General features: G+C 36.8%; 2 pseudogenes; one reads left to right on the forward strand and one right to left on the reverse strand.

Annotated features, from left to right (window-relative positions):
• Positions 1-24,465: 24,465 nt before the first annotated feature.
• LOC103678419 lies at positions 24,466-25,379 on the reverse strand (annotated as a pseudogene).
• Positions 25,380-26,275: 896 nt separating this feature from the next.
• On the forward strand, positions 26,276-41,287 carry LOC121101999 (annotated as a pseudogene).
• The last annotated feature ends 30,802 nt before the right edge of the window (positions 41,288-72,089 follow it).

Here is a 72,089-nt window from a genome sequence, read left to right on the forward strand (position 1 = left end):
ACAAAATACAGCATCCTTTCCTGATTAAAACCCTTCAGAGTGTAGGGATAGAGGGCACATTCCTCATTCTCATAAAAACCATCTATGAAAAGCCTACAGCAAATATCATTCTCAATGGGGAAAAGCTGAAAGACTTTCCCATAAGATCAGGAACACAACAAGGATGCCCACTCTCGCCACTATTATTCAACATAGTACTAGAAGTCCTTGCAACAGCAATCAGACAACAAAAAGGGATAAAAGGTATCCAAATCAGCAAAGAAGAAGTGAAACTGTCTCTCTTCACAGATGACATGATACTCTATATGGAAAACCCAAAAGAATCCACCCCCAAACAACTAGAAGTTATACAGCAATTCAGTAATGTGGCGGGATACAAAATCAATGCTCAGAAATCAATTGCATTTCTATACACGAATAATGAGACTGAAGAAAGAGAAATTAGGGAATCCATCCCATTTTCAATAGCACCAAAAACCATATGTTACCTTGGAATTAACTTAACCAGAGACGTAAAGGACCTGTATTCTAGAAACTATAAATCACTCTTGAAGGACATTGAAGAAGTCACAAAAAGATGGAAAAATATTCCATGCTCATGGATTGGAAGAATTAACATAGTTAAAATGTCCATGCTACCCAGAGCAATCTACGCTTTCAATGCTATCCCGATCAAAACACCGACGTATTTTTCAAAGAACTGGAACAAATAGTCCTTAAATTTGTATGGAACCAGAAAGACCCCGAATCACCAAGGAACTGTTGAAAAGGAAAAACAAAGCTGGGGGCATCACAATGCCAGATTTCGAGCTGTACTACAAAGCTGTGATCACAAAAACAGCATGGTACAGGCACAAAAACAGACACATACCTCAATGGAACAGAATAGAGAACCTAGAAATGGATCCTCAGCTCTTTGGGCAACTAATCTTTGATAAAGCAGGAAAAAACATCCGATGGAAAAAAGACAGTCTCTTCAATAAATGGTGCTGGGAAAATTGGACAGATATATCCAAAAGAGTGAAACTTGACAACTCTCTCACACCATACACAAAGATAAACTCCAAATGGATGAAAGACCTCGATGTGAGACAGGAATCCAACAAAATCATAGAGTAAAACATAGGCAGCAACCTCTATGACATCGACCAAAGCAAACTTTTTCATGACACATCTCCAAAGGCAAGAGAAACAAAAGAGAAAATGAACTTGTGGGACTTCATCAAGATAAAAAGCTTCTGCACAGCCAAGGAAACAGTCAAAAAAACCTCAGAGGCAGCCCATGGAATGGGAGAATATATTTGCAAATGACACTACAGATAAAAGACTGGTATCCAAGATCTACAAAGAACTTCTCAAACTCAATACACGAGAAACAAATAATCAAATCAAAAAATGGGCAGAAGATATGAACAGACACTTTTCCAATGAAGACATACAAATGGCTAACAGACACATGAAAAATGTTCAAAATCATTAGCCATCAGGGAAATTCAAATCAAAACCACACTAAGATACCACCTTACGCCAGTTAGAATGGCAAAAATTGACAAGGCAAGAAAAAACTATTGCTGGAGAGGATGTGGACAAAGGGGATCCCTCCTACATTGTTGGTGGGAATGCAAGTTGGTACAGCCACTCTGGAAAACAGTGTGGAGTTCCCTTAAAAAGTTAAAAATTGAGCTACCCTATGACCCATTGCACTACTAGGTATTTACCCCAAAGATACAGACGTAGTGAAGAGAAGGGCCATATGCACCCCAATGGTCATAGCAGCATTGTCCAAAATAGCTAAGTTGTGGAAGGAACCGAGATGCCCTTCAACAGATGACTGGATTAAGAAGTTGTGGTCCATATATACAATGGAATATTAATCAGCTATTAGAAAGAATGAGTTCTCAACATTTGCTGCAACATGGACGGCACTGGAGGAGATAAAGCTAAGTGAAATAAGTCAAGCAGAGAAAGACAATTATCATATGATTTCTCTCATCTATGGAACATAAGAACTAGGAAGATCAGTAGGGGAAGAAAGGGATAAAGAAAGGGGGTAATCAGAAGGGGGAATGAAGCATGAGAGACTATGGACTCTGAAAAACAAACTGAGGGCTTCAGAGGGGAGGGGAGTAGGGGAATGGGATAGGCTGGTGATGGGTAGTAAGGAGGGCATGTATTGCATGGTGCACTCGGTGTTATACACAACTAATGAATCATCGAACTTTACATCAAAAACCAGGGATGTACTGTATGGTGACTAACATAATATAATAAAAAAATTAAAAAAAAGAAGATGTAGTCCATATATACAATGGAATATTACTCAGCCAACAAAAAAACGATTTCACATTTGCAGCAACATGGACAGCACTGGAGGAGATAATGCTAAGTGAAATAAGTCAAGCAGAGAAAGACAATTATCATATGGTTTCACTCATTTATGGAACATAAGAAGTAGGAAGATCGGTAGGAGAAGAAAGGGAAGAAGAAAGGGGGGGTAAACAGAAGGAGGAATGAACCATGAGAGACTATGGACCCCGGGAAACAAACTGAGGGTTTCAGAGGGGTTGGGGGTGGGGGGATGGGCTAGGCCAGTGATGGGTATTAAATAGGGCACGTATTGCATGGTGCACTGGGTGTTATACACAAGTAATGAATCATGGAACTTTACATCAAAAACTAAGGATGTACTGTATGGGAACTAACATAATATAATAGAAACTTATTATAGAAAGAAAACCCCAAACAAACAAAAAAGAAAATACAGCTAATCAAAAAATTGGCAGTGCAGATAATGCAATGCTTAGGGGAAATTTATAGTTTTTAATACCCTTTTTAAAAAATTTTAAATTTTACGTAGTTAACATACAGTGCAATATTGGTTTCTGGACTAGAATTCAGTGATTCATCACTTACATACAGCACCCAATACTTATCATAACAAGTGCCCACCTTCCTAGCTGTCCCCCATCAAGTCCCTTTCATCAACCCTGTTTGTTCTCCGTCTTAAAAAGTCTCTTATGGTTTGTTTCCCTCACTCCTTTTTTTTTTCTTTCCGCCCTTCATGTTCATTTGTTTTGTTTCTTAAATTACACATGAGTGAGATCATATGGTAGTTGTCTTTCTCTGACTGGCTTATTTCATTCAGTGTAATACACTCTAGCTCCATCCACATCATTGCAAATAATACTTCTATTAAAAAAGAAATGTTTAAAACAAATGGTGTGGGGATGCCTGCGTGGCTCAGTTGGTTAAGCATCCAACTCTTGATTTCAGCTCAGGTCATGATCTCAGGGTCATGAGATTGAGCCCCATATCAGGCTCCATGTTCAGTGGAGAGTTGGCTTGAGATTCTCTCTCTGCCCCTCCCCACTCCACTTTTTCTCTCTCTCTCAAGTAAATAAACCTTTTAAAAAATGAAAAAACAAAATAACAATAATAAATAAAATAAAATAAATGATCTAGGCTTTCACCTCTATTGAATAGAAATATTCCTAAGTTGTTGGTTAGAAATAGAAGACAGAATTAAACCCAAATAAAATATTACAATGATAAAGATCTGAAATTAATAAAATTAATAAAATAGAAAACAGACTCTAACTGGAAATCAACAAAGCCAAAATTTGGTTCTTTGAAAAGGTTAATGAAATGGATACATCTCAAGTAAGACTGATCAAAGAAATAAAAGAGAAAATACAAATTACAAAAATCAGGAATGAAAAAGGGCATATTACTACAAATCCTACAAACATTAATGAAATAATAAAATATTGGTAACAACTTTATTCCATTAAATTTGACAACTTAGACAAATGTCTTGAAATATATAACTCTTCAAAAGGTGTGAAGTAATAGACATAAGAAGAAACAGAAAGTTTGAATAGTATTGTATCTCTTAAAATAAATTTAACCCATAATTAAAAACTTCTCCAAAAAGAAGATTCCAGGCCTGAATGGTTTCTTGGTGAATTCTACCAAACATTTTAGAAAGAAGTGCAATATTGCAAAAACCTTTCAGAGAATAGAAGAAGGAATACTTTCCAACTTGATTTATAACAGCATAATCCTGACACCAAAATGTGATATGGCCCTTATAATAAAAGAAAATTACAAGCTAATATCTTTCATTAACATAGACACAAAATTCTAAACATAATACTATCAAATCGTATCCAACAGTAACTTAAAAAGGATAATACACCATGAACAATTATGGTTTATCCCAGGAATATAGCTTGTTTTCCACTTAAAAATTATTGTCATCCTCATATTAACAGGATAAAGGAGAAAAACTGAACATCACAATGTTCACATTTGACAAAATGCATTTGAAAAATTCATCACCTACTTGTAATTTAAAAAATCCAACAAACTAAATAATAATAAAAATAATAAAAATAATAAATTAGGACTTCTTCGATCTGATAAAGTGTATCTATAAAAACCCTACACATACTATCATACTTAGTTGTGATATATTCTTCATAATATAAAAAACAAAACAACTATGTCTACTCTAACCATTTCTACTTGAAATTATACTAGAAATTCTAGCCAGTGCAATAAGGGAAGAACAGTAAGAGACAAAACTATTTGAAAGAAAGATGTCAACCTCCTTTTATTTACAGATGTCATAATTTCGTCTGTATAAAAACAAAAGGAATTAACAAAATAAAATTTTAAAAATCCACAGGAAGCAAGGTCAATATACAAAGATCAATTGCATTCCTATAACCAACAAGCACTGGAAATTAATTTAAAATAATACCATTTGCAATAACTTTAATTATCAACAAGTATATAGGAATAAATTTAACAAAAGATTTACAAGATCTCTCTATTGTAAAGTACAAAATATCCCTGAGAGAAATTATAGACAAAATTTAAACAAACTGAGGGCTTCAGAGGGGAGGGCGGTGGGGGAATGGGATAGGCTGGTGATGGGTAGTAAGGAGGGCACATATTGCATGGTGCACTGGGTGTTATATGCAACTAATGAATCATGGAACTTTACATAAAAAAACAGGGATGTACTGTATGGTGACTAACATAATATAATAAAATATTATTATTAAAAAAAAGTTACCCTACAGACTAAATGTAATCCAAATAAAAATTTCAGCAATCCCTTTTTGAGAAAATTCCAAGCTGATTCTAAAATTTATATGGAAACTCAAAGGACCTAGAATAATCGAGATAAACTTGAAGAACAGAAATAAAGTTGAAAGACTTATACTTCCATATTTCAAGAGTTAGTATAACTTTAAGTGATTAAAATAGTACCACACTACTACAAGAAAAGAAAAATATATCAATGGGACAGAACAGAGAGTTCAGAAATGGCCCCACAGCATGTATGGTTAGTTGATTCTCAATAAAACTACCAAAGCCATTCAATATAGTAAAGAAATATTTTTTTAAAAAGGAACTGATATAACTAAATGTTGCAACTATACACATAATATACACACACACATATCCATATATCAGAAATATATCTCTGGGGGTGCCTGGGTGGCACAATCGTTAAGCATCTGCCTTAGGTTCAGGGCGTGATCCCGGAGTTCTGGGATCGAGCCCCACATCAGGCTCCTCCACTGGGACCCTGCTTCTTCCTCTCCCACTCCCCCTGCTTGTGTTCCCTCTCTTGCTGGCTGTCTCTCTGTCAAATAAATAAATAAATAAATAAATAAATAAATAAATCTTAAAAAAATTTTCTTCCTTTAAAAAAAAAAAGACATGTATATCTGAATATGTGCATGAAAAATAAAGAATCTTGACCCCCAACTTAAAGGAAAAAATTGATAATCCTACTTCATCAAAATAAAGAACTTTTGCTCTTCAAAAAACACTATTAAAGATAAACAGTAGGGGTGCCTGGGTAGCGCTAAGAGCCTGCTTCTTCCTCTCCCACTCCCCCTGCTTGTGTTCCCTCTCTCGCTGGCTGTCTCTCTGTCAAATAAATAAATAAATCTTTATTTCATTTTTTTAAATGTTTTTTTTATTATATTATGTTAAGTCAAAATGTCTCTCTTTGCAGATGACATGATACTCTATATGGAAAACCCAAAAGAAGCCACTCCCAAACTATTAGAAGTTATAGAGCAATTCAGTAACGTGGCAGGATACAAAATAAATGCTCAGAAATCAGTTGCATTTCTATACACGAATAACGAGACCGAAGAAAGAGAAATTAGGGAATCCATCCCATTTACAATAGCACCAAAAACCATACGTTACCTTGGAATTAACTTAACCAGAGACGTAAAGGATCTATATTCTAGAAACTATAAATCACTCTTGAAAGACATTGAGGAAGACACAAAAAGATGGAAAGATATTCCATGCTCATGAATCGGAAGAATTAACATAGTTAAAATGTCCATGCTACCCAGAGCAATCTACACTTTCAATGCTATCCCGATCAAAATACCGAGGACATTTTTCAAAGAACTGGAACAAATAGTCCTTAAATTTGTATGGAAACAGAAAAGGCCCCGAATCTCCAAGGAACTGTTGAAAAGGAAAAACAAAGCTGGGGGCATCACAATGCCGGATTTCGAGCTGTACTACAAAGCTGTGATCACAAAGACAGCATGGTACTGGCACAAAAACAGACACATAGACCAATGGAACAGAATAGAGAACCCAGAAATGGACCCTCGGCTCTTTGGGCAACTAATATTTGATAAAGCAGGAAAAAACATCCGATGGAAAAAAGACAGTCTCTTCAATAAATGGTGCTGGGAAAATTGGACAGATATATCCAAAAGAGTGAAACTTGACAACTCTCTCACACCATACACAAAGATAAACTCCAAATGGATGAAAGACCTCGATGTGAGACAGGAATCCATCAAAATTCTAGAGGAGAACATAGGCAGCAACCTCTATGACATTGACCAAAGCAACCTTTTTCATGACACATCTCCAAAGGCAAGAGAAACAAATGAGAAAATGAACTTATGGGACTTCATCAAGATAAAAATCTTCTTCACAGCCAAGGAAACAGTCAAAAAAACTAAGAGGCAGCCCAGGAATGGGAGAATATATTTGCAAATGACACTACAGATAAAAGACTGGTATCCAAGATCTACAAAGAACTTCTCAAACTCAATACACGAGAAACAAATAAACAAATCAAAAAATGGGCAGAAGATATGAACAGACACTTTTCCAATGAAGACATACAAATGGCTAACAGACACATGAAAAATGTTCAAAATCATTAGCCATCAGGGAAATTCAAATCAAAACCACACTAAGATACCACCTTACGCCAGTTAGAATGGCAAAAATTGACAAGGCAAGAAACAACAATTGTTGGAGAGGATGTGGAGAAAGGAGATCCCTCCTACATTGTTGGTGGGAGTGCAAGTTGGTACTGCCACTCTGGAAAACAGTGTGGAGTTCCCTTAAAAAGTTAAAAATTGAGCTACCCTATGATCCAGCAATTGTACTACTGGGTGTTTACCCCAAAGATACAGACGTAGTGAAGAGAAGGGCCATATGCACCCCAATGTTCATAGCAGCAATGTCCACAATAGCTAAATCGTGAAAAGAGCCGAGATGCCCTTCAACAGATGACTAGGAAGATCGATAAGGGAATAAATAAATCTTTAAAAAATAAAAAGATAAACGGTAGTCTAGAGACTGGGAAAATATTTATATTTATCTCACAAAGGCATCTTTATCCAAAATATGTTTTAAATAATTATAAGACAATAACACAAACACCAAAGGTAAAAGAACAACCCAATTGAAAAATGGGAGACATGAACAAACACTTCAGAAAACACTACATCTAAATGGCCAATAACTTAGGAAAAGATACATCAACATTAGGTAAATGTAAATTAAAACAAAATGATATAGGTTAGAGAAGATATTCTTGCCTGTTCCTGATTTTAGGGGGAAAGCATTGAGTATTTTACTGCTAAATATGATGTTGGGTATAGAGTTTATAAAAATATGTCTTTAATGGTTAATGAAGTTAAAAGCTATTCTTTAATGAAAGTTTTATCGTGAATGGATGTTAAATTTTCTTGAATGATTTTTCTACATCTATTGAGATGTGTTTTCTTATGATACTATTTCTGGGATTCCAATTATATGTATATTTGGTATTGTACAATAACCCTCAGATTTCTGGAGTGTTTGTTGTTGTTGTTGTTGTTGTTACTTTACTCTCATTTTTCTTTGTGTTTTGGCTTGAGTAATTTCTTTAACATATTGTCAAATTCATTGATTCTTTTTTTTTCAGCTGATGAGCCCAGAAGAAGCATCCTTTATCTTTGTTACTGTTTTTTCCCCTTTTGTATTTCCATTTGATCTTTTGTTATTGTTTCCATCTTTCCGCTGAAATTACCTATCTGATCTTGCATGTTGTCTACCTTTTCCATTGACTCTTTTAGCCTCTTATTGATAGTAATTTTAAATTCCTTGTCTGATACTTTTTACATCACTGTCATATCTGAGTCTGGTTCTGATGTTTGCTTTGTCTTTTTCGGTTGTTTTTTCTTACCTTTTTGTATACCTCAAAACTTTTTGTTGAAACTGGAAACATATAGAACAGTAGAGACTGAAGTAAATTTGTGTGTGGGGGGGTGGTTCTTGGAGATGAGCATGTCTTTCCTCCCGCCAGGCCTTTAGTGTAGGAATTTGAATTAATTGAGTGAGGAGCTGGGCTGAATTTGGCTTGTGATCGCTATGGTTACCCTCAGTCCATGACAGGTTTCAAATTTCCCTAGTGATCTTGAGCTTAGGGCTAGGCAAGTTTGCCAGAGTTTTTATTTTTCTCAATTTTTACTCCCTGCTTGGTTTTGGATTTTTCTTTTATACTGCTAACTCCAGAGATAATCTGTTTCATGACAACTGTCCAGCTGTATTCAACAGTTAGTTTTATTTATTATTTGTTAGTGGACCAGGAAAGAAGTATTGCCTAATGTTCTGGTTAAGCCATAGTCTTTGGTACTGTGAACCTGGGTCTTGGGAGTGTGGCCTTGCCTCTCCCCCAGCTGCAGGTGCTGGGCTTAGCATATATTCCTTTCTTTCCCTGACAGGGAAGGTTTTGTTTCTGTCCCTTTCCCAGCTGCAATGTTTTTCCACAGTGTCCTAAGGTGACAGTTTTTCTTTTGTTGTTGTTGCTTTTGCCCTGCATATTACAGTTTTACTTCTGTAGGAAAAATGTAGTAAATGAGTTTGGAAGAAGTTTTGGGAGCAACCACTACTTTTCCCACCATCCTCTCCCAGATAGCCCCTTTACATTAGAAATTTTCTGTTGAATATTTCCTGGTCTTCACTGTGAGTATGTGGTGGAATTCATGGAGGAAAAGAAAGATGGTGAAAACCTTCTTGTCTGTGGACTACGGGGACTTCACATTCTCATACTAGCCCACACTTAGCATTTAACAATTTTTAATTAAGTTCACAAAGAAGCTGAATCTTATCAGCTTATATGGTATCTGATGGCTTTTGTTCCAGGTTAAATAAAAATGCTTGTATCCTATTTCCTCTGTAAGAGGCTATATCTCCCCAGTTTCCTGTTTAGTGTTTGCCCTGAAACCTCAATTCCCTAATGAGTTCAAGAAAAGTCATTTATTTGCATTACATCCAGCTTTACCGTTATTGTTGTAGTACTGGAAGCAATACTTTTTTCTAGCTCTCTAAATCTCTGAGTTGAACTAGAAATCTATACAACCACTTTTTAAGATGACTTGGAAGTTTTTAATAAAGTCAAACATATAGTTATTCTATGACCCAGAAATTCCACTCCAGGTATACAGCCAAGAAAAATGATTGTATATGATCACAAAATAATTTGCATGATAATGTTCAAAACCAATTTCTTTACTAATAGTACAAACTGGAAATAAATAGTTTGCTTGTCAACAGGAGAATGGATAAAAAAAGTGTGGTATATTTATGCAATTTTACAGTTATTTAAAATACTGATACATGGTTAAACACTGATGAATCTAAACACTTTTCTTTAATGAAGGAAGACAGACACAAAAGAATTTGTACTATATTTTCCATTTAAAAGAAGTTCAAAAATGGGCAAAACTAATTCCTGGTGATAAAGTGAACATGGTAATTACCTCTGGATGATATTGATGGAACTTCAGAGAGTTGATTTGTGGGAGAAAAGAGTTGTGGGTGCTCCCCAGGGAAGGAGGCTTGATGGAAGAAGGAGTAGCATGAGAGAAGGAAGAGAGAGAAAAAGTATGGAGGGAAAAAAAGAGCAAAAAACACTCAAGGGAATACACAAGAAAACTATTGCTCAAAACCATTGACGAAGGAAAAGGAGAGGGCTACTATACTGCCATTTTCCAATAAACAGCAGAATGCAGATTCTGAGGTTTTGGAAGTTTGTGACACAGCCAGGTTCGCCCGTGGGGAGCTGGGTGGTGCTCTGGTGTGGAAGTAGAGCTGAGCCCCAGTGGTGGGCAGCCTGACGATCCCCAGGGTCACACAAGAAGTGATTCTGCTGCTTGGAATGCATTTGGGAGAGGTGATACAGCCTCTCCACAAGCAAAAGACCCTGTGGGCGCCATTGAGCTACACTGCCCACCAATATAGGAACAAAGGCACCAGTGAGGGATACAAACCCCAGCTCTGGCTGTGTGTTGTGATTTACCATAAACTCTTAACCACTGCTCGGTTACCTTCCCCCAGAGGATGAGTGTGGGTCCACACCTCAGGGGTCTCTGCAAGTGTGGGGTTTTGAAACACAGCTGCACCTGAGATAAACCATAGGAGTGCTGTGCTGTTTTGTAGGCAGACAGCTCTGACACAAACAGGGTGAAGTCAGGGATCTGATGGAAACCAGGGACATAGGAGGGGTCATCGCTTGTGCATCTGTGAGGGCTCACTAAAGAGGAGTGGCACTCATTTCCTTCTCTGGAGGTGACAGAATGGGGCAAAGCTATTTTCTTCCCAGCACCCACCAGCTTTATCCACCTCGGTGAGCTAAACAGTGCCACCAGTGGAGAACAGAGCCGCTACCTACCCCCCACCCTGACCATCCCCACAGACACATCTCCACTAGAGCAATTCCACCTGAGAATCACAGCAGCAGGTCCCTTCCCCAGAAGACCAGCATAAATCCCTTGCCCTCACCAGGTCTGCTGATTACAGAGTGTTATAAAATGTCAGCTCTAGAGGAAACAGGATCTAATGTCCTTTGGTTTTTTTGTTTGTTTATTGTTTGTTTCTTTTTGTTTGGTTTTGGTTTTGTCTCTGTTTTTAATCTGTTTTTTTTAAATTTTGTGTTTTGTATACAGAAAGAGCATTTTTTAAAATATAAAAATTTTATTCATACATATTTTTTTTCTCATGAGTAGTCTCTTAAAACTTTTTTTATTTAAATTCAATTTAGTTAACATAGAGTGTCTTATTAGTTTCAGGGATAGAATTTAGTGATTCATCAGTTGCATATAACACCCAGTGCTCATTATATCAAGTGCTCTCTGTAATGCACATTACCCAATTACACCATCCCCCCACCCACCTCCCTTCCAGCAACCCTCAGTTTGTTCCCTACAGTTAAGAGTCTCTTATGGTTTGTCTTCCTCTCTGTTTTCATCTTATTTTATTTTCCTTCCCTTCCCCTATGTTCATCTATTTTCCTTAAATTCCACACATGAGTGAAATCATGTGGTATATATTTTTTAATTTTTAATTTTCTTTTCTTTCTTTCTACCTTTTTCCTACCTAGCATCTCATAACAAGAAGACCAAAAGACACCTAAGGTCTAGCTTCCGTTATGTATTTTATTTTAATTTTTTTGCATTTTTATTATTTATTTACTTACTTACTTATATTTATGTTTATTTTTTCTTTTTTTCCCTCCAAAATGACAAGATGGAAAAATTCACCCAAAAGAAAGAACAGGAAGAAATGACAGCTAGATATTTAATCAATGCAAATATAAGTAAGATGTCTGAACTAGAATTTAAAACAACAATAATGATACTAGCTGGGCTTAAAAACACATAGAAGACACTAGAGAATCCCTTACTACAGGGTTAAAGAACTAAAATCTAGTCAGGCCAAAATTAAAAATGCTATAACCAAGATGCCAACCCAAATGGTGGCCATAAAAACGAAGATGGGTGAAACAGAGGAACAAATCAGTGACATAGAAGATAAACTTATGGAAAATGATGAAGCTGAAAAGAAGGAGAAAGGTAATGGATCATGAAGGCAAACTTAGGGAACTCAGCGACTTAATAAAATGAAATAACATTCACATCATGGGAGTCCCAGATGATGAAGAGAGAGAAAAGGGGGCAGAAGGCTTATTCAAGCAAATTATAGCTGAAAACTTCCCTAATCTGGGGAAGGATACAGGATTGAAATCCAAGAAGCACAGAGAATTCCCATTAAATTCAACAAAGCCAACCATTGGCAAGGCATATCATAATCAAATTCATAAAATACATAGATGAGGAAAGAATCCTGAAAGCAGTAAGGGAGAAAAAACCCTTAACCTACAAGGGAAGACAGATGAAGTTTGCAGTAGACATGTCCACAGAAACACAGCAAGCCAGAAGACAGTGGCATGATATACTCAACATGCTGCATGGGAAAAATATGCAGCCAAGAATTATTTCTCCAGCAAGGTTGTCATTCAGAAGAGAAGGAAAACTAAACTAAACAAACAAAAACTAAAGGAGTTTGTGACCACTAAACCAGCCATGCAAGAAATTTTAAGGGGGACTCTTTGAGTGGAGGAAAAAATACCAAAAGCAGCAAAGACTCGAAAGGACCAGAGAACATCACCAGAAATACCAACTCTGCAGGTAACACAATGGCACTAAATTCAAATCTTTCAATAATCACTCTGAATGTAAATGGACTAATGCTCCAACCAAAATACATAGGGTATCAAAATGGATAAAAAAAAACAAGATTCATCTATATTCTGCCTATGAGAGAGACTCATTTTAGACCTAAAAACACCTGCAGGTTGAAAGTGAGGGGATGGAGAAAGATCCATCATCCTAATGGACAACAAAAGAAAGCTGGAGTAGTCATATGTAGACAAACTAGATTTGTTTGTAGACAAACAAAGACTGTAACAAGAGATGAGTATATCATAATAAAGGGGTCTATCAATCAAGAGATCTAACAATTGCAAATATCTATACTCCCAACTTGGGAGCACCCAAATATATAAATCCATAAATAATAGACATGAAGAAACTCATGGATAATAATACAATAATAGTAGGGGACTTTAACACCCTCATTTACAGCAATGGACAGATCATCTAAGCAGAAAATCAATAAAGAAACAATGGCTATGAATGACACACTAGACCAGATGGACCTAACAAATATATTCAGAGCATTTCATTCTAAAGCAGCAGACTACACATTCTTCTCAAGTGCACATGAAAAACTCCAAAATAGATCACATACAGGGTCACAAATCAGGCTTCAACAAGTACCAAAAGATTAAGATCAGACTATGCATATTTTCAGATCACAACACTATGAAACTTGAAGTCAACCACAAGAAAAAAATTGGAAAGACCTCAACTACATGGAAGTTAAAGGACATCCTACTAAAGAATGAATGGGTCAACCAGGAAATTAAAGAAAAAATATAAAATACATGGAAACAAGTGAAAATAAAAACACAACAGTCCAAAACCTTTGGGATGCAACAAATGTAGTCCTAAGAGGGAAGTATATAGCAATACAGGCCTTACTCAAGAAGCAAGAAAATTGTCAAAAACACAGTCCAACCTTACATGTACAGGAGTTAAAAAAGGAACAGCAAATAAATCCTAAATCCAGCAGATTAAGGGAAATAATAAAGATTAGAGCAGAGATAAAGATAGAGAAACAAACAACAAAAACCCCCAGTAGAAGAGATCAACAAAACTCAGAGCTCGTTCTTCAAAAGAATTAATAAAATTGATAAACCCCAAGCTAGACTTATCAAAAGGAAAAGAGACAGGAACTAAATAGATAAAGTCATGAATGAAAGAGGAGAGATCACAAACTATACCACAGAAATGCAAACAATTATAAGAGAATACTATGAAAAATTATATGCCAACAAATTGGGCAATCTGGAAGAAATTGACAAATTCCTAGAAACATACAAATGGACAAATTCCTAGAAACTTACAAACTACCTAACCTGGAACAGGAAAAAATAGAAAATCTGAACAGACCCAAAACCAACAAAGAAATTGAATTAGTAATAAAAAATCTCCCAACAAGGTGTGCTTGAGTCGCTTGGTTGGTTAAGCATCTACCTTTGGCTCAGGTCATGTTCCCAGGGTCCTGGGATCAAGCCCCACGTTGGGCTCCCTGCTCAGCGAGGAGCCTGCTTCTCCCTCTCCCTCTGCTGCTTCCCCTGCTTGTGCCCTCTCTCAAATGAATAAATAAAGTCTTTTTTAAAAAAATATCCCAAAAACAAAAGTCCAGGGCCAGACGGCTTCCCAGGGAGATTCTACCAGATATTTAAGGTAGAGTTAATACCTATTCTTTTCAAACTGTTCCAAAATATAGAAATAGAAGGAAAACTTCCAAACTCTTTCTAAGAAGCCAATATTAATTCGATTCCAAAACCAAAGACCCCACTAAAAAGGAGAATTACACACCAAATCCGTGATGAACATGGATGCAAAAATTCTCAATAAAATGCTAACAAATTCAACAATACATTAAAAGAATTATTCACCATAACTAAGTGGGATTTATTCCTGGGCTGCAGAGGTGGTTCAGTATTCACAAATCAATCAATGTGATGCATCTCATTAATAAAGGAAAGGATAAGAACCTATGATCCTGTCAATAGATGCAGAAAAAGCATTTGACAAAATACAACATCCTTTCTTGATAAAAACTCTCAACAAAATAGGGATAGATAGAATATACCTCAACATCATAAAGGCCATATATTAAAAATCTACAGCTAATATCATCCTCAATGGGGAAAAATGGAGAGCCTCTTCCCTATGGACAGGAACAAGATAGGGATGTCCATTCTCTCTCACTATTTAACATGGGACTGGAAGTCTTAGCCTCAGTAATCAGACAACAAAAAGAAATAAAAAGCATCCAAATCAGCAAGGAAGAAGTTAAGCTTTCACTCTTTGCAGATGACACAATATTCTATGTAGAAAACCCAAAAGACTCCTCCAAAAAATTGCTAGAACTGATACATGAATTTGGCAAAGTTGCAGGATATAAAATCAATGTGCAGAAATCTGTTGCATTTCCATACACCAACAATGAAGCAACGGAAAAAGAAATCAAGGAATCAATCCCATTTGCAATTACACCAAAAACAATAAGATACCTAGGAATAAACCTAACTAAAGAGGTAAAAGATCTATACTCTGAAAACTATAGAACACTTATGAAAGAAACTGAAGAGGACACAAAGAAATGGAAAAGGATTCCATGCTCATGGATCGGAAGACAAAACATAGTTAAAATGTCTATACAACCCAAAGCAATTTGCTCATTTAATGCAATCCTTATCAAAATGCCATCAGCATCTTTCACAGAGCTAGAACAAACAATCCTAAAATGTGTATGGAACAAAAAAAGACCCTAAATAACCAAAGAAATCTTGAAAAAGAAAAACAAAACTGGAGGCATCATAATTCCAGATTTCAATCTATATTACAAAGCTGTAATCATCAAGACAGTATGGTACTGGCACAAAAACAGACACTTAGATCAATGGAACAGAATAGAGAACCCATAAATGGACCCTCAACTCTATGGTCAACTAATCTTCAACAAAGCAGGAAAGAATATCCAATGGAAAAAAGACAGTCTCTCCAACAAATGGTGTTGGGAAAACTAGACAGCAATAAACAAAACATGAAACTGGACCACTTTCTTACACCATACACAAAAATAAATTTAAAATGAGTGAAAGACCTTAATGTGAGACATGAATCCATCAAAATCCTAGAGAAGAACACAGGCAGCAACTTTTTGATCTCAGCTACAATAGCTTCTTACTAGACACATCATCAGAGGCAAGGGAAACAAAAGCAAAAATGAACTATTGGGACTTCATCAAGATAAAAAGCTTCTGCACAGCAAAGGAAACAATCAACAAAACTAGTAGGCAACCTATGGAATGGGAGAAGATACTTGCAAACAACATATCTGATAAAGGGTTAGTATCCCAAATCTATAAAGAACTTATCAAACTCAATATCCAAAAAATGAATAATCCAGTTAAGAAATGGGCCAAAGAGGAGTGCCTGGGTGGCTAAGTCGGTTAAAGCAGCTGCCTTTGGCTCAGATCATGGGCCCAGGGTCCTAAGATCAAGTCTTGCATCAGGCTCTCTGCCCAGCAGGGGGTCTGCTTTTCCTTCTCCCTCTGCCTGCCACTCCCCTGCTTGTGCTCCCTCCCTCCCTCTCTATCTCTTTCTCTCCCTCTCTCTCTCTCTGTCAAATAAATAAATAAAATCTTAAAAAAAAAAGAAATGGGCCAAAGACATGAATAGATACTTTTCCAAAGAAGACATCCAGATGGCTAAGAGACACATGAAAAGATTCTCAACATCTCTTGGCATCAGGGAAATACAAATAAAAACCATCATGACATATCACCTCACACCTGTCAGAACGGCTAAAATTAACAACACAAGAAACAACAGGTGTTGGCAAGGATGGGGAGAAAGAGGAACCCTCTTTCACTGTTGGTGGGAATACAAACTGTTGCAGCCACTCTGGAAAACAATATGAAGTTTCCTCAAATAGTTAAAAATAGAGCTGTCCTATGATCCAGCAATTGCACTACTACATATTTACCCAAAGGATACAAAAATACAGATTCAAAGGGGTACATGCATTGAATGTTTATAGCAGCATTATCAACAGTAGCCAAACTATGGAGAGCGTCCAAACATCCATCGACAGATGAATGGATAAGGAAGATGTGGTATATATATAAATGGAATATTACTCACCCAGGAAAAGAATGAAATCCTGCCATTTGCAAAGATGCGGATGGAGCTAGAGTATTATTCTAAGTAAAATAAGTCAGAGAAAAACATATGTGGAATTTAAGAAAGAAAACATGAACACATGAGAAGGGTGGGGGAAAGAGATGGAAATAAACCATAGGAGACTCTTAGCAATAGAGAATAAACAGAGAGTTGTTGGAGAGAGGTGGGTGGGGGGATGGGCTGGATGGGTGAGGGGTGTTAGGGAGTGCAGTTGTGAGGAGCACTGTGTGTTGTACATATGTGATGATTACTGAATTCTACTCCAGAAACCAATATTGCACTGTATATTAACTAAGTAAAATTTAAATAAAAAGCAAGAACAAAAACCAAAACAAACCAAAATCCTCCAAGATCTGACCCTAAAAAAAAAAAAGTCATGCTCACAGTGTGTGTATATGTGTGTGTTTTATTGGGAGAGGTGCCATATGTGTACAGTCCATAAGCAAAAAACGGCAGATTAGCATCCCAGGCAATGTTGGTGGCAGAAATTTTGAGTAAAATACCCAGAGGTCTTTGGAACACTAGTGAACTTCCCTAAGCACTGTGTTGCTACTAGAGGAAGAAAGACTGTGAGGTTCTGAGCTTTGCTGGGAGCCCCCTCACCTACAGCTGTATCCTCAAACTCTGGAGATTCCTGTTAGTTGCAGAAAGCTGGTAGGTCAACCCTGGCTGGTTGCTAGCAAACACCACCATTAATTTGAATTAGCCTAGTGGTTTTCACTTCAAACATAGCCTCCTTAGTTAACCCAGAGAATGTGTAGGGGAAGCACTTGCCTTTGGGGAATAGGATTGACATGTGGAAACTGTGTCAGACCTGCCCTCTGAGCAAACTTTAGAAAAAAAAAACTGAGCAACTCTCCAACAGGGCTCTCAAAAAATATCTTCTTTTCCCTTATGTGGCAGCAGGGAGTCTAGATATCTGGGCTGTCTGGCAGCCAGGCTTTGGTGTGAGAATGGGCAGGAATGATTGCAAAGTATCAACAATGGCCCATAGATCACATTCTAGGTGAGGGTAGACTGGAAGCAGGCAGCATCTGGAGGGTAATGGCCTGCATTTTAGAAAATTTTCAGCTTTGAGAAACTTATTAAATATCTATAGATCTAGAAGAAATATATATGTACCATGCACAGAATCTTCCATATCATTTCAATGGAGTCATATAATTGTGAAACCCACCTCCAGAGTTCTTTATAGTCCATGTGTCTTCAGCTAAAATACCTTTGTTCAATCCAAGAGAGTAGTCTGAGAACTAAAACCAGATCAAAATAAAATGGTCTGTAACTGAAGCTATGGGGTTTGGAAGGTTGGAGAAAATCCACGAAGCAATAGTACACAGAGAAGGAGCTGTGTTTGAAGCACTTTGAATATGATGGGTGGTGAGGTCATGGTGAGGGCCCTGAATCAGTTTAGGCAGGCAGGGATCATTAATTAAAACCTGAAATAAATGAGGTACAGTAGGTATGTGGAAGGAAGATAATGGATTAAGATAATGTTGAGTATTAGGCACCTGTGGGATATCCACATGGAAATGCCCAACAGGCAGTTGAAAAAAAGATTTGTCCTCAGGAGACAGGGTAGACCTGTCTAGAAATGGATTTGGGAGTAATTGTTTTGAAGGTGGCTGTTGAATCCATAGGTGTACAAGAAGTCAGCCAAAGAGAATAGATGGATGAGAAGTCTAAGGTGGAACTCTCAGAATCCTCACAGTTCACGGGAAGTATGGTGGAAGATATACCCAAGAAGAAGGTTTGCCTATATTGATCACCCTCTCTAGGTTAGTTGTGGGCATCACTTCACAGTAGAGCAATATTAGGGTTGGCCTCGCCATCTGTATGTCCTCTTAGAAAACCTTTATGTAATACATGTGTTTTATTCTTTATTTTCTCTATCAACTGCATAGACAAATTTCACTTCATTAAAAATCAGTGATATGCATTTTCTCTTAGTTCACAATATTGAAAACGTAGAGGTAAAATACTTTTTTATAGATAAATACTTAGATTTAGTCATAGAAAGAAATGAAATCCTTCCCTTCCACAAAGGGAAATTGATGCATGATCTGTGTATAACTAAATTGTAAAAGTGAATTTGAAGTGTTTAAGGACTTCAAAAAATATGGTCCCTGAGGTTGTATACACTGCTTATTTTAATTGTTTTAAAATATGATTTGAAGTCCATTCCCGAGGAACACGTTGATGGGACATTATACACACACACATAGGAGAATCAGAACCATAATAAATATTTTTTTCTTGGTCTGACTAATTTTTTTTGTGAGCCAGGAGGATGGAGTGAGGAGTGACATCTGTTTTGCTTTTTTATATTCTTGATGCTCATGCTGTTTGTATATGGTAACAATGCTGTATCATCATCATCATCATCGTCATCATCAAAATTCACCATTAACAAGCACTACTGATACACTGCAGTTTATGTGATACTCTGGACACTTGCCTCTTGGAATTCACATGCTATTGCGTATGAATAGACAATCTCAGTCTCAAACCCTCTGCTTTATGATAATGACCTTTCTCTCCACTTAAGTGAGGCTGTATTTTGCAGGAAAAAGAGGTTAGAGGATGAGGTTTTATAGGCTGGCTCTATACACAAAAATGTCTAGCTTGAAAGAAAGCTTGTTGAACTTAGTTTAAAAGAAGTATGTTTTTCTTTAAAGATTAAAATAAGTTCAGTGTAACCCACCTAATCAAAACAAAACAAAACTCAGGATGGGGTAACTGGGTGATGGGCTTTAAGGAGGGCATCTGATATGATGAGCACTGTGTGTTATATGCAACTGATGAATAGCTGAACTCTACATCTGAAACTAATGATGTTGGCTAATTGAATTTAAATAAAATTTAAAAATTAAAAAATAAAACAAAACTCAATGAGTTACTTTGGAAAGAAGAAACATTTTTACATACCTGAATTCAACCAGGATCTTCCAAACTAATGAGAAGAAACACACATTAGGTAATAATAGCTAACACTTAAAAAATGTTTTGCTGACTAACCTTAGGGGTTTATTTCCTTCAAGGAAACAAAATAAGTATAATATAAACCAGGGTAATTGGTGTGATTGTGAAAACCTTAGAGCACCCAAGGAAAACATCTATTCATAATTCCAGTAATGCAAAGCAGTGATTAAAATTTTTAAATATAATTTTCATGTTGCCCAGTAAATTGTTTATCTACTTAAAACACACAGATACACACACACACACACACACACACACACACACACATATGCAATGATTAGTAAGAGTAGTCAAGATAATTTTTCTAAAAGAACATCCAGAATATTTGAGGTGTTTGTGGCAAAGTTAATTTACTGCTATGAAATAAAAGCTATTTTTGCTTTGCCTAGATTTCTGTTTGTACCCTTCCCCATCATATGGGCATGTAAGCTAGATAAAACATTCAGAGTTCATTAAACAGCCAATACTTCTCAAACTTTAATGTGCAAGCACATCATGTGTATTTACATCAGGTGAATTGGATGGAAGTCCCTTTCATCTCAAACAATGATGACAATGAAAGATGACCCTGTTCTCACCTGTTCAGCTTCAAACTTCCTACCAAATTTGTTATTATCTAGTCAAGGCCACCTCAAAGTGGGACACTGTGTTTTCTTGTCCTCTTGTACATACCATTAACACCATCACTATGCCTCCCACTTAATGCTAGTTGAACATGTCCTATGAGCCAGGCACTTTTCATGATTGTTCCATGAATTCTCTACCAACTTGAAAGTGTAAGTACAATTATTAACTCTGTTTGCAGTGAGAACACAGAAGCTCAAATCATTAAAAGGTTATCATGATAGTCTGTTTTGACCTTTGAGCAATACTCCCCCCATATTACTATATGAATGATGTGGTACTTGCTCACAATTCCCTTTGCTTGCTTCATTTCAAGTATTTCTTGGTAATCCACTTGACCAAATTGTCAAATTCTTGTTGAATTGCAATCCTCTCACCCTTGTGCTTAATTGGCCTGGTATCTATTCTTCCTTTATCTTATTTAGACTTGCAACTTGTTGTTTTAATAACTGTATTTCTACTACATATTCAAGAATTTTAAAATACATGGAGAATAATGAGACCCTATCATGGGAGATATTCAAGCAAAGTCTAGATTGCTACATCTCTCGCAGAGCATGGATTCAGTTCTCAAGTGAAGATCGTTTGACTTGTTTGTACAGTTCCTTTCAGACCTGGTATTACATTGTTCTGCCAATGTTGCTACACACCTGAAAACATGGCATTATTAAGACCTTGAAATTTTCATATTCATAAGAATATACTCAGACCTAATATACCAACATATCCTTAGTTTTCACCTACCTTGGGAAAAATCCCCATTTAACATTTATGAACATACTCTGGAATGGTAACATTTCACATGACTGAAACATTCCTGGTCTAAAGTTATGTTAGAGATAAATACATAGATAGATGGATAGATAGATACATAGATAGATAGACCCCCAAATTTTATTTAATAATTTACCTTTTACATTTTAGAAGAATTTTATTTTGAAATATTTATAGATTCATGGAGAGTTACAAAGAAATTTACAAGGAGGTCTCATATTTTTAAAATTAAAAATTTTATGGGATTTTAAATTTAAAAAAGGGGGGGAGGGAACACCTGGGTGGCTTAGTCAGTTAAGCAACTGCTTTCAGTTCAGGTCATGATCCCAAGTCCTGGGATTGAGTCCCACATTGGGCTCCTTGCTCAGCGAGGAGCCTGTTTCTCCTCTGCCTGCTGCTCCCCCTGCTTGTGCTCTCTCTCTCTCTGACAAATAAATAAATAAAATATTTTTAAAAAATAAATGTCAAAAAAGCATATACTTACAGAAAAATTTACCGGGGTCAAAGGCATATCAAATGAAAGTGAAATGTCTTCACATTCACACCACATTCTGCCTGGCACCACCATGAACAGTTTGGTTGTGTCCTAGTTTTTTGTTTATATCATGTAAGATTGGCCATATAAAAAGTCAGCGTACAAACAATCCCAGCTTCCTTTCCATCTCTGCACAGCTTTGTCTAAAAGTCCTATGATTGTTAGTAACAATAACAGGATACAAAAGAAAAGGTTACTCTTTTATAGGAAGACATAAGTAACAGGAAGGATGAAAGATAGTCACCGTTTATGGTAGGCAGAGTTCTAAGATGATCCCTCAAAATCCTGCCCCCTGCTATACAATTGACCAGTCAATATGACTCACAAACTTCAGGGCTTTATGATAGTTAATAAATTGCTTGTAAGACACCTCTCAAACATCAATGGATTGTAATATAAATATGGGAACCCCTGGCATACTGAACAAAAAAGTTTCCAAATATAAGTTATACAAATTTAATTGTATTTTATTTAAACAAATATTTTGTATGCCCTTAATGTCATACTATAACAGACACATAGGAGATACACTATCTGCCTGAAAATCATTGCTTTCCATCTTACTTGTCAAAATTAGAGTAGGAGTAATACTATGCATTATATATTATTTACCATGAACAAATTTTCCCCTCATATTACCTCACCTAAGGAATTAAGGCACTTCCCAGGCTTTCAAGTTAATAATCTCTCAGGTCATTTCAATTCTGGTTTTATTATTACTATTGTAGACATTGATAACATGAAAATGATATTTAATATATGTCATTACATAAATGTCATAAAAATGGTAATGAAAATATGTACTATATTTTATAACATGCCCTTAGGAAGTAGGTATATCAGAAAAACTACTGGGCAGTTTTTCTCAATTGTAATGGTAAACTACTTACCACTAACTTTTGCTGAAAGCTTTGGATTTCCGACTTTGTGGCAGGACTTCCTGCTTTCTGCTCTATTTCTTTCCCAGACTGGAAAGGATAATCCCTGGTAAAACAGGCTATCAATTACCATGCATCATGATGAAGACCTGCCATTCCAGGGGGTGGGCATGTCTGGTGCTGACTGCTCCCAACCCTGAGGTCGTGAGCTCTGGCTGTCAGATCGGGAGAATGCGAGGAAGTGGCAAGGTGGAGAAAGCAGCCTTGAAGGGGAACAGGGAGACCCCACTCTCTACTACTGATCAATCTGTGCCTTGAGTATACTCAACGCTTAATACAAGAGTCAAAAATCTTTCTTCAATCTCTCAATGAATTCATTTTTCTAGGATGGACTTTTATAAATGATTGTGGACCAACCATTTGGGAGTAACCATGTAATCTCTCTCTAGGCAGCTGTTTTGAGATTCCTCAGAGTACAAACACAACTCAAGGGCAACTACCTGAATAGAAATTGTTAGAGGGGCGCCTGGGTGGCACAGCGGTTAAGCATCTGCCTTCGGCTCAGGGCGTGATCCCGGCGATCTGGGATCGAGTCCCACGTCAGGCTCCTCCGCTGGGAGCCTGCTTCTTCCTCTCCCACTCCCCCTGCTTGTGTTCCCTCTCTCGCTGGCTGTCTCTATCTCTGTCAAATAAATAAAATCTTTAAAAAAAATAAAAAAAAAAGAAATTGTTAGAAATGAAAAACAATTAATTCTCTCATGTATTCATTAAAGTCATGGCAATCATCTTTGCCCAGCATACAATGAGGAGATCAGCTTCTTTTCTCTTTTGGGACATATGCAAGTGAATTTCAGTGCCAGATTATTTTGTTAGGAATTGTGGGTATTGAATACTGGAAATCTGTTAAGAGAATTAATTTCAGATGATCTTATCACACACACATACTAAAAATTGGTAACTACATGAGGAGGTGATATGTTAATTAGTTTGACTATAGTAACCCTTTCACTATGCATATGTATATCAAATTATTATCTTGTACACCTTAAATATATACAATTTTAAAATGGTCTAAAAATTAATAAACATGGTACTTTAATAAAGTAACTAAAGGATTATATAAATAAAAGTGATCAACTTGTAAGAAAAAGAAAGAAAGAAAGAAAGAAAGAAAGAAAGAAAGAAAGAAAGAAAATTCTGGGGGCACCTGGGCAGCTCAGTCGGTTAAGCACTTGACTTTTTTTTTTTTAAGATTTTATTTATTTATTTTTGAGAGACAGAGTACTTGAGCAGGGAGAGGGGCAGAGAGAGAGGGAGAGAAATAAGAAGACTTACCACTGAGCACAGAGCCCAATGCTGGGCTTGATCTCAGGACCCTAAGATTATGACCTGAGCTGAAACCAAGAGTCAGCTACCCAACCCACTGAGCCATCCAGATGCCCTGAGCATCTGACTCTTGATTTTGGCTCAAGTTATGATCCCAGGTCTTGGGATTGAGCCCCATATTGGGCTCCATGCTCAGTGGGGAGTCTGCTTGAGGATTCTTTCCCTGTCCCTCTGTCCCTCCCCCTGCTCTCTCTCTCCTTCTAAAATAAATAAATAAATAAATAATAAATAAATAAATAAATCTTTTTTAAAAAGAAAGAAAGAAAAATTCTGCAGAATTAAAAATGTTGATCTACTCACTAATATTACTGCAGAACCCACCTTCTCCAGACAGGTTACTCAGGGCACCCTTGACCTCCTTTTTTCACAGGCTGTAGATGATGGAGTTCAAAATGCAGGTCACAATGCAGAAAAGTACAGAGACAAAGATGTCCATGTCCGGGTTGTAGCCTACATTGGATTGTCATAGTTGAAGTTGGCTGTCCCAGAGAAGGTCACCACCACAATGAAGTGAGATGCCCAGATAGAGGCCTTGTTTCTGCCCTGAGGGAATCCTATGGATGGCAGAGATGATGAGTATATAAGACATTGCAGTAAACAGGCAAGGGTTCAGGCCAGTGGTGGTGCTGGTGACATGGAGCACAGACTCATTGAGAGAGATGTCTGAGCAGGAGAGCTCCAGGAGCAGTGGGATAGCACAGAGAAAGTGGCTGATCTGGTTGAACCCACACAGAGTGAACATGACTGCCAGTACTGAATGTGTCACAGAATTCTCTAGGCCACGCAGCCAAGTTCCAGTCAACCAATACACACAGACCTTTGGAATCATGAGAAGCAGACAGTTAAAGAGGTGGCAAATGGCTACATAGCATTCACAAGTTATAGCAGCCAACAAGATATCCTCAGCACAGGTCACAGGAACATCTGGGAAAGGCAGCCCTAGTATGACATAGTCTTCTTCTGGAATAAGTTCACCAGCATGTCCAGAATGGTGGTGGACAAGTAGCAGAAGTTCAAGAAGCTCAAGTGCTAATAATACAGTAGAGTGTGGAGGACAGGGCTGACTCTGATCACTGTTAATGTGAGAGCATTTCCCAGAAGAATTATCAGATAAATGATCAAGAACACCAAGAATAGCCTTTGTAATTCAGGATGGTTGGAAAATCCTGGAAAAATAAATGCAGTGACCACAGTTCAATTTTCCATTTCTTTGAGCTCTTTCTTCATTGAAATGAAAATTAGGGAAGAAAACAAAAAGACAATGAGATACAGTGACAAATACTGGAAAAGCTAACTCACTCTTAACTCATCCTTTGGTGGATGGGATGGCATCTCTTCTAAATAGTTAAACTCAACACTCTGAGACTGGAATATATGCACTCCCCCTCACCGCTGTGCTCCTTTGCTCTGTGTTTACTTGTCATGACTATCACTATTAGCTATTAACCTGTGAGGCTCCCTACCAGTCTATAAGTTCTATTATCTCTCTCGTTAATTTATATGTACCCTGTAAAACTTTTGTTAAAAGGAAGAAAGGAAGGAATTTCAGTCTTCAGCACTAACGCTAACAACAGCTGATGAGTTAAATTAGAACCCAAATACTTTTCCTCCCAACCTTCCTCTTCCCTGGAAATAAGTCGCAATAGCAAATTCTAACTAGTGTGGAAATAACCTCTATGACCTTTGCCTCCTGGTGTTACTCACATGAATATGTTACATTATGTGGCAGAAAGGATTTGTAAGAGTCATTAAGATTATTAATTGCATGACTTGAAGATATGGTGATTATGCAGGTGGGACTAATCTAATCACATGAACACTTAAAAATAGAGCAGAAGATGAAGTCAGAAATTTGGATCACAAATAGGATTCCAGGTGTCAGTTTTGGCTTGAAGATGAAGGTGCAACATATTAAGGAAAAAGTAACATTGGTTCTCAAACCATAAGAAACTTAATTTTGCTAACAACTTGAATAAACATGGAAGGGTAACCTTCCCCAAAATGTCTAAATAAAAGCCCAGCTCAGCTGACGCCTTGATGTTAGCTTGAGTCATGCTCATGCTGTGCCTGTACTTCTGTGAGACAGAAGACCCAGTTGAGCCATGCCGTGTCTAGAGTTCTCACAGAACTGTGAGGTAATAAGCGAGTGTTTAAGCCACTAAGTTTGTGGTAATTTTTTATGGTACCAATAGAAAATGAATACACTGATCATCTCACTTGCCGTGCAAAACTTATGATTATCAGGGGCTAATTATGACAGACCACCAATCTAGATGCCTCGGAAGTTATGTCATCCAGTATACTCTCAAATCTGTGACCACCCCTCCCTCTGTCTGCTCTTCTTTCCTTCATGATGCTTGTGGCTAGTACTACCTCTCAAAAAAATTGATAAAGGGAAAACAAAGGAAAATGTCAAGTGCACAATGTTCAGTTTCCTAGTCAGTAGCTCCAGTAAAAGGCTGGGAGAAAGACAGATTTGGAACTGTTGAGTAAGATGATATTTCTAGATTATTTTAGAATTTTAATTAGTGTCCTGCCATTCTGCTTTACCATGAACAACAAATGTATGCTAGGCTGTGACATAACCATTGCAAACTCTAAGAAACATTAAAGTTCATTAACTTACATCTGAAATAATTTTCTTAGTGGATTGTCTTCAAATGAGGCTTTGGGTGTCTTGCCATCGCCATTTTTCATAGAAACTGTTAAGCTATCTCTTAGTGTAAGCCAGTGGTCAGCAGCCAAATCCAGCATATCAACTTACTTTTATAAATAGTTTCACTGGTTTACAGCTACACCCACTCATTTATATATCATCTATGGCTACTTTTGTGCTACAATGGCAGCACTGAGTAGTTGAGAAAGAGACAATATGGGCCACAAAACCTAAACTGATTGCAGGCCCCTTTGGCAAAGTTTGCCAGCCTCTGGTGTAAGCAATTGGGTTTAGGAGTTTGACAGACTTGGGAGTTTTGTTTTGTTGTGTTTTTTTTAATTATGTTCAATTAGGCAACATATAGTACATCATTAGTTTTTGATGTAGTGTTCAACAATTCGTTAGTTGTGCATAACAGTCAGTGCTTAGCAGGAGACCTAAAGTTCGTCTGGTCCCAGGAATTCAGCTGGAGAGCTACCAAACCATTCTGAATACCTATGAATGCATCTGGAGAACGAAGAAAAGAGTAGCAGAAATTCTATGAACAGAAAAGCACCACTTTCTGCAAGGAGGAAAAAAGATGGTGGAGGAGTAGGAGACCCTTTCTCAGCTGGTCCCAAGTCGAGCTAGATATCTACCAGACCATCCCGAAAACCCGTGGAATCAGCTTGAGACGCAGGAAGATACATCTGGATCTCTACAAATGAACATCTCCAGCGCTGAATATTGAGGTATGAAACGGGGAGCCGTAAATCTGCTCACAGATATCAGAACATAAACGGAAGGGAGAAGGAGCCGACCGGCTCAGGCACCGGTAAGCAGTAGCCACTTGCACTGGGGAGGGGGCCGGACTCGTGCACCGGCACCTGAGAGAGAGCAGCCTGAGACCGTGAGCCCAGGTACGCGTGCGACCAGACTGAAAACCGGAGCTCCAGAGCGCTCACTGGAACCAGACTGATACCGGGAGCTCAGGAGCATGTGCGTGTCCAAACTGAAAACCGGAGCTGGGAGCACACACTCGAACTAGACTGAAACTGAGAGCTCGGGAGCGCGTGTGCGACCAGACTGAAAACCAGCACTCTGGAGCACACCCGAACCATACCAAACCATGGAGCTCAGGAGCGCGTGTGGGAACAGGGGCAGCTGGTGGTGTTAGAAGCACAAAGGACAGAGATGCGCTGGCCCTGGAGGTGAGGGCTGGGGCACAGGCTGTGGGGCGCACATCCCGGGATGCTGCAGAGTTTTTAGCAGCACTGAGAGAAACAGAGTTAAAGTGCCTAAGAGAGCTCAGTGGAGAGTGGACTGCGATCTGTCTGTTCTGAGACAGAGGCCAGGATATGGCCACTGGTGCTCTGACTCTCAGAAGAGTCACAGAAAACTGCCAGGGAAAGCCACCAGAGAACAAAAGCCCAGAAATACCAGCTCACATTGTGCCCATCCCCATCTCCCCTCGCAGGGGACACGGAGACTCTACCTAATCAGGATTGCCTGACTATCAGGGTGGCAGGGCCCTCCCCCAGAAGGCAGGCTGAAAAATCAAGAAGCCCACTTCCCTAAGGTACCTTATAAAACAAGTACACACTACCTGGGTCCTGGTCAATAATTTGGGCTCTGGGCATCACTGCACCCTCTCCTCATCAGAATGACGAGGAGGAGAAATCCTCCCCCAGCAAAGAAAAGATAATGAGTCTGTGGTCTCTGCCACAGAATTGATGGATATGGATATACGAAATTATCAGAAATGGAGTTCAGAGAAACAATGGTCAAGATGATGTGTAGGCTTGAAAAAAATATTAATGAAAATATTAACGAGAATATAGAATCTCTAAGGGCGGAAATGAGAGCAAGTCTGGCAGAAATTAAAAATGCTATGAATCAAATGTAGTCTAAACTAGACGCTCTAACAGCCAGGGTAAATGAGGCAGAAGAACGAATTACTGAATTGGAGGATGGGATGGTAGAAGAGAAAGTTAAAACAGAAACTTACTTCAAAAAAAATCCAGTCTCAAGAATGTAGATTACAGGAGATTAGTGACTCAATGAAACATTCCAATGTCAGAATCATGGGCATCCCCGAGGGGGTGGAGAAAGAGAGAGGTCTAGAAGAGATATTTGAACAAATTGTAGCTGAGAACTTCCCTAATCTGGCAAAGGAAACAAGCATTCATGTCCAAGAAGCAGAGAGGACGCCTCCCAAGGTCAATGAGAACAGACCTACACCAGGTCACGTCATAGTGCAATTCGCAAATATTAGATTCAAGGATACAGTATTGAAAGCGGCCGGGGGAAGAAAATCCTTACGTACAGAGGGAAAAATATCAGAATAACGTCAGATCTGTCTACAGAGACCTGGAAGGCTAGGAAGGGTTGGCAGGGTATTTTCAAAGTTCTATCTGAGAAGAACATGCAGTCAAGGATCCTTTATCCAGCAAAGCTGTCATTCAGAATTGTTGGAGAGATAAGGACCTTTAGGATCAGCAGAAACTGACCAAATTCGTAACCACGAAACAAGCCTTACAGGAGATATTAAGGGGGGTTCTATAAAAGTAAAAAGGCCCCAAGAGTAATACAGAACAGAAATTTACAATCTATAGAAACAAAGACTTCACAGGAAATATGACATCATTAAAATCATATCTCTCAATAATCAGTCTCAATGTGAATGGCCTAAATGCTCCCATAAAACACCACAGGGTTGCAGATTGGATAATAAGACATGACCCATCCATTTGCTGTCTACAAGAGATTCATTTTGAACCTAAAGATACATCCAGACTGAAAGTGAAGGGATGGAAAACCATTTTTCATGTCAATGGACCTCAAAAGAAAGCTGGGGTAGCAATTCTCACATCAGTCAGATTAGATTTTAAAGTAAAGACTGTAGTAAGAGATACAGAAAGACAGTATATTATTCTTAAAGGATGTATCCAACAAGTGGATATGACAATTATAAATATCTATGCCCCCAACAGGGAAGCAGCTAGATATACAAGCCAACTCTTAACCAGAATAAAGACACATATAGACAATAATACGTTAAATAGTAGGGACCTCAACACTCTGGTCTCAGCAATAGACAGATCACCTAAGCAGAAAATCAACAAACAAGAGCTTTGAATGACATACTGGACCAGATGAACCTCATAGATATATATAGAACACTACACCCCAGAACAACAGAATACTCATTCTTTTTGAATGCACATGGAACTTTCTCCAGAATAGATCATATACTGGGTCACAAAACAGGTCTCAACCGATACCAAAAGACTGAAATTATTCCCTGCATATTCTCAGACCACAATACTTTGAAATTGGAACTCAATCACAAGGAAAAATTTGGAAGAAACTCAAACACTTGGAAAGTAAGAACCATCCTGCTCAAAAATGATTGAGTAAACCAGGAAATTAAAAATCAGTTTAAACAATTTCTGGAGACCAATGAGAATGAAAACACATCAGTCCAAAACCTGTGGGACACTGCAAAAGTGGTCCTAAGGGGAAAATACATAGCCATCCAAGCCTTACTCAAAAGAATAGAAAAATCTAAAATGCAGTTTTTATATTCTCACCTCAAGAAGCTGGAGCTGGAACAGAAGAACAGGCCTAACCCACGCACGAGAGGGCAGGTGATCAAGATCAGAGTAGAGAACAATGAATTAGAAACCAGGAGCACAGTAGAGCAAATCAACAAAACTAGAAGCTGGTTCTTTGAAAGAATAAATAAGGTCGATAAGCCTCCGGCCAGACTTATTCAAAAGAATAGAGAAAGGACCCAAATTAATAAAATTATGAATGAAAGGGGAGAGGTCACAACCAACACCAATGAAATAGGAAGGATCATTAGAAACTTTTATCAACAACATTATGCCAATAAATTAAACAACCTGGAAGAAATGGATTTCTTCCTGGAAACCTATAAACTACCAAGACTGAAACAGGAACAAATTGATTATTTAAACAGACTGATTAATTATGAAGAGATTGAAGCAATGATCAAAAACCTCCCCCAAAACAAGATTCCAGGGCCTGACAGATTCCTCGGGGAATTCTACGAAACATTCAAAGAAATAATACCTATTCTCCTGAAACTGTTCCAAAAAATAGAAACAGAAGGAAAACTACCAAACTCATTCTATGAGGCCAGTATTACCTTGATCCCCAAACCAGGCAAAGACCCCAGCAAAAAGGACAATTACAGACCGATTTCCCTGATGAATATGGATACCAAAATTCTCAACAAGATCCTAGCTAATAGGATCCAACAGTACATTAAAAGGATTATCCATCATGACCAAGTGGGATTATCCCTGGAATGCAAGGGTGGTTCAACATTTGCAAATCAATCAGTGTGATAGATCATATCAACAAGAAAAGAGTCAAGAACCATATGAACCTCTCAATAGATGCGGAAAAAGCATTTGACAATACAGCATCCCTTCCTGATTAAAACCCTTCAGAGTGTCGGGATATAAGGTACATTCCTCAATTTCATAAAAACCATCTATGAAAAGCCTACAGCAAATATCATTCTCAATGGGGAAAAGCTGAAAGACTTTCCCTTAAGGAACATGACAAGGATGCCCACTCTCGCCACTATTATTCAACATAGTACTAGACGTCCTTGCAATCGCAATCAGACAACAAAAAGGGATAAAAGGTATCCAAATCGGCAAAGAAGAAGTCAAACTGTCTCTCTTCACAAATGACATGATACTCTATATAAAAAACCCAAAAGAATACACCCCCAAACTACTAGAAGTTATAGAGCAATTCAGTAATGTGGCGGGATACAAAACCAATGCTCAGAAATCAGTTATATGGTGACTAACATAACATAATTAAAAAAACATAAAAAAGAAGAAATCAGTTGCATTTCTATACACGAACAATGAGACTGAAGAAAGAGAAATTAGGGACTCCATTCCATTTACAATAGCACCAAAAATCATACATTATCTCAGAATTAACTTTAACCAGAGAGGTAAAAAGGATCTGTATTCTAGAAACTACAGAGCACTCTTGAAAGACATTGAAGAAGACACAAAAAGATGGAAAAATATTTCATGCTCATGGATCAGAAGAATAAACACAGTTAAAATGTCCATGCTACCCAGAGCAATCTACACTTTCAATGCTATCCCGATCAAAATATCGATGACATTTTTCAAAGAACTGGAACAAAGAGCCCTTAAGTTTGTGTGGAACCAGAAAAGACCCCAAATCACCAAGGAATTGTTGAAAAGGAAAAACAAAGCTGGGGGCATCACAATGCCAGATTTCAAGCTATACTACAAAGCTGTGATCACAAAGACAGCATGATACTGACACAAAAACAGACACATAAACCAACGGAACGGAATAGAGAATCCAGAAATGGACCCTCGGCTCTTTGGGGAACTAATCTTTGACAAAGCAGGAAAACACAACCAATGGAAAAAAGACAGTCTCTTCAATAAATGGTGCTGGGAAAATTGGACACCTATATCCAAAAGAGTGAAATTTGATCACTCTCTCACACCATACACAAAGATAAGTTCTAAATGGTTGAAGGACCTTGATGTGAGACAGGAATCCATCAAAATTCTAGAGGAGAATATAGGCCGCAACCTCTTTGACATTGGCCACAGCAACTTTTTTCATGACACATCTCAAAAGGCAAGAGAAACAAAAAAAGAATGAACTTGTGGGACTTCATCAAGATAAAAAGCTTCTGCACAGCCAAGGAAACAGTCAAAAAAACTAAGAGGCAGCCCACGGAATGGGAGAATATATTTGCAAATGACACTACAGATAAAAGACTAGTATCCAAGATCTACAAAGAACTTCTCAAACTCAATACACATGAAACAAATAATCAAATAAAAAAATGGGCAGAAGATATGATCAGACACTTTTCCAATGAAGACATACAAATGGCTAACAGACACATGAAAGAAAAAATGTTCAAAATCATTAGCCATCAGGGTAATTCAAATCAAAACCACCTTGAGATACCACCTTACACTAGTTAGAATGGCAAAAATTGACAAGGCAGGAAACAACAAATGTTGGAGGGGATGTGGAGAAAGGGGATCCCTCTTACACTGTTGGTGGGAATGCAAGTTGGTACAGCCACTTTGTAAAACAGTGTGGAGGTCCCTTAAAAAGTTAAAAATTGAGCTACCCTATGATCCAGCAATTGTACTACTGGGTATTTACCCCAAAGATACAGACATAGTGAAGAGAAGGGCCATATGCACCCCAATGTTCATAGCAGCATTGTCCACAATAGCTAAACTCTGGAAGGAGCTGAGATGCCCTTCAACAGATGACTGGATTAAGAAGATGTGGTCCATATATACAATGGAATATTACTCAGCCATCAGAAAGAACGATTACCCAACATTTACAGCAACGTGGACAGGTCTGGAGGAGATTATGCTAAGTTAAATAAGTCAAGCAGAGAAAGACAATTATCATATGGTTTCACTCATCTATGGAACATAAGAAATAGGAAGATCGGTAGGAGAAGGAAGGGAAGAATGAAGGGGGAGGGTAAACAGAAGGAGGAATGAACCATGACAGACTGCGGACTCTGGGAAACAAACTGAGGGCTTCAGAGGGGAGGGGGGTAGGGAATTGGGATAGGCCGGTGATGGGTATTAAGGAGGGCACATATTGCATGGTGCACTGGGTGTTATGTGCAAATAGTGAGTCATGGAATTGCATCAAGTACTGGGGATGTACTGTATGGTGACTAATATAACAAAATAAAAATTATATATATATTAAAAAAACCCAGCCAATGCTTATACAGCCACTCTGGAAAACAGTATGGTGGTTCCTCAAGATGTTAAAAATAGAGCTACCCTATGACCTAGCAATTACACTATTTGGTTTTTTTGTTTGTTTGTTTTTTGGGTTTTTTTGGGGGGGGTTTCCACACAGATTTTTTAAATATAATTTAATTTAATTTAATTTATATTACTGATACAGTTTTATTTATTTATTTTTTTAATAATAATTTTTATTATATTATGTTAGTCACCATACAGTACATCTCTAGTTTTTTTTAAATAATATTTTTTATTATATTATGTTAGTCACCATACAGTACATCCCTAGTTTTTGATGTAAAGTTCCATGATTCATTACTTGTGTATAACACCCAGTGCACCATGCTGCAATACATGCGCTCCTTACTACCCATCACCAGCCTATCCCATTCCCCCACCGCCCTCCCCTTTGAATCCCTCAGTTTGTTTCCCAGAGTCCATAGTCTCTCATGGTTCATTCCTTGACCCCAAAGATACAGACTTGAGATTAAATCATAGCTTTGTCACTTGTTAACCTTGACCATGAACAACTTACTTAGCTACTACAAACCTGGGTTTGTTCATGTTTAAGGTGAGATAATGTCTGGATTTCAGACTTTTTGTTAAGATTAAATTAAGTATTGAACAACAGATCAGTGAATATAGTTAACCTTCAACACATAAGTCTCTCCATTCTGCCACTGCAAGTTCCCCTTTAAAAATGTTATTTCCCTTCCAACCAGATTGACTTAAATGATACACTGTTTGTATTAAGAATAAAATATTCTTTTCTATTTATTGACTTGCCTTCTCTGATCTTTTAATTTCATCAGCTCTATCAACTCCACTGTTAAGCAACTGTTTTGTAATTAAATTCACTTATTTCTTTCTCGTAAAACAAATATTTACAATTGTATCTACTCTCTTTCTTTTCTTTTTTCCTTTCTTTTCTTTTTTACAACTGCATTTTCTGAACAGCTTTTCACAAGAATCCTTCAGGGAGGTAGGTAGATTTGATTGTCACAATATTTTATACAAGATTTCCTTTGAAATTAAGCCAAATATCATATGAAACTACATGCAACATGACAAGTAATTGATAAAATTAGACATAGTGCCTCTAAACTTCCTTCTAACAATATTCCTTAACTCCCAGTCAGAAACCTAGGAGTTATCTTTAGGCCATCCTTTCTCTTATCACCTGCCCTCATCTAACTCTTCAGCAAAACCTCCTCCTTCTCATCCCCTCTCTCCTTCTCCATCTTCCTCTCCTTCAAATCCACGAATTTATTTCCATCTCCATGGCCAACCACATGAACACTCTCTACATGGCTGATTCCTTCTCTTTCTTTGGGTCTCAGCTAAAATGTCACTTCTCAGAGAATCCCAATCTCCAATCTAGTATCGGTCTTTTTAAATCTCTTGTATCATCCTATTATTTTCCTTCAAAGAATTTACAGTGATCTTTATTTACATACTTATTTACTCAATGAATGTGAGTTTCTCCCCAGACAATAAGCTCTGAGTGAGCAAGGATCATGTCTGTTTTAAAAACATTTTTTAAAGATTTTATTTTTAAATAATCACTGCACCCAACATGGGGCTCAAACCCACAAACCCAATATCAAGAGTCGCATGTGTCGCCAACTGAGCTAGGCAGGCACCCCAAGGATCACGTCTGTTTTATTCATCCCTGTATATATATATTACCTGGCCTATAACTGACACTCAAGAAACATTTGTTTTATGAGTACAATAATGACCAGGTTTACTAAAATAGAGAATTAGAGTGATTATATATTTCTTTATCACTTTAACATAAAGATTCAATCCAGGTGGTACAGATTTTCTCACCCATCTAAATTTTCAAGTCACTTAAGCAGAAAAAAGTGATCATATTGAAAAAGCAGTTATATAACATAAAAGTCTCGCATTCACAATTACTTCAATGAAATTATTCAGTTATCGAATGAGTTCAGTCGAAAGAAGGTGCCTATATGTCGATGCAGCCTTGATTCATAAAATAATAATATAATAGTAACAACAACAACGATAGCTCACATTTCCGGCACTTACTAAATGCCAGGTATAGTTACTGCACTATGTACTTATATACACTAATTTCCTTTAATTCTTGCAACATCTTTGAGAAGGAAAGATCATTATTATTCCCATTTTTCAGATGAACAAACTGAAGCTTGAAAGGATAGTTAAATGCCTACTCAGGTAATTAATGAAACCACATATTGGCAAGGATCTGCAGATCCAGAATAAATATTCATTTCTACCATTAACTAGTCAAAGCAGCTTCTTGTCTCTGTACATTAATTTTCTAATCCGTAAAATAAAAGGTCTGGACTAGGTGATTGATAACATTCCTTCCAGCTTTGATTTTTTGTGATGGTATTTGATATCTGTTTATTTCAGTCTCCAAGGTGAAACTGAATGGCAGCAAGGGTGAGAAATTCAGAGGTCTCCCAAGGGTACAATTGTTTATTCTTCCATCTTCTTAGGATGAGGATTTTAGCTAATACACTGATGTGATAAACTAAATAATGGCCCCCCTAAGATGTCTATTCTCTAATCACTGGATTCTGTGATTATGTTATGTTACTTGGTGAAATGAACTTTACAAATGTATTTAAGGCTATGGGCCTTCATATAGGGAGATTACCCTAGATTATCTGGGTCAGCCAAATCTAATCACTTGAGCCCTTAAAAACAGATGAATTTCTCCAACTAGAGTGAAAAGAGATATAACAGGAGAGATGAGGCAAAGGGAAGAGTCAGAGAGATTCAAAGCATGAGGGACCCAATCTACCTATGAAAGGGGCCACTAACTAGGGGTTACAGCCAGCCTCTAGAAAATGAGCATGACCTCTGGATGGCACGCAGCAAGGAAATAGGGATTACATCCTACAGCCACATTGAATTCTGCCAATGATCAGAATAAGCCTAGAAAGGGGTTCTCCTGTAGATTCCTGAGAAAGAAACAGCCCTGCTGACATCTTGATTTCAGTCTTTTGAGACACTAAGTCAAGGAACCAGCCAAGCCATGTGGAACCCAGATTTCTGACCCACAGAGCTGTGAGATAATAAATTCACATTGTTTTAAGCTGCTAAACTTGAGTAATTTGTTATGGTTTCTCAGTCGGAATGCCCAAAACCTATTTAGTCTTTATCATATACCTATGTTCACAGACCTGAATTTGAGTTCTAACTATACTCCTTAGTGTTTTAGCTTCTGAACGTTATATTAGGTTTGAAGGTTAATTCTTAAATTCTCATTTTTTATTGAGATATAATTGACATATAACATTAGTTTCAAGTGTACAGCATAATGATTTGGTATTTGTATATATTGCCAAGTAATCACCACAATAAGTCTACTTAACATCCGTCACCATACATAATTACATTTTTTTCTCGTGATGTGAACTTTTATGCTGTTAACAACTTTGAAATATACAATACAATATTATTAACTATAGTCACCATGCTATACATCATCCTCAGGATTTATCTATTTTGTAACTGAAAGTTTATACCTTTTGACTCCTTTCAATCGTTTCACCCACCCACCCCACTTGCCACCTCTGGCAACCAACAATCTGTTTTCCATATCTATGAATTCAGTTTTGTTTTTGTTTTATTTTAGATCCCACATACAAGTGAGGCCATACAGTACTTGTTTTTCTCTGCCTGACTTATTTCACTTAGCATAATGCCCTCAAGAACCAACCATGTTGTTGCAAATGGCAATATTTCCTTCTTTTTTATGTCTGAATATTATTGCATTGTGTGCATGTGTATATATTTTTGTGAAAAATGCGTTGGATTTTGACAGGTGTTGCATTGAATCTATAGATTGATGTTGTACTATGGACATTGTAAATTATTCATTCTTCCAATCAATGAGCATGGAATATCTTTCCATTTACCTGTGTCTTTTTCAGTTTATTTCATCAATGTTTTATAGTTTTCAGAGTACAGGTCTTTCACCTTGGTTAAATTAATCCCTAGGTATTTCATTCTTTTTTTTTCTTTTTTCTTTTTTCCTTTTTTTTTATTATATTATGTTAGTCACCATACAGTACATCCCTGGTTTTTGATGTAAAGTTTAATGATTCATCAGTTCCGTATAACACCCAGTGCACCATGCAATACGTGCCCTCCTTACTACCCATCACCAGCCGATCCCATTCCCCCACCCCCTCCCCTCTGAAGCCCTCAGTTTGTTTTTCAGAGTCCATAGTCTCTCATGCTTCATTCCGCCTTCTGATTACCCCCCCTTTCTTTATCCCTTTCTTCCCCTACCGATCTTCCTAGTTCTTATGTATTTCATTCTTTTTGATGCAACTGTAAGTGGCATACTTTTCTTAGTTTCTCTTTCTGATAGTTCATTATTAGTGTATAGAAATGTAACAGATTTTTGTATATTGATTTTTTTATTTAAGTTCAATTAGCCAACATACAGTACATCATTAGTTTTTCATATACTCTTCAATGATTTATTAGTTGTGTGTAACATCCAGTGCTCATCATATCATGTGTATATTGATTTTTATCCTACAACCTTACATAATTTGTTATTTGTTCTTGGTTGAGTTCTTAGAGTTTTTTATACATACTATTATGTCATTTGCAAATAGTGACAGTTTTGCTTCTTCCTTACCAATTTGGATGGCTTTTATTTCCTTCCTTTCCCTGATTACTCTGCCTAGGACTTCCAAAGCTTTTTAAAAAAGATTTTATTTGTTTATTTGAGACAGAGAGACAGAGAGAACACAAGCAGTGGGCGAGGCAGAGGGAAAGGGAGAAGCGGGCTCCCTGCTGAGCTGGGAGCCCAACATGGGGCTCCATCCCAGGACCTGGAGATCATGACCTGAGCCAAAGACAGATGCTTAACCATCTGAGCCACCCAGGTGCCTTTTTATTTCTGTGGCATTAATTGTAATGTCTTCTTTATTTTTTTAAAGATTTTATTTATTTATTTGAGACAGATACAGAAAGTGAGAAAGAGAGAGAGAGGGAGGGAGAGCACAAGCAGGGGGAGGGGCAGAGGGAGAAGGAGAAACAGACTCCCCACTGAGCAGGGATCTTGACTTGGGGCTCAATCCCAGGACCCCAGGATCATAACCTGAGCTCAAGACAGAAGCTCAACCAACTGAGCCACCCAGGTGCCCTGTAATGTCTTCTTTAAATTATCATTTAATCTAAACAGCAGTAGCCACAAAATAAGTTCCTAGTCCTCTTGTACTCACCTGTCATTGACTATCAGCACAGGTGTCAATGGTGCATTTTAAGAATCAGGGTTTAGGACTTATGCTTCCAGCCACGATGCAATACAGTAACCAGACTTGCCCTTCTGCCTTAACAATGGGCAAAATTAAAAGAAAAAGGGTTTCGAGATGCCCTTCAACAGATGACTGGATTAAGAAGATGTGGTCAATATATACAATGGGATATTACTCAGCTATCAAAAAGAATGATTTCTCAACATTTGCTGCAACATGGACGGCACTGGAGGAGATAATGCTAAGTGAAATAAGTCAAGCAGAGAAAGACAATTATCATATGGTTTCTCTCATCTGTGGAACATAAGAACTTGGAAGATCGGTCGGGGAAGAAAGGGATAAAGAAAGGGGGGTAAGCAGAAGGGGGAATGAAACATGAGAGACTATGGACTCTGAGAAACAAACTGAGGGCCTCAGAGGGGAGAGGGGTGGGGGAATGGGATAGGCTGGTGATGGGTAGTAAGGAGGGCACGTATTGCATGGTGCACTGGGTGTTATATGCAACTAATGAATCATTGAACTTTACATCAAAAACCAGGGATGTACTGTATGGTGACTAACAAAATATAATAAAAAAGTATTATAAAAAAAAGAAAAAGGGTTTCAAATATTGAACAATAGGTAGTATGGGATAGGGAACATTGAGAGAAGGGAAATAAATGACATAAACCCTGTGAATGCCCTAGTTCACTTCATTGAGAAAGTTTCTAGGCCACAGCACAAGGAAGGTGTGCGAAAGCAGAGTTCAGTGATCTCCATTCAGTAATGAAACAAAATTCAGAGTTCAAGGAGAGCAAGGTACCCAGAATTTATGTGGCAAAGTCCTGGAAAGGAGAGAGATGCACATATAGAGAGATCTAGAGCTCCACAGAGGATTCCCCTAAACTCTTTAGCAGAATGTTAATTAGCACATGACAGCCAAAGGAAAGATCATTAGAGAGGATCATGTGGAATAAGATCCAGAGCTCACACAGAACTAGGAATAGTTTGTGTCCCACAAATCAGAATGTAAATTTTTACCACACATAGAGTCATCAGATGGCTATTGCTTTAGTAAAGAGGCAAAACAGCACCAGACAAAAGGCTATTCTGAACCCAGCTAACAAAAATTAATAGCTAGTCTTAAATTATTTCTAAGTAACTATGTCCAAAAATAAATTTCAAAAACACTTAAAGAAATACAGATCTCCCATGCACTTGAAAATCTACAGATAACATTTGGCTCCCCAAAACTTAAATACTAACATCTTACTGTTGACTGGAAGCCTTCCTGAAAACATAATATCACATATTTTGTATTCTTATAATAAAGTAACCTAGAGAAAGAATGTTATTAAAAATCATAAGAAAGAGAAAATATGCTTACAGTACTGTACTGTATCAAAAAAACCCCACCAAAACCCTGTGTGTAAGTGGACCCACGCAGTTCAAACCATGTTGTTCAAAGGTCAACTGTATTAAAAATTCATCAATCACCTATGTAAAATTTACGATGTTTGGCATCAATCCAAAATTATCAGGCATACAAAAGGGCAAGAAATTCAACTTAAAGTAAGAAGGAAAAAAAATGAAAATAGACTTGGAAATTATACAATAATAAACTTATTAGACAAGGACATTAAAACAGTTATTATAAGTTCATTTATATGTTCAAGAAGGTAGAGGAAAGCACGCACATGATTAAGGAAAGACAAGGAAAAATATATGTATTTGATATATATTTAAATCATAATATAATAATAAAATCTAAAAATTAAAATTTATAACTTTTGGCTTCCTGCTTAGAGCAGGCAAAGGGGCAACTGTCTCTGGTTTTCCCAAATCCAGATTTATCTAACACCAGCTGCCTCCACCCTGCTGCCTAAGTTCGACCCCAATAAGATCAAAGTCATATACCTGAGGTACACCAATGGGGATGTTGGTGCCACACCTGTCCTGGCCCCAAAGATTGGCCCCCTGGGTCTGTCTCCAAAAAGTTTGGTGATGACATCACCAAAGCAACTGGTGAGTGGAAAGGTCTAAGGATTACATTGAAACTGACCATTCAGAACAGACAGGACCAGATTTAAGTGGTACCTTCTGCTTCTGCCCTGATTATCAAAGTCCTCAAGGAACCACCAAAAGACAGAAAGAAGCCAAGAAACATTAAGCACAGTGGAAATATAACTTTTGATGAGACTGTCAAAATTGCCTGACAAATGTGGTACCAATCTTTAGCCAGAGAACTTCTCTGGAACCATTAAAAAGATCCTGGGGACTGTCCAATCTGTGGGCAGCAGTGTTGATGTCTGCCACCTTCATGACATCATAGATGACATCATAGATGACATCAATAGTGGTTCAGTGAAATGCCCAGCTAGCTAAGAACAACAAAAGAAAATATTTTAATAAAAGATCATTTGACAACCAAAAAAATTAAAATTTATATATACATATAACGTTGAACTTCTAAGGCAAAAAACATACAGTGTATGAGATGAAGTATACACAGAAAAAGATCAGTGAACTTGAAGGCATAGCAATAGAAACTACCCAAAATGAAACAAGAGAGAAAAAGACTGAAAACAGTAAACAGAACATGAAGGAACTTTGGGACAACACCAAGTGTTTACTATGCTTGTAATCAGAGCCCAGAAAGAGAAGAGGAGAAAAACATGTGGGAAAATACTGGCCAATATTTCCCCAAATTTGATAAAATATATAGTCCAAAGATTCAAGTAACTCAACAAACCCCAAACAGACAGCACAGAAAGAAAACTACACTAAGAAAATCATAATCAAATTGCTTAAAATTAGTGGTAAAGAGAAAACTTTAAGAGCAACTAGTAAAAAAGGCACTACGTACAGAAAAACAGATAAAAATGACAGCAGACTTCTCAGTAGAGCAGGGGAAGCGAAAAGACTGTGGAGCAAGATCTTTTTTTTTTTTTTAAGATTTTATTTATTTATTTGACAGAGATAGAGACAGCTAGCGAGAGAGGGAACACAAGCAGGGGGAGTGGGAGAGGAAGAAGCAGGCTCATAGCAGAGGAGCCTGATGTGGGGCTCGATCCCACAACGCCGGGATCATGCCCTGAGCCAAAGGCAGACGCTTAACCGCTGTGCCACCCAGGCGCCCCATGTGGAGCAATATCTTTATTTTTAATTTTTATTTTTTTAGCAAAACATGTGAATGGTTATTTATTTATTTACTTATTTATTTAGGTTTTTTTTTAAAAAATTTATTATGTTATGTTAGTCACCATGCAGTACATCCTTAGTTTTTGATGAAGTGTTCCATGATTCATTGTTTGCGTATAACACCCAGTGCTCCATGCAATATGTGCCCTCCTTGGTACCCATCACCGACCCATCCCAATCCCCCATCCGCCTCCCCTCTGAAGCCCTCAGTTTGTTTCCCAGAGTCCATAGTCTCTCGTGGTTCATTCCCCCTTCAATTTATCCCCCCTTCATTCTTCCCTTCATTCTCCTACCGATCTCCCTGCTATTTCTTATGTTCCATAAATGAGTAAAACCATATGTAATTGTCTTTCTCTGTTTGACTTATTTCACTTAGCATAATCTCCTCCAGTCCCGTCCATGTTGGTGCAAATGTTGGGTAATCGTTCTTTCTGATGGTTGAGTAATATTCCATTGTGTATATGGACCACATCTTCTTTATCCATTCATTTATTGAAGGGCATCTTGGCTCCTTCCACAATAAAGTTCTGAAAGAAGAAAAAGAACCTGTAAACCTGGAATTCTATGTCCAGCAAAAATACCTTTCAAAAACAAGGTGAAGGGCAAGACTTTCAGAGTGGCAGCATTAGGACTTCAGTGAATCCTCTTCCCACAAAAGCAAAAAAATACTGACAAAACAATAGAACTCAATCATTTTAGACTTCAGAAACTAACCTTTAACAGCATGGAATAAATTGAAAAGCATTTATTCAAGGAAAACTACTGAACTTCATAAGACAATGGCACCTGTGGTGTTTTAATTGCAACTATTCCCACCCACCCAGCACCAGGGTGATAGCTGTGAAGAATCAGCAGCAGTAGAGTCAGCTGATCTGTTTGGAGCTTTGTGAAATGCCCTATCCCCTAAGAACTGTCGCTATTTTGACAATATTTTCAGAAGCTCCCTGGGAAAAAACCTATTCTCAGGGCATTATCAACATTTTACCTAACTTGAAGTTCAGCTCCATGGAAGAAGTTCTATTTATAGGAGTTACGGAAAACAATAGCAATCAGCTGGAAATGTTAACATTGCAGTTAGTTGAAACTGTGGATTTAGTTGGGGAAAAGAGGAGTGTATCAGTTTTCTAGGACACCATAACAAAGTGCCATAGACTAGATGGCTTAAACAAACCAACAAAAATGTATTTTCTCACAACTCTAGAGGCTGGAAGTCTTAAATCAAGGTGTTGGCAGGATTGGTTTCTTCTGAGGCCTCTCTCCTTGACTTGTAGATAGTCATCTTTTCTCTGTGTCTTCACATGGTCTCTGTCCAAATTTCCTCTTATTATAAGGAAACCAGCCATATTGGGTTAGACCTCACCCTAATGATCTTACGTTAAGTGAATTACATCCTTACAGATCCTAACTCCAAATACAGTCCCATACTCAAATGGTTAAGGTGTCAACATATGGATTTGTTGACAGAGGGCACGATTCAGCCCATGACAAAAAATCTGGCCCGAAGTTTAAAAGGGAAATTTAGGGAAGAGAAACTATAGACCACAAGGAACTTTGAAAAGCTCTCACATTCCTGAGGTTCTAGAAGATCTAGAAGACTGCACATGCATACACAGGAAGATGTGCAAGGACAGGAAAAACCAGAGAGGGCTTAGTAACTTACATTTGGGTGACCCTTTGCAAGCAAAAAGTGGAAACTACAGCTAACTTGCAAACTACCTTAGATGTGAAGATTTGCCTTCACACACACATCTTCGTGGTAAAAGGTGAAAACTTCCCGGATCATTTAAAGAAATTATCTGGCCAGTCATTGGCTGATCACTAAACTGAGCCGACCAAGGGGTAATTCCTAGAAACCTAGACTCATAAGTAAAAACAAAAACTTTTAAAAAGAAATCAGAGAACTCAGTGGCTTTACTTCAAGAAATAAAAAATCAACAGAACCAATCCAGGAAAGTCATGAAACAAGAAACTGCAAATAGGAAAAGAAAAGCAAGATAGTGGAATTGGGGGACAGAGAGAAGATCTGATTCCAAAGTTGTTACAATATCTTCAACCCTAAAATGTCCAGTTTTTAACAACTAGAATAAAGCACAAGATATCTTAAAACTTTGCAAATCTGACTGAAAAAAAATTTTATTCCATACTGTGATAGACAAATGGACAGAGATGTCCATGTCCATAATCACTAAAACCCATAATAGATTAACTTACATGGCAAAAGGGATTTTGCAGATGTAATTAAGGATCTTGAGATGAGAAATTTATCCTGAATTATCTGTGTGAGCTTAATGTAATCACAAGGATCCTTATAAGGTGGAGGTAGAAATATCACAGGGATGCAATGTGATAATGATTTGAGTAACAATTGTTGAATTTCATGATAGAGGAAGGTACCACAAACCAAGAAATACAGGCAGTCTCTTGAAGCTAGAAAAAGAAAGGAAACAATTCTCTGTAGAAAAAAAATGCAGCATCTAGAAAAATACAGACCTGCTAACACTTTGATGTTAGCCTAGTGAAGCATGTTGCCGACTCTGACCTCCAGAGTTGTTTTAAGCCACCATATTTGTGGTAATTTACTACAGCAGCATTGGGAAACTAATATATACACATGCAAGAAGCTCGAGAAACTCCAATTAAAATAAACTAAAAAACATTCATACCTAGACATATCATTGTCAAACTTGAAAAACAAAGACAAAGAGAAAATCTTTCTTTAATTTTTTTTAAATTCGAATATAGTTAACACAATGTTACATTAGTTTCAGGTGTACAAATTAGTGATTTGACAAGTTTACACATTTTGCTATGCTCATAATAAGTACAGCTACAATCTATCACCAAACAATACATTACAATATCATTGACTATATTCCTTATGCTGTGCCTTTTATTCCCATGACTCATTCACTCCATAACTGGAAGCCTGTATCTCCCACTCCTCTTCATTCATTTTGCCCATCCCCCACCTCCTACCCCTCTGGCAGTCATGTTTGTTCTCTGTATTTATAGATCTCATTCTGCTTTTTGTTTGTTTATTTACTTGTTTTATAGATTTCACATATGAGTGAAATCATATGGTATTGTCTTTCTCAGTCTGACTTATTTCACTTTGCATAATACCCCCTAGGTCCATTCATGCTATCACAAATGGCAAGAGCTCATCCTTTTTTATGGTTGCATAATATCCCATTGTGTGTGCATGTGTGTGTGTGTGTATACATATATGTATATATATCACATTTTCCATATCCATTCATCTATCAATGAACAATATCTTGGCTATTGTAAATAATGCTGCAATAAACATAGAGGTGCATATATCTTTTCAAATTAGTGTTTTTGTTTTCCTTGGGTAAATATTCAGTAGTGGAATTATTGGATCATATGGTATCTCTATTTTTAATTTTTTTAGGAACCTCCATACTGTTTCACAGTGGCTGTACCAATTTACATTCCCACCAACAGTGTATGAGGGTTCCTTTTTCTCCACATTCTTGCCAACACTTGTTATTTCTTATATTTTTGATACTAGCTATTCTGAAAGGTGTAAGGTGATATCTCATGTGTTTTTATTTACATTAGTGGTGTTGAGCATATTTTCTGTGTCTGTTGGCCATCTGTATGTCTTCAACAAAGAGAAAATCTTAAAAGTAGCAAAAGAAAATAATGTATCGCATACACGGGATCATAAATAAGATTGACAGCCAACTTTTCATCAGAAACTATAAAGGCACCAAGGCAGTGGGATAACATATTCAAAGTGTTGAAAGAAAAAAAAAATGTTAGGGGCGCCTGGGTGGCTCAGTCATTAAGTGTCTGTCTTCAGCTCAGGGCGTGATCCCAGGGTCCTGGGATTGAGCCCAGCATTGGGCTCCCTGCCTTGCTGGGACCCTGCTTCTTCCTCTCCCACTCCCCCTGCTCTCTCACAGGCTGTGTCTCTCTCTGTCAAATAAATAAATAAAATCTTTTAAAAAAAGTTAATGAAGAATTCTATATTCACAAAAAGGAATATTGCCTTTGGAATAAAATATGGAAGTTTTTGCCTCAAAAGATAAAGTATAAATACTTTTTCCTTATGCCTTCCATTAAGTAGAGCTAAAAGCCACACACATATATCTTCTGTGCACATATTTTATTTTATTATTTTATTTTATTTTACTTTCATTCCAGTGTAGTTAACATACAGTGTTATTAGTTTCAGATATACAATATAGTAATTCAACACTTTCATATATCACCCTGTACTCATCAAGATAAATATACTCTATCCCCTTCATCTGTTTTACCCATCCCCCCACCCACATGCCCTCTAGTAATCATCTACTTGTTCTCTATAGTTAAGAATCTGTCTTTTATAGAGCTACCCTATGACCCAGCAATTGCTTACTAGGTATTTACCCCAAAGATACAAATGTAGTGATCTGAAGGGGCACCTGCACCCCAATGTTTATAGCAGCAATGTCCACAATAGCAAAACTGTGGAAAGAGCCCAGATGTCTATTGACAGATGAGTGGATAATGAAGATATGGTGTGTGCATATGTATACACACACACACACACACACACACACACACACACAATGGAATATTACTCAGCCATCAGAAAGGATGAATACTTACCATTTACATAGATTTGGATGGAACTGGAGGGTATTATGCTGAGCAAAATAAGCTAATCAGAGAAAGACAATTATCATATGGCTTCACTCATATGTGGACTATACAGTGCAGAGGATCATAGGGGAAGGGAGGGAAAACTGAATGGGAAATTATCAGAGAGGGAGAAAAACCATGAGAGACTCTTAACAATAGGAAACTAACAGGGTTGCTGGAGAAGAGGTGGGGGGGTGGGGTAATTGGGTGATGGGCATTAAGGAGGGCACATAATGTGATGAGCACTGGGTGTTATACCCAACTGATGAATTATAGAACTTTACATCTGAAACTAGTGAGGTACTACATGTTGGCTAATTGAATTTAAATTAAAAGAGTCTGTTTTTTGGTTTGTCTCTCTCTCTCTTTTTTTATTTGTTCATTGTTTTGTTTCTTTTCTTTTCTTTTTCTTTCTTTTTTTTTTTTTGACAGAGAGAGGCAGCAAGAGAGGGAAAACAAGCAGGGGGAGTGGGTAGGAGAGGGAGAAGCAGTCTTCCCACTGAGCAGGGAGCCCGATGCAGGGCTCCATCCTAGAACGCTGGGATCATGACATGAGTCGAAGGCAGACACTTAACGACTGAGCCACCCAGGCGCCCTGGCTGTTTTGCTCCTTAAATTCCACATATAAGTGAAATCATACCGTGTTTGTCTTTCTCTGACTGGCTTTTTTGCTTAGCATTATACTCTCCAGGTCCATTCATGTTGCAAATGACAAGATTTCAGGGTTTTTTGTGGCTGAATAATATTCCATTGTATACACATACCTGGATATTTATATTAGAAAACATTTAAAAAAAAAACTCTAAAAGGTGGAAAGAAGGCAGACTGTTTAGGAACCTTGGGACCTGAGGAAATATATAACAGTAAAATCTCTGGTGAGAATTCTGTCTTATATATACCTGAGACTAAGTGCTGGCAACCCAGAAATACCAATGGGTATGGACAACAAAACAAAAACAAAAACTTGCTCTCTCCAGTCTAAGACCAGAAAAAGTGCAGCATATGAAGACAGAAAATTTTTAGATAATAACTGCTCTACTTTAGCTATGCACCACAGAAAAAAACAGGCTCAACCCCAAACCTGCCAGCAAAGACCAAGTGGGGAGAATAGAAGTGCACACTGTCTAGTTGCAACCCTATTCCCTACAGTATCAGTGAAGACTATGTGAGGAGCTTTTACTTCCACTCCCACTTGAAGGTAATAAAAGGCCCTTTCCCACCTTGCTTGGATGGTGTTAGAGAAGGCCAAGTGGAGTCAGAACTTTTACCACCACACAAGATTACCCACCACAGTATCAATGAAGTGCATGTGAGGAACAGTAATGAGGCATGCCTGACTTCCAGCCATGGTGGTATCAGTGGAGGCCTAGTAGGGAGCCAGATTTCTCACTCCTCCCTAGAAGTAAAGAGGATTCCCCTACCCATCACCAAGTGGCAATAGAAGCCAAGTGGAAAACCTAGACTTCCACGCCCATCTGGCAGTAATGAGGCAGCACTCTGCCTCTGCTAGGGTGGTGTCAGGGGTGGCATGTGAAAACAGAGGTTTAAATGAGATCTAGATTTTCATAACAATACTCAATGTTCAGATTTCAATAAGAAATTCATTTATCATACCCCAAACCAGAAAGACTTCAGCTTTAATGAGACAAGGCAATCAATAAACACGAACACCAAGATGACACAAGTTAAAACTATCTGACAAAGATTTTAAAGAAGCTATCATAAAACCACGTCACCAAGCAATTACAAAATGCCTAAAATAATTGGGGTGGGGCAGGGGTGGGGGTGGGGAAATGGAACCCAGCAAAGAAAGATACAAAGAAAAAAGTAATGAAAATTTTTGAACTGAAAAATACAATAACCAAAATTTTAAAATGCAGTGGATTAGTACAATAGCTGAATGGTGGTGACAGGGGAAAGAATCAGAAAATGTCCAAATAAAACAATAGAAATTAATCAATATGAACAACGGCAAGAAAATAGACTGAAAAAATTAATAGAACCTCAGAGAACTGTGTAATTATAACAAAAGTTATGCATATATAATATAATACCTTGAACAGTCACTAAAATTGTTATACAAAGAGATGCACTCAAAACTTTATAGATATATAAAAATGGAATTTTATATTTATGGTTTATTTATTTTTTAATAATTTTTATTTTGTTATATTAGTCACCATACAGTACATCCCCAGTTTTTGATGCAATGTTCCATGAGTCATTATTTGCGTATAACACCCAGTGCACCATGCAATATGTGCCCTCATTAATACCCATCACCAGCCTATCCCAATCCCCCACCGCCTCCCCTCTGAAGCCCTCAGTTTCCCAGAGTCCACAGTCTCTCATGATTCATTCCCCCTTCTGTTTACCCCCCTTCATTCTTCCCTTCCTTCTCCTATTGATCTTCCTATTTCTTATTTTAAAAATGCAAAGTAATTCATAGGAAGGCAGGGGGAAAAATCCAGAAAAGTGAACAAAAGAGAGAAATAGAAAATAAAAAAATAAAATAACATGCTTAATTCCTAATATATCTATATGTATATTACATTTAAATGGACTAAGTATACCAACAGAAGACAGAGATTGGTACACTGGACTAAAAAACACATGGCCCAATTATGTGTCTATAAGAAACTCACATTAAAAATAACAATAAAGTTGAAAGTAAAAGAGTGAAAATAAATATACTGTGCCAATATTAACAAAAACCAACAGGAATGGCTGTATTAACATTAGATTTCAGACCAAAAAAAAAAAAAATACCGGTAATTGAGAGAGACATTATATCATGATAAGAATCATTCCACTGGAAAGATCAAGTAATTCTAAGTCTGCATGCACCAAAAAACAGACTTTTGAAATATGTTAAACAAAACAAATAGAACTAAAAGGATAAATAAACAAATCCACAATTATAGTGGAAGACTTCAATATTTATCTCTCAGTAATTGATAGAACAACTAGACAGAAAATCAGCACAGATGTCAAAGAACTCAACAATGTCATCAACCAACAGGATCTAATGTTCATTTATAGAACACCCCATCCAACAGCAGCATATACCATCTTCTTTTCAAGTGCCCACAGAGCATATACACAAGGATAGATGATAAAACAAACTTTATTACATTTATAACAATTGAAATCATACACAGTATGTTCTCTCTCCACATGGAATCACACCAGAAATCAATAACAGAAGAGTAAGAGTAAAGTCTCCAAACACTGGGAAACCAAACCACACACTTCTGGATAGTACATGAGTGACAGAAGTCTCAAGGGAAATTAATACATATATTGAATGGAATGAAAATAAAAATACAAAATATCAAACATTCTGGGATGCATCTAAAGCAGTGCTGAGAAGGAAATTTATAGCACTACATACTGACATTATGAAAGAGGAAATGTTTAAAATTATTAATCTTAACTCTCACTACACACACACACGCACACACACCAAAAAAGAAAGAAAATTAGAAAAAGGAGAGTAAAATAAACCCTAATCAAGGAGAAGGAAAGAGATAATGAAGATCAGGGCAAACATCAATAAAACTGAAAACAGGAAATAATAGCAAAAAAATTATGAAAAAATCTGGTGATTTGAAAAGATTGATAAAATTGACAAACTTAATAAGACTGACAAAGAAAGAAAGAAGACACAATTATCAAAATCAACAGTGTCACAGGGATATCATTACAGACTCTGTATTATAATTACAACTCTTTTGAATATAATTATTTCAAAATAAAAAAAAGGAAGGAGAAATAGACATTCACAGATAAAGCAGAAATAATTCATCATAAGCAGTCCTGTCCTACAAGACATACTAAAGGCAATCCTTCAGGATTAAAAGAAAGGATACTAGAGGGGTGCCTGGGTGGCTCAGTCAGTTAAGCATCTGCATTCAGCTCAGGTCATGACCTCAGGGTCCTAAGATTGAGCCTCACTTGGACTCCCTCCTCAGCAGAGAGCCTGTTTCTCCCTCTCCCTCTGCCTGACACTTCCCCTGCTTGTGCTCTCTCTCTCTCTCCTTCTCTGTCAAATAAATAAATAGAATTAAAAAAAAAAAAAAAGGACACTAGAGGGTAACAACTCCACATAAGAAACAAAGTGTATCAGTAAAGGTAATTAAATAAGTAAATACAGAAGACATTATAATACGTATTTTTTTTAAGATTTTATTTATTTATTCGACAGAGATAGAGACAGCCAGCGAGAGAGGGAAACAAGCAGGGGGAGTGGGAGAGGAAGAAGCAGGCTCATACCGGAGGAGCCTGATGTGGGGCTCGATTCCATAATGCAGGGATCACGCCCTGAGTCGAAGGCAGACGCTTAACCGCTGTGCCACCCAGGCGCCCCTATAATACGTATTTTAAATTCTTCTCTTGATTTAAAAGACTACTATATAAAAGAATAACTACAAGTCTGTGTTAATGAGCTAATAGGAAGATAAGGGAGTTATAATGGGGCAAAGTTTCTACTACTGGAATGAAGTTAGAATAAATCTGAACTAGTTTGATTTAGATAAAGAGGCATACTGCAATCCTCATAGCAAGCACTAAGAAAATAGCTTAAAAACATATAGTAAAAAAAGCCACGTATATGGGAAACCTCATACCTCCCTCTTGATTTTGCCATGAACCTAAAACTTCTTTAAAGAATAAAATCCATTTTTAAAAAAGCAGTCACCAAAACAAAACAAACAAAAAAGCAATAAAGGAATTTAAATGGTATACTTGAAAACATCTATTTAACACATATGCTGGAGAAACAAAAAAATGCATAAAATACATAGAATACAAATGGTCAAATAGCAGATGTAAATCCTACAATTTCAGTGATTACATTAAGTGGATTAAACACTCCAAATAAAAGACAGAAGTTGTCAGACTAGATTAAAAAACGATCCAATTTTAAAGACACACTTTTTTTTTTAAATAATGATTTTTTATTATATTATGTTAGTCACCATACAGTACATCCCCGGTTTTCGATGTAAGGCTCGATGATTCATTAGTTTAAAGACACACTTTTGATTCAAAAACAGAAATAGGTTAAAGTACAAGGATGGAAAAATCCGTGCAAACAGTAACTAAAAGAACTGGAATGACTACACTAATAATATTAGGAAAAATAGACTTCAAGGCAAAAAAAAAGCCTGCTTGAGAGAAAAGAGACATTTTATAATGACATAAGTTCAATTCAGAGGTAAGCTATAATAATTGTACGTATATATGTATATAAAAATAATGTGCCCAAAATGTATGAATGAAAAACTGACAAAGGTGAAGGGAGAAATAGGTAATACAATAATAGTTGGAGACAATACTGCACTCTCAATTTAAAAACTGGTCAACTGGACAGAAAACCAGCAATCGTATAAAGTATACTGACACTATCAACCAACTTGACCTAACAGATATCTATATAATTCTCCATTCAATGACAGCAGAATATAAATTCTTTTCAATGAACATGGAATTTTCCCTAGGATAGACCACATACTACCTCATAAAGCAATAATACATTTAAAAGAATTGAAATCATACAAAGTATGTTTCTTGACCACAATAAGATTAAATTAGAAATCACAACAGAACAAAATTTGTAAGCTCCACAAATATTTGGACATTCAATAACATATTTCTAAATAATTCATGGATCAAAGAAATTTTAGACTGAATAAATATAAAAACATGATGTATCAAAATTTATGACATGCAGCTAAGGCGTACCTAGAGGAAATTTCATGGTTTTAAATGCCTGTATTAGAAAAGAAATGTTCCAAGTCAAATTAAAGGATTATAAGTGAATATTATGAAAAACTTTGTCAACAAATTAGATAACTTAGATGAAATGGCCAAATTCCTAGAAAAACACAAATATCAAAACTAACTCAAGGAGAAATAAAACATCTGAATTTACGTAAGTAAAGAAATAGGTAAAGAAATTCAAAGTTAAAAATCTTCCTACAGGGGTGCCTGACTGGGTCAGTCAGTAGGGTGTACAGACCTCAGGGTCTTGAGTTCAAGGGCATGGAGCCTACTTAAAAAAAAAATCTTTCCACAAAGACAAGCTCAGGCCTACATAAGTTCCCTGGCAAATTCTTTCAAATATTTAAAGAAGAAACAGTTCCACTACTCCACAAGCTCTTCCAAAAAACAAGAAGGAACATTTCCAACTCATTCTGAGGCCAGTTTCACCTTCATACCAAAGCCAGGCAAAAACATCACAAGAAATGAAAACTACAGACCAATATCCCTCATCCCCCATGAGTACAGTTGCAAATATCAGGAGACAACATAAAAGAACATATAAAAAAGATTATACACCATGACTAAGTGGGATTTATCCCAGGAATGCAAGGTTGGTTTAACAAACAAAAGTTAACCAATGTTTTACAACATATTGAAACAATATAGGACAAAAACCTCATGAAAATCTCAATACACACAGAAAAAGCATTTGACAGAAATCTAACGGCTATTCATGTTAAAAACTCTAAAAAATTTTTGGAGTAGAATAGATTTCCTCAGACTGATAAAGTCCATCTACAAAAAAAGAAAAAAACCTTGAAGCAAACATTAATCCTAATGGTGAAAAGCTGAATGCTTCATGGCTAAGATTGGGTAAAAGGCAAAATGTTTACTCTTATCACTTCTATTCAAATTGTTCTGGAGTTTTTACCAACACAACGTGGAAGGAAAAGGGGGGGGAATAGGCATCCAGATAAGAAAAAAAAGATACAAAATAGTACTTATGTGTAGATGACATGATGGTGTACATAGAAAATCCAAGAGAATCTACAAAACAAATAACAACAACAGAAAAAACCTCCTAATAAGTGAATTCAGCAAGGTCATAGGATACATGATCAATATACAAAAATCAATTATATTTCTATGTAACTTCAGTGAATGATCTGAAAATAAAATTAAGAATGTAATCTCAGGAGCACCTGGGTGGCTCAGTTAGTTAAGTGTCTGCCTTCAGCTCAGGTCATGATATCGGAGTCCTGGGATTGAGCCCCATGTTGGGCTCCCTGCTCAATGGGGAGTCTGCTTCTCCCTCTCCCTCTGCCCCTCCCCCCTGCTCGTGCTCTCTCTCTCTCTCTCAAATACTAAACAAAATCTTTTTTTAAAAAGAATATAATTTCGTTCATAAAAGCACTAAAAAGAATATCATGTTTAAGAATAAATTTAACAAAAGAAATGCAAGTCTTGTACACTGAAAGTTAGAAAACATTGCTGAGAGACTGTTTTAAAACATCTAAATAAAGGGAGAAACATTCAATGTTCCTGGATTGGAAGACACACTATTAAGGTGACAATTCTTTCCAAATTGATCTATAGCTTTGATTCAATCCTTATCAAAATTCCAGCACATTTTCTTCAGAAACTGACAAGCAGATACTAAAAGTTATATGAAAAAAAATAAATGTTATTTGAAAATGCAAATGACTCAGAATAGACAAAACTACTTTGAAAAGAACAAAGCTGAGGACTTGTTTATGTATGTTTATGCATATAGACTCAATATTGTTAAAATGTTAATTATTCCAAATTTCTTTACAGATGATACATTATCTCAATCAAAATAATAGGTTTTCTTGAAAGGACGTTGATGATTTAATTCTAAAATTGATATGGAGATTCAAAAGCCCTAGGATAGCCAAAACAATTTATGTGTACTACATAAAAGTCATCTCCACCTACTGATGAATGAATAAAGAAGAAATGGTACACACACACACACACACACACACACACACACAATTGAATATTACTCAGCCATCAAAAAGAATGAAATCTTACCATTTGCAACAACGTGGATGGAGCTAGAATGTATGACCATAAGCGAAATAAGTCAGATAGAGAAAGACAAATACCATATGATTCCACTCATATGTGGAATAAAAAAAAAATAACAGATAAACATATGGGGGGGAAGAGAGAAGGAAACAAACCATAAGAGACTCTTAAAGAACAAAGTGAGGGTTGATGGAGGGAACTGGGTGGGGGTGGGCTAGATGGATGATGGGTATTAAGGAGGGCGCTTGTTATGATGAGCACTGGGTTTATATGAAAAAGAAAAAAATTGTCTTGTAATGGTCCATAGACTTAAATATAAGTTCTAAAACTATTAAAATGTTAAGGAAAAATAGGAGAAACCTTGATGGCATTAGTTAGGCAAAGATTTCATAGATATGACCCAAAAAACATGAGCTCTAAAAGAAAATATTTATATATTTGTTTTCATTTAAAAATTTTTAAGTTTTTCTTTCCAAAAAGATACTGTAAAGACAATGAAAATCAAAGCCACAGACTGGTAGAAAATATCTGCAAACATATATCCAAAAAAAGACTTGTATTTAGAATATAAAACAGTTCAACGATGAGAAGACAAACCAATCAAAAAATGGGCAGACCTTTAAACAGACATTTCACCAAAGAAGATGTACAGATAAGTACATGAAATATGCTCAAAATCATTAGTCATTAGGGAAATGTAAATTTAGACCAAAATGAGGTACTGGCACACCTCCTTTAGAGCAGCTGAAGTTTAAAAAACTGACCAAAGCAAGTTTTACCAAGGAAATGAAGCAACTGGAACATACACTGCAAATAGGACTATAAAATAGCTCATTTAGAAAACAGTTTGGCATCTTCTTAAAAAGTTATACATACTATCTATCATGCTACCAAGTGAACCCACTTGTAGATATTTACCAAGAGAAATAAAAGCACATATGCAAAGATTAGTATATGAATATTTATAGCATCTTTGTAAAAGCCCTAAAATGAAAACAACTCAAATGTTTATCAACAGGTAAATGGTTAGACAAATTGTGGTATACTCATATAATAGAATATTAATATAAAAAAGGAAAAAATGAGAAAGAACAAAAAAAGGAAACTATTGATATGTACAACAACATGGGTGAATCTCAAAATAATTATGCTGAGTGAAAGAAGCCAGATTCTTTTTCTTAAAATTTTTTATTTAAATTCAATTTAATTAATATATAGTGTATTATTAGTTTCAGAGATTCATCAGTTGCATGTAACACCCAGTGTTCATTTCATCAAGTGCCCTCCTTAATGCCCATTGCCTAAACCCCCATGCACCTCCCCTCCAGCAACTCTGTTTGTTTCCTATAGTTAAGAGTCTCATATGGTTTGTCTCCCTCTCTGTTTCCATCTTATTTTCTTTTTCCTTCCTTTCCCCTATGTTCATTGTGAATGAGTTTTGTTTCTTAAATTCCACATATGAGTGAAATCATATATTTGTCTTTTTCTGACTGACATTTCATTTAACATAAAAATCTCTAGTTCCATCCATGTTGTTGTAAATGGCAAGATTTCATTCTTTTTGATGTCTAATATTCCATTATATATATAATATATATATACCACATAAGAAGCCAGATTGATTACATTTATATCAAATTACTAAAAATGAAAAAATATATAATGGAAAAAAGCAGGTCAGTGTTTGCCTAGGGATTTGGGGGACTGATAGGGACAAAAGGAATCTTTTGGGGGTGATGAAAATATTCATCATCTTGTAGTGATTGTTTCACTGGTGTATACATATAAGAAAATTCACCAAATTGTACACTTTTTAAATTTAAATTTTAACTGTTTATTTTAGAGAGAGGGAGAGAGTGCAGTAGGGGGAGGGGCAGAAGAAGAGGGGTGAAAGAATCCTAAGCAGACTCTGGCTGACCACAGAGCCTGAGCAGGGTTCAATCCCATGACCCTGGGATCATGACCTGAGCCGAAACCAAGAGTTGGACACTTAACCAACAGCACCACACAGGCATCCCAAATTGTACACTTTAGCTGTCTGTAGCTTATTGTATATAAATTATACTTCAGTGGATCTATTAAATCAAGATCTTTCCTTGTATTTTAAAGCCATCTTGAATGTGCTAATGTAGAGATAACAGAAATGTGTTCATTCAGAAAATAGTGAGTATTCTAAACACCTCAGCCCTGTGTCAGTTACAGTTTACCATTCATATGGTAAAACATATGAATTAAAAAAACATTCTTGCCATGAGTACTTTAGTGTCCATGACAGAGAATGGTCCAACTAGAAGAATTACTGGAAGAAAATAAGCAATTTACACAAAGTAATAAAAGCTTGTGTGTAAGTGCAGGACCCAGGCAAACAGCATTGGCATTTTAGCCATTGGCATTTTGACATTGGCAAGAGATAAGTAAAGGAATGCTTCTCAGGGCGTGTAAGTTTTATTTTGTTTTGTTTTAAAGATTTTATTTATAGGGGACCCTGGGTGGCTTAGTCGTTAAGTGTCTGCCTTCGGTTCAGGGCGTGATCCCGGCGTTCTGGGATCAAGCCCCATATCGGGCTCCTCTGCTGGGATCCTGCTTCTTCCTCTCCCACTCCCCCTGCTTGTGTTCCCTTTCTCACTGGCTGTCTCTCTCTCTGTCAAATAAATAAAATCTTTTTAAAAAAAGATTTTATTTATTCTTTTTTTAAAAAAAATTTTTTATTGTTATGTCACCATACACTACATCATTAGTTTTTTTTTCTTTAAGATTTTATTTATTTATTTGACAGAGAGACAGCCAGTGAGAGAGGGAACACAAGCAGGGGGAGTGGGAGAGGAAGAAGCAGGCTCCCAGCAGAGGAGCCCAATATGGGGCTCAATCCCAGAACGCCAGGATCACGCCCTGAGCCGAAGGCAGACGCTTAACGACTGCGCTACCCAGGTGCCCCTACATCATTAGTTTTTGATGTAGTGTTCCATGATTCATTGTTTGCATATAACACCCAGGGCTCCATATGCAATATGTGCCCTCCTTAATACCCATCACCGTGCTAACCCATCCCCCCACCCCCCTCTCCTCTGAAACCCTCAGTTTGTTTCCCAGAGTCCATATTCATTTTAGAGAAAAAAAGAGATAGAGAGTGTGAGAAGGGGGGGAGAGGCAGAGGGAGAAGCAGACTCCTGGCTGAGCCAGGAGCCCAATGTGGGCTCTATCCCAGGACCCAGAGGTCATGACCTGAGCGGAAGGCAGACGCTTAACCATCTGAGCCACCCAGATGCCCCTTGAGTGGAGAAGTTTTGATTGAGGATTTATCAAAGACTGGTGCTTGAGCTGATCTCATTTTACATATTTAGATTTTCTATAGCGTAATAGATGGTGCACAATTAAGTCTCTAGGTCTGAGAATGGTATGAAACTTTATCAGGAGGCTAAAAATCAGTCAGGGTATTGAGGTAGATTCCAGAAACATCTCATATGTTCTTGCCACTGTATAGGTGAGTTGATAGTATATTATTCTTTATGAAGGTACCTAATATTTGGTATAGCCCAAGAAACGTTTCTGGAAGAATTTGGAAGTTATTCTCTAAAGACACATTCCATATACTGATTTGATTCTTTTAGAAATAAAATATTGGTGATCAACAAAAAGAGAACTAGAAATGAAATATAGTACTCTCAAAGACAACAGCCCCTGAAACAGTGTGTGAATTTCTGATAGCTGACCCTCAATAATAAGAAAATGGGTATGTGAAGGGCAAGAAAAATGAGCAGAGGGATGAGGAGACAAACTGAAAAGATTGAAAAGATTAAAGAAAAAAAGCGATATGAAAAAGCTATCAAATCATAAAGGGTATGGATATGGTGAACATAGGATCGTTTAACAGGCTTGCAGAAACTTTGTGAGGAAGACAGACTAAACATTATTGACTCCAACTTACAAATAAGAAAACTAGGGTTTAGAGAAGTTAAATGAGCAGTCATACAACCACCAAGTAACACAGCCATATCTTCTACTCATGTGTGCTTTCTACTCCACTAGTCAATTTCTGTGACGTAATGCAGCAGATGATAAACTTACTACCCTAACAAAGTAATACTTAAAGGAAGCATAGGTAGACAGAATGAAAAAGGTGATGCAAACTGATGAAAAGTTGAACCTCAAATTCTTTCCTACAGCAACCAGGATATGCTAACTGAATAAGGTAAAAATAAATGGAACAAAAGGGAAGATAGTAGGACCCCTGAGTTGAGTACCAAGGAGTAAAGGGAAAATGCCATCAAGGTAGAAGAGGGCCAAAGAAGGAAAATTTTCTATAAAGCAGATTATTCATATATAAAAAGTGTTGCTACACTTAGGAAGTTACACACCAATTGCCATAGCCCTTAAAATCGGTCTGGTTTTTCTATTTCCAGAAGTTTTCAGAGACTACAATTTTTTCTTTGAAATGTTGGGAAAATGTGATCCTTTGTGGATGATTCAAAATGGATGATTTTGGAAAACATCCTAAAATTATTTGAAACAAGTTGTTCTTGTACAAGTCCAGTAAATCACATGATCAATAAAGTTGGGTAATGCCATCTGGACGTATATGCTTATGAGACTTACGTTCTTGTGTGGCTACAAAGTTGACTTGAAAGGAAATAGGGCCAAAACCAGGCTTCTCTGTAAGACCTGATTGGGATTGTGGTCCCACTTCTACACATCATCTCCCTCCCACAGCGACCCAGCGCTGGGTGGATTTTCTGGGAAAGAGCGGGTGTTTCATGATTCCCTTCGTTGGAGTGAATAATTGAAAGTGAAGAGTGATATGTTAGTGCTGCTTTGAAGGATGTAATTAGGTAATATCATGCAAGAAGGAAACTGTCATAAAGCTAATAAAATGCAAATGAGAAGGAACTGCAGCTCTGCTCATCTGCATCATCTCATTTGCAGAATTTAAGATGAAACAATAGAGATGAACCAAGAAGTTCCATATATTCATCAGAATTGCTGGAGAGTCCTGACCTCTGGCCATCAATCAGAGAGCAACATCCACAGCTGGAAGTTGTTTTCACTGTACTTGCATCTGAAATAGAGAGGAAGAGGAATGAAAAGTAGTATGCTGGATGAATTTGAGGTAATTCTGTTATTAAAGCAGTAGTTCTCAAACTTTCCTCACTCATGAGCTGTTTGGGAACATTTGACTCATTCATAGCTGAATTCTCTTGCCCACAAAAAGGTCAAGAAAATACTTCTGTTGCCCCTTCTGAAGCCATCTTAATTCCAGGAGCTGAATTTATCTCAAAGTCACTGATGACTGTATTAGTCATAATTTATCCAAATACTTATGAAATGCATTTATATTTCCTGTCAGACCCACCTCTTGGGCTAATACATTTATTTTATAAGTTTCAAAAGTTGCCATTTCCCTGTCCTGGGACTTTAAGGTTAACAAGTAAACAAATCTCTGTTCACCTAATTCATATTACTTATTATGTAGATTTAATTATTCCCAAGTAATTAGATTTCTCATTTTCAGACTGACAGTCCAAATCTAACCTTAAAGAAAAGACTTTTAATTCCAATATCTCCAATTATTTTGGACTCTTCTTCTCCAGACATTTCAAGTTATGACAAACTTGTTTCTGAGGCAGAGCAGCAAAAACTATATAAATCCTTTCAAGGCAAAGTATATCAGGATAAAGCTTTGTTTCCAGTACAATTTTAATGGTTTTCTTCATTTTTTAGGCCTTTAAGCTAATGCCGAATATTGGGTCCACATTCTAGGGTCAATCTGTAATGACTCTTAGTCTTTTTCTTGGGTGCAATCTGATAAGGAAGAGTCTCATTTTATAGGTGTATTTTAGATTCTTTATTTCTAAATTCATTATTTTCCCCTCACACTCATTATAATATCATTTAAGGCTCTGCTTACTTACACAGACTCCTAAAATTATTCTGTAGTCTCTCTCATCTGGGGTGGCTCTCCACTACCTAGAGAGATTTGTGTGTCTTGGAATCTAAGACTTTGCTGTATATTCCTTCCTCACTATTGTTTGTGAACATATTCAATAGTCTCTGCCTTAGTGTGGACTCCTGAGTGACATTGTGCCTTACTCTTCTTTATCTGGTGATGTGCCTATTTTTATTCTTTATTTCCTCAGCTGTATCCTGATGATGAAAACAAAAACAATCCGCCATCACTGGCCTATAATGGTTCCACTTTGAATCATCTTTGCATATTTAAGTGAGTATCCAAAGATACTGGTTTCAGGAAAGCAAGGTTGGTGGGCATGTGTAGTTATTTTTAATCCTTAAAATCTAATATAACCAAATCTGTGGCTCAAGAAAGTCTAAGAGAGGGGTGTCTTGCTGGCTCAGTCAGTAAAGCATGCAACTCTTGATCTCAGGGTAATGAGTCTGAGACCCACGTTGGGTATAGAGATTACCTAAATAAGTAAACTTAAAAAAAATTCATTAAAAAAAAAAACTCTAGAAGAGTAACGGAAGGGCTCCAATGGAATGTGACAATTACCTATACTATCTCTCTAGGTTGAAAACCCAAGAAGAAATAAAAACAAATCCACTGGATTTTACTTCCTTTATTTATCTATTTGTTTATTTGGAGAATCCAGGAATTATATTGTCATAGTTAAATAATATATTTTTGTTTTAGTCTTGAATCATCTAATTTTTTTCAACTTTCCAGTATGGATTCACCAGTTGGTCCCCTTGTAAGTGAGGGTCACATCTATAATTCTCTGACCTCATATTTCACTAATAAGTTAAGATCTTTCATTTTCGTCCTTGGAGTCCTATAGAACTTACAGCTGCACAGTTGGATGTCATTCAGTCCTGGAGAGGTATCTTCATGTGCTTTGCCAGTTTGACTAAGGATAAGACTAAGTTGAATGTATTTAGAACACCTTTACATATGTATACCTCTGTGTGGCTTAACCTACTCCTTTTTGCATTACTTACCTCTTACCTTCCAGATGAGAGAAAGAGGGAGCATTTTAGATTTCTGTGGGTTTTAGAAGGCTAAAAGGAGTGGTTGTTTTCTACTTTCAGAACTTAGTGATAGTCATCTTCTGAGCATCTACCTTACTGGGCACAGAAATAATTACATTTTCTCCTGCAGAGAAAAGTATGATGATAGAATTAATATCAATGGAAAGGGGATGCACAGAACTGAGAAAAGCGGCCACTGGAGGTGACAGTAACCTGGGAAGGAGGAAGGCAACCTAGAGAACAATGTAGGCAGCTGTCACATTCTATTAGAGCCTTTCTGTTACTCTCTTAGAGTTTCTCAAATCATAGGTTTTGGTCATATTAGAGTTTAGAGATTATTAGCAACTACCCATACTCAATGACCTTGTTCTCCTGAAACCAGAAATGTCCTGTTTCTCACTTCATATTTTCATCAACTTCTGTGATGTAGAAGAAACTAGCAAATTCAGTGTGCTTTCCTGAACACCAGCTTTGTTTTAGCTCTTGAATGAGTGGACTATTCTCTGAGGCTGACATTGGGAACAACTACATGTAAATTTGACAAATCAAGACATAGAGGTGCCCTTTTCAAGTGCTCAACATGCTTATCTAAGCTTCCAGAATTCGGTAATTAATCTGAAAAGCTAATTGACAAGGCACTTCACTTATAAGCATCATAGATTAATTGGAAAAGTTAGTTATCCTTATTTGTTAATGATATAAATGGTAATAGTTATTATTTATGGTATACCCACCATATACCATACCTTATTCTGAGTATTTCATATACATTATATCATTTAATGCTAACAACATTATGATATGATAATATACTATTATACCCAATATATGGGTGAAGAAGCTGAGGATCAAAGAATTTAAAGAACTTCTAAGATCACACAACTAGTGAATGGTTGGAGCTACCATTCAAACTCAGCTGTACCTGTCTTCTAGGCCTAAGATCTTGGTTAAATTGTATCAAGCTTTAAAAAAAAAAGATAAACTGTTTAGATGTGGAAGAGAGTATGATTGGAACAGAAAATTTGAATCAGGTTATGGAAAAAGTCAAAAGCTGGTGACTTTGGAAGAGAGTGATTATCTCTTGTCTGAGTTTCCCTGGGGTATCACTAGATCTAGAGCTGTCCTGATCTTGCCTCTTATAAAAACTGTTCTGTATTATATTTACAAAGTTATGCAATCAGTAAAGGTACAAAGTGTGAGTCATTCTAATCACATTGCCATGTAAATTAACAGTGCTGGCAGTTTTGACCCAAAGTTACATAAAATATTATTTTACATATACACATATGTATACATATTATCACAATATACATATGCAAATTATCTGAGTGATTTTCTTTTCCTAGAAAAATAGAAGCTATTATATCACATTTACATGTATATTTTCCCTTTACTTACCAATACTATTTTCAATGTGGGGATTTCACCCCCATTATACTTCTTCCCTAGAGGAAATTTGTGACGGCAGCAATATTCATTTGGAAAATTTTGGTCAGAGTAGTTACCCAGAAAGTGCTTATTTGATGAAAATTGATACATAAAGAGACAATAAGTGACAGACATATAAAAGAGACAATAAAGTTATTCACTGCTCTATATAAATTTGGAAGTAAATAATCTGGAGGTAAGTCTCAAAATTCACTGGTCCTGAGTTTGTTACTACTTTGAAATAACTTCTTGGTATAAACAACTGAAAGAGGAAAAACATAGAGTTATGTACAAAATAATGAGGTAACAGAATTTTTTGCTTTTCATTTCATTGTTAGGAGCCATAGAGATAGGGCTCTTTGTTTCTTTTAATTTTTGGTCTAAGCTACAAGCTAAATTGTTCATCTTTGTCCCTGAGTTTAGGTTGCCCACACTGATTTTGCTCTGTCTTAAAGCTTAACTACTACTACAAAAGAAACTTGGCCATACCTCATGGAGAAAGAAAGTCTGTGTGTGTGTGTGTGTGTGTGTGTGTGTGTGTGTATGTGTGTGTGTGTGTGTGTGTGTGTGTGTAAGAGCTCATCCCAGGACTCACAGAGGATAGGCGTGATGTCTGTGGAGGTCACATGTTCCAGTAGAAAGTACCCTTTATTGACGTAGGAGTCGGACAGGACTAGGTTTGAATGCCAGCTTCTTTCCCCTGTAACTGTTTCACTCATACAGAAATTAGGTATTACCTCCTGGCTGACATATTGTCTGCTCTAGCACACTGAATCTCCCCTGCTGCCTCACCTAATGTAGTCTCTATTTGGAAAAGACAGCTTGTGCCTGTTCCTGTTGATTCAAAGTTCCCCTTAAAAAGATATCTAGAAGCAGCAAGGAACTGGAAATCAATAGAAAAATCATTCCACTCTTAAAACATTGTTTTTCTTTAGCTTTTCTAATGGAGAAGTACCTCAAGCTGTTTATTCTCCTACCCCTTTTATATTGAGTCAGGATATAAAATACTGTTTATCCTACTGATGCTTTATCCATGCTGGGTTACTTTCATCACTTTTCTTGGGATAAAAAGAAACATAAATATCATGGACTCTCAGTGTTATGGACTGAATGTTCATATGTTAAAATTCACATGTGGAAGCCACTTTGTGGTGGTATATGGAGATGTGATGGTATATGGAGTTGGATCCTGGGGAAGGTAATCAGGCTTGGATAAGGTCATGCGGATAGGGTCCCCATAATGGAATCATTGTCCTTATAAGAAGAGAAATAGAGACCAGAGCTCCCTCTTCCATGTGAGGACATAGCGAGAAGAAGCCATCTGCAAACCAGGAACCAAATCTGCCAGCACCTTGACCTTGGACTTCCCAGCCTCCAGAACTATGAAAAATTAAATATCGTGTTCATGTCACCCAGTCCATAGGATTTCATTATAGCAGCCTGAGCTAACATTCTCTGGAACGTTGTTTCTCTGGAAATTAAGTTCCCAACAACTTCATATATCCATAACACAATTGAGAAACAGTGTTGTTAAAAAAAAAAAAAGGCCATGAAAATCCCCTACCACCATAACCATTTTCCCTGCCAAAATTAAGATGCTAAAAGCTGATAAGAAATGTAGAGCTCTGCTGATGGCAAGTGCAGCAGCTGACAGCCTGAAAACAAGGTAAGAGCCAAAAACACTTTAGAAACAGGAACAACTATTTTATGTTTTTATTTTCATTTTTTATTGAAATATAATTGCCATGTAACATTGTAAGTTTAAGGTGTACAACATGCTGATTTGATACACTTATATTGTAGTATGATTACCAAACACCTCTATCAAGTGATAGAGCTCACACCTCATCAAGTTACACAATTATCATGTCTTTTTTACGGTGGGAACAATTAAGATCCAGTCTCTTAGCAACTTTGAAGTTTATAATGTGGTATTGTTGACTGTAATCACTGCGCTGTGCATTAGCTCTCCAGGAATTATTTATCTACCAGTTCCCAGTTTGTATCCTTAAATAACCCCCAACTCCCCCATCCCTCAGCTTCTGGTAACTACCTTTCTACTCTCTGTTTTTATGAGTTTTGCTTTTTTAGAGTCCACATATAACTGATATCATACAATATTTGTCTTTCTGCGACTTTCTCCCTCTAACTTACCTCACTTAGCATAATGCCCTTAAAGTCCATCTATGTTGTTGTAAACGGCAGGATTTCCTTCTTTCTCACTGCTTAATTATAATATATATGTATATTTATATATATTTCACATTCTTGATCCATTCATCTGTTGAAGGGCACTTCGGTTGTTTCCATATCTTATCTATTGTGAACAATGCTACAATAAACATAGGAGTGCAAATATCTTTTCAATACCCTGTTTTCACTTCCTTGGGATATATACACTCAGAAATGAGATTGCTAAATTGTATGGTGGTTCTATTTTTAATTTTTTGAGGAGTGTATGTACTGTTTTCCATAGTGGCTGAACAAATTTACATTCCCATTGACAGTGTACAAGAGTTCTCATCTCCACATCCTCACTAACACTTGTTATCTCTTATCTTCTTGATGATAGCCATTCTAAGAGGTGAGATGATATCCCATCGTGGTTTTGATTTGCATTTTCCTGATGGTGAGTGATGTTGAGCATCTTTTCATGCGTCTGTTGGTCATTTGGATGCCTTCTTTGGAAAAATGTCTATTTCATTCTGTCCATTTTTTTCAAAAACTGGATTGTTTGTTGTTATTGAGTTGTAATCCATTTTTTATATTTTTTGGAATTAACCTCTTCGCCAATGTAGAGTTTGCAAATATTTTCTCCAATTCTATAGTTCCCCTTTCATTTTGTTAATTGTTTCTTTTGCTTCATAAAAACTTTATAGTTTGAAACATTCCCACTTATTGATTTTTGCTTTTGTTGCTTGTGCTTTTGGTGTTATATCTAAAAAAAGTCATTCCCCAGTATAATGTCAAAGAGTTTCTTCTTTATGTCTCCTTCTAGGAGTTTTACAGTATTAGATCTTGTATTGAGGTCTTTAACCTATTTTGAGTTAGTTTTTGTGAGTGGCATAAGATAGGGATCCAATGTCATTTTTCTGCATGGGGTTATCCAGTCTTCCCAGCACTGTTTGTTTAAGAGACTATCCTTTCCCCTTTGAGTGTTCTTGGTTCCCTTTTCAAATATTAGTTGATCACATGTGCTGGATTGTTTCTGGGCTTTCTATTCTGTTCCATTGGACACTGGTCTATGTGTACGTTTTTATGCCACTACCTCACTGTTTTAATTACTATAGCTTTGTAGTATAGTTTGAAATCAGGAAGCGTGATACCTCATGCTTTGTTCTTCTTTCTCAAGATTGTTTTGACTATTTGGGCTATTTTATGGCTCTATACAAATTTTAAGATTGTTTTTTCTATTTCTGTGAAAAAATGCCATTGGAATTTTGATAGAGATTGCTTTGGACCTATAGACAGCTTTGGGTACTATGAACATTTTAACAATAATAATTTTTCAGATCTATGAACATGGAATATTTTCCCATTTGTTTGTGAGAGAAACAACTACTTTTTAAAGCAGAACAATCTGAGCTGCTCAGCCCAGGAACAAACTTCCTTAGACACCCCAATAGCGATTTTTAACATCGCTATATTATAACAGAGGATGCAATTTTTTAAAAAAGATAACCATCTCCCATCAATAAATTATTAAATTATGTTTTACCTACTTTAAGAAAACAGAAAAATGTCTATTTTTAGAAGATCATTTATGAAAACAATTAAAATTTAAAATATTTTGGCACTTGAGGGAATACTTTCCCAATATATAGAAAATCAATTTATGTTATCCAGCTTATTCTAGGATAATAGAAGTATCCCTGCCCTTGATAATCTCTACCAGTGAATCTCATAACATATTTAAATGTGAGCTCCTTTTCCTCTTATAAAAATAAGTGTGGCTAGTAATATTTAGGCCTGCAATTCTTTTTTTTTTTTAAGATTTTATTTATTTATTTGACAGAGATAGAGACAGCCAGTGAGAGAGGGAACACAAGCAGGGGTAGTGGGAGAGGAAGAAGCAGGCTCCCAGCAGAGGAGCCTGATGTGGGGCTCGATCCCATAACGCCGGGATCATGCCCTGAGCCGAAGGCAGACGCTTAACCACTGTGCCATCCAGGCGCCCCTAGGCCTGCAATTCTGAATATTATTCAGGTGAGAACTTATGAGTGTTTCTTTGTGTCAGTTCTAATCACATGAATAAATAATTCATTTGGTCTTTCTTGTGATTACTGGATTTCATCATTATTGGTTTATCTCTGGCACATAAAGTAACTGGGATATGTCCTATGTGAGGTTAGAAAAAAAAGAGATATTACCACATAGTATTAGAGCTAGAAGAAGCTAGGGATATCTAACCCAAGAACTTTAATTTGGAGATGGAGAAATTGAGAGTAATCGAGGTCCAGCAACTTGCTCAAGTTACATGACTGCTTAATCCACAGCCCAAACAAAGAATCGAAGTCTCCTGATTTCCAGTCCAGTCCAAAACTTCTTCCATAATGCTTACCATCAAATGTGAGATAATGATGAGGCATCTGAGGTAAATTTGAGATATTTTCAAAAGTGTCCCAGAACCCATGAGTTAATTGAATTCATTGTTTATACTTTTAATGAAAGCTACTATATAAATAATAAGAATACAAAATTATTTCTACTCCTTAACCACTCTAAAAATGGTTAACAAAGTACCTAGTACAACATACCACATTTTACTAAAGGGAAAGTCAGTAAGAGAGTTAAAGAAATAATTTCAATTCATGCTAATCATTAGTTAATAGCTTATTTCTCAAACCGTGTTCCCAGGCCCAAAGTTCCAAGGCATCAGAGTGAACAGGGGTTCTCACCAATGAAACAGCCCTTCAATTAATTGTTCTCTATTTTAGAGTTTTGCCTGAAGTTTTTTTATTAAAAAAAAAAATCTGTTGCTAGAAATAACCTCTGAAAACCACAAAACTGCTATTTAGTTCATAAACAAGGGTCCCTGGTTGGCACAGTCCATTGAGCTCTGTCTCTTGGTTTCAGCTTAGGTCATGATCTCAGTGTCTTGCGATTAGGCCCCTTGTCAGCCTCTGACCTCAGCGAAGAGTCTTCTAAGGTTTCTCTCTCTCTTCGTTTGCCCCTCCCTGCTGTCTCTCTCTCTCCCAAGCGGATGAATAAATCTTAAAAAAAAAAAAAAAAGAACAGAGAGTTCAATAAGGCTGATTAAGAAAAACATCAAAAATAAATAAATAAATAATTCATAAACAAAAGAATTTTGAATGCCATTGATATAAAGAGATAAGGGAATAAGTTATTCTACATCAGAATGCTGCTATCTCATTTCTAAAAATTTATTGAAATTTCTCATCTGCTCATGCCTACTCCTGGGCTCTTCCAGTTTCCTTCTTTCTGCACATGTCAACTAGAGAAAGCTAAAGAGTTAAAAAATGTATATTAACTGTAGTAAATAAAGAAAATACAGCAAAACACAAAGAGAAAAATCATCTTATTCCACACCCAGAGAGGGCTAACCACAAGAAGATATACACTTCCATTTTTTCTCAAGATATGTATATATGTAACTGCCACACACACACACACACACACAATTTCATACATATGTATATGTGTGTATAATTTTAAAATCATTTAAATAAATTTTTTAATTAATCTAATAGTTTAACATGAATAACTTATAAATAAATTTAATGATTTACTTAATTCATTCTAATTAAATAAATAACCCCTGACTTTAAATGGCATAATTATAACTAATTTAATAAATCTATTGGTGAGCACTTAAGCTGTTTCTAATTTTTCCCTATATAAATATTTCTGTGATGAACATCCCCGTAAAATAGTCATACATACAAACATATATACTAGATTATTTCCTAAGCATATAGTTCTACAATTAAAATTGATAAACCAAATTATGCATCCATGTTTAAAGCCTTCAATCCCTATTCCTAACTTGCTCTACAGAGAGGAAATGTCAATTTATACTCACCAAAGTACATTACAAGAATGCCCTGCCCTCACACACTGTTTTTCCAATTTTAATATGGGAGAGACTTGAGCTTTCTAGATATTGAATGGGAAAACTCAATAGATCTTCAGTGACTGGAGGTAAGAGAGAGTGGGAGGAATAATTGATGAAGCAGAACAAGAAGTGGTCAAATTTAAAGTACACGAGAAGGGTTCAGCTTTAGACAGGATGAACCTCTCTTTCTTGGAGTGTTGATGTAGTCAGGCAGGTGGCTGGTAGGGCCATGATGTTGAGGAAATCCCTCTTAATACCTCTAGTTTCTCTTTGAAGTAAGAGTCGAGGCTTAAAAGGCTAAGTAATTACCCTTGCATCATATTGCTAATGAGGTATCAAGCTAAGATTTGAAATCAGCCCTCTTATTTCAGTGATGTACTACAGTAGTCTCATTAGAATTACTTACAGCTTTACTTAAGATAATTTTGTCTCAGCTAACGATGATCTTGACAGACTGACATCAGCATCATGGGTAGCATAAATTTCTGGGCTTTGTACCCTCTCCTAAAACATAAAAATTTTACATTCATCCCAAAACAAAAATGCCTTTGTAGTGATCATGCAACCCAGCACCATATGCCAGGGACCCGGAAGGACTCTCACCCAACTGTGCATTTGGTAATAGGCAGGCAGACCTCAGTACAGGCTGTGGAACTGGCAAAAGCCTGCGAATTAGCTCCATTCCCTCTCAGCCATGGTCTGGGAGTAGAGATCATGGACTCAGGCAGATATCAATGGATAAGAATGCCTTTGTGGAAGTCTAAATTTCCAAAAAAAGTTTTAGCATTCCATTGGAAGAAAAAAAAGTGAATATAGATGCATTGGAGTGGGTAAGAGGAATGACTTGATTTTGCCAGCATCACTCCTTCCTCAGAGTGGCGGAGTGCAGTGTTGAACTATCTGGCCAGCTGTCTCTTTCACAGGGGAAAGGGAGAGTGGTGAGTGACTGCATGGCTTCCCCAGCTGTGCAGGATGTTGCTAAAGAAACTAACTTCTCTCCTTCAGCATCCAAAAAATTAAATCAGGAGCTCCATGACTGGGAGAAGGGAAGAGATTGGAAAAGAAGCAGATAAAAACATCAGAGGGCATTATAAGGATGTGGTTCCTGCTAACTGCATTCTGGACTCCAGCAAGAAGTCTGCCAACAAGCCACTGGGAAACCTCATTTGAGCATTCCTCCATTTGGTTCTTGTGCTCTCCCAAAGTGCCAAGTGTTAAACTTACATCTCCCCCCATTCTGTATCCAGCTCCCCATGTACGCTCTTGAAAGAAGTGGGGAGAGCAAACTCAAGCAGACAGGGAACATACACAGGAAACAGACCAGGGTCTCTGGACAAGGCAGAAATCACAAACCTGAGCTGTAGTGCTACCTTCAAGAAAACAGAAGAGAAGTTAGCAGCAGCCAGCCTGGTATATTGTAGGATTGAGAGAAGACATACAAGCTTCAGAAATTGCATGGGGCAGTTATCCATTCAAAGTCAGAGAAAACCCCAGAATCTGTAGTTGGACTGACAAAAGATACCTCTCAGCTCAAGGCTGTTAGTAAAGATTGGAGGAGGGGACTGCTACTTCAAATGTGAAAACAGCAAGCAAAACTCCAAGCAACATGAAAAATCAAGGAAATATGACATTGCCAAAGCTCACAATATAATCCTCCAGTAACTGAAACCAAAGACATGGAGATCTGCAATTTACCTGATAAAAAATTTAAAATAGCTGTTTTAAGGAAACTCAATGAGCTACACAAAAGCTCAGAAAGACAATTCAATGAAATCAAGAAAACAAATACACAAATAAAATGAGAAATTAAAGAGATAGAAATCAAAAAGAACCATGCAGAAATTCTGGAGCTGAAGAATCCAGTGAATGAAATAAAAAAATGCAATGAACAGCATCAACAGCAGAATAGACCAAGTGGAAGGAAGAATCAGTGAGTTGGAGAATAGAAACTTTAAAATAACTAAGAAAAGAACAATGAAAAAAGAATGAAAAAGAGTGAAGAAACACTATGTGATATTTAATATTTAAATATTTTAATATTTTAATTAAATATTTGATGTTTTAGATATTATTTTATATTTATATTTATTATATATTATATATAATATTTAAATATTTAATATTTAAAAAGTAAATTGTGACATTAAAAATATAAAAAGAGTAAAAGTTTTAGTATGCAAGTGGAAGTTAAATTGCTTTCAACAAAATAGACAAATTTATGAGATGTTTTAGGTAATGAAGAGAAAGGAATCAGTGCATATCACTACAGAAAATCACCAATTCATAAAGAAAGGCAGCAAGAGAAGAAAAAAGGAGCAAGAGAACTATAAAACAGCCAGAGAGCAATTAATAACATGGCATCGGTAAGTCCTTATGTATCAATAACTACTCTAAATGTAAATGGATTGAATTCTCCAATCAAAAGGCACAGAGTAGCTGGATCAATGGAAAAATAAGACTTAACTGTGCCTACAAGAGATTTACTTCAACTTTAAGAACATGTATAGGCTCAAAGTAAAGGGATGTAAAAAGACTTTCCATGCAAGTGCACACCAAAAAATAAATATAAAAAAGCATGGTTAGCTATACTTACATCAAATAAAATAGATTTTAAGCTGAAAATGACAACAAGAGACAAAGAAGTTCATTATATATGATAAAGAGGTCAATTCATCAAGAGGTTATAATTGTAAATATATACACAAGCACCATCAGAGCACCTAAATATAGTAAGTAAATATTAAGAGATATGAAAGGAGAAATATACAACAATACATTGATAGTAGGGGACTTCAATATTCCAAATTCAATGATGGATTGATTATTCAGCCAAAAAAATCAATCAGGAAATGTTGTACTTGAACCATACTTTAGACCAAATGGGCCTAACAGGCATATATAGAACATTTCATCCAACACCAAAATACATATTCTTCTCAAGTGAACATGATATATTCTCAAAGATAGATCACATGATAGAACACAAAACAAGTCTTAGCAAATTTGAGAATATTGAAATCATACCAA

This window comes from Ursus maritimus, unplaced genomic scaffold, assembly GCF_017311325.1.
Source record: "Ursus maritimus isolate PB19 unplaced genomic scaffold, ASM1731132v1 scaffold_12, whole genome shotgun sequence".
Lineage (NCBI taxonomy): Eukaryota > Metazoa > Chordata > Mammalia > Carnivora > Ursidae > Ursus > Ursus maritimus.